This window comes from Oncorhynchus nerka, linkage group LG6 (assembly GCF_034236695.1).
Source record: "Oncorhynchus nerka isolate Pitt River linkage group LG6, Oner_Uvic_2.0, whole genome shotgun sequence".
NCBI classification, from domain to species: domain Eukaryota; kingdom Metazoa; phylum Chordata; class Actinopteri; order Salmoniformes; family Salmonidae; genus Oncorhynchus; species Oncorhynchus nerka.
Window position 1 is genome coordinate 81454079 of NC_088401.1, and position 72089 is coordinate 81526167.

The following is a 72089-nucleotide window of genomic DNA, read 5'->3' on the forward strand; positions in this document are numbered from 1 at the left end:
CTTCCTAGGTTTTGGCCTTCATAGGGAGTTTTTCCTAGCCACCGTGCTTCTACACCTGCATTGCTTGCTGTTTGGGGTTTTAGGCTGGGTTTCTGTACAGCACTTTGAGATATCAGCTGATGTACGAACGGCTATATCAATACATTTGATTTGATTTGATTTTGTGGGTACTATTTAATGAAGCTTCCAGTTGACGACCTGTGAGGCGTCGGTTTCTCAAACTAGACACTCTAATGTACTTGCCCTCTTGCTCAGTTGTGCAACGTGGCCTCCCACTCATCTTCTATCCTGGTTAAGGATAGTTTGCGGTGTTCTGTGAAGGGAGTAGTACACAGCGTTGTATGAGATCTTCAGTTTCTTGCCAATTATTCGCATGGAATAGCATTAATTTCTCAGAACAAGAATAGACTGACGAGTTTCAGAATAAAGTTCTTCGTTTCTGGGCATTTTGGGCCTGTAATCGAACCCACCAACGCTGATGCTCCAGATACTCAACTTGTCTAAAGAAGGCCAGTTTTATTGCTTCTTTAATCAGTACAACAGTTTCAGCTGTGCTAACATAATTGCAAAAGGGTTTTCTAATGATCAATTAGCCTTTTAAAATTATGAACTTGGATTAGCTGACACAATGAGCCATTTGAACACAGGAGTGATGGTTGCTGATAATGGGTCTATGTAGATATTCCATTCAAAATCAGCAATTTCCAGCTACAATAGTCATGTACAACATTAACAATGTCTACACTGCATTTCTGATCAATTTGATGTTATTTTAATGGACAAAAAAATCTTCTTTTCCTTCAAAAACAAGGACATTTCAAAGTGACCACAAACTTTTGAACGGTAGTGTATAAACATGCACAAATATGTATAGTTATATATCATTATTTCCAATTGTATGTTACATTTATTTGATTTGTGTATGTATGCTGCTTTTGTTGTTAATGGGAGGAAGGTATTTCAATAAGTATAGGGGGATAAAATGATGTATCTGTTAAATTTGTCATTTGTATTTCTTTATATATCCAATATTTTATATACATATATATATATATATATATATTTGGGACACAAACAACAGTTTGAGGTAGACCTGCCTGCGTAACACTGGTGGGATGTTCAAAGAGAAGAGTGGAGATAACATCTTGCTGTCTAAACCTTCGGCAGGATACTGACAAGGCAAGGGGATATTCTTCAACAGAATACTACTAAATACCACGAGATAATTTCAAATCAAATCAAATGTATTTATATAGCCCTTCTATATCAGCTGATATCTCAAAGTGCTGTACAGAAACCCAGCCTAAAACCCCAAACAGCATGCAATGCAGGTGAAGAAGCACAGTGGCTAGGAAAAACTCCCTAGAAAGGCGAAACCCTAGGAAGAAACCTAGAGAGGAACCAGGCAATAAGGGGTGGCCAGTCCTCTTCTGGCTGTGCCGGGTGGAGATTATAACAGAACATGGCCAAGATGTTAAAATGTTCATAAATGACCAGCATGGTCAAATAATAATAATCACAGTAGTTGTCGAGGGTGCAGCAAGTCAGCACCTCAGGAGTAAATGTCAGTTGGCTTTTCATAGCCGATCATTGAGAGTATCTCTACCACTCCTGCTGTCTCTAGAGAGTTGAAAACAGCAGGTCTGGGACAGGTAGCACGTCCGGTGAACAGGTCAGGATTCTATAGCCGCAGGCATGACAGTTGAAACTGGAGCAGCAGCACGGCCAGGTGGACTGGGGACAGCAAGGAGTCATCATGCAATTGGCTCATTCATCCCCCTCCTCTCCCCTGTAACTATTCCCCAGGTCGTTGCTGCAAATCAGAACGTGTTCTCAGTCAACTTACCTGGTAAAATAACGGATAAATAAATAAATAAAATAGTAGTCCTGAGGCATGGTCCTAGGGCTCAGGTCCTCCGAGAGAGAGAAAGAAAGAGTGAAAGAGAGAAGCATAGTTAAATACACACAGGACACCGGATAAGACAGGAGAAGTACTCCAGATATAACAAACTGACATGAGCCCCCCGACACATAAACTACTGCAGCATAAATACTGGAGGCTGAGGCAGGAGGCGTCACGAGACACCATCCGATGATACCCCCGGACAGGGCCAAACAGGTAGGATATAACCCCACCCACTTTGCCAAAGCACAGCCCCCACACCACTAGAGGGATATCAACAGACCACCAACTTACCATCCTGAGACAAGGCCGAGTATAGCCCACAAAGATCTCCGCCATGGCACAACCCACAAGGGGGTCGTCAACCCAGACAGGAAGATCACGTCAGTGACTCAACCCACTCAAGTGACGCACCCCTCCTAGGGACGGCATGAAAGAGCCCCAGTAATCCAGTGACTCAGCCCCTGTAATAGGGTTAGAGGCAGAGAATCCCAGTGGAGAGAGGGGAACCGGCCAGGCAGAGACAGCAAGGGCGGTTCGTTGCTCCAGAGCCTTTTCGTTCACCTTCACACTCCTGGGCCAGACTACACTCAATCATATGACCCACTGAAGATATGAGTCTTCAGTAAAGACTTAAAGGTTGAGACAGAGTCTGCGTCTCTCACATGGGTAAGCAGACCATTCCATAAAAATGGAGCTCTATAGGAGAAAGCCCTGCCTCCAGCTGTTTGCTTAGAAATTCTAGGGACAATTAGGAGGCCTGCGTCTTGTGACCGTAGCGTACGTGTAGGTATGTACGGCAGGACCAAATCAGAGAGATCGGTAGGAGCAAGCCCATGTAATGCTTTGTAGGTTAGCAGTAAAACGTTGAAATCAGCCCTTGCCTTAACAGGAAGCCAGTGTTGGGAGGCTAGCACTGGAGTAATATGATCAAATATTTTGGTTCTAGTCAGGATTCTAGCAGCCGTATTTATCTCTAACTGAAGTTTATTTAGTGCTTTATCCGGGTAGCCGGAAAGTAGAGCATTGCAGTAGTCTAACCTAGAAGTAACAAAAGCATGGATTAATTTTTCTGCATCATTTTTGGGCAGAAAGTTTCAGATTTTTGCAACGTTACGTAGATGGAAAAAAGCTGTCCTTGAAACAGTCTTGATATGTTCGTCAAAAGAGAGATCAGGGTCCAATCAGCGGATTTCATCACGGAATCAACGAGTAAATTGATGAGTGTGTGAAGAAGGAACCTGCTGATGTAATAAAACAAACTTCTGATGTCATAAAATCTGATAATTCAGTCAACCATTCTTTACCATTTAGAATACTTTCCTAAGGCACTGTAGGAAGCTATCCACACCCAGACAGGCGGCAGGTCTGGTTGCCAGGAAGTGCTTTGAAATGCTAGTCATGGCGCTCACATCATTACCATCATCCCGGAATCCCTGGACCCACTCCAATTCGCACACCGCCCCAACAGATCCAAAGATGATGTAATCTCTATTGCACTCCACACTGCCCTTTCCCACCTGCACAAAAGGAACACCTTTGTGAGAATGCTATTCAGATAACAGCTCAGTGTTCAACACCATAGTGTCTCAAAGCTCATCAATAAGCCAAGGACCCTGGGACTAAACACCTCCCTCTGAAACTGGATCCTGGACTTCCTGTTGGGCCGCCCTCAGGTGGTATATATCCATGTGCTCATATCCCCGAGCTGACAAGGTACAAATCTGTCGTTCTGCCCTGAACAGGCAGTTAACCCACTGTTCCTAGGCCGTCATTGTAAATAAGAATTTGTTCTTAACTGACTTGCCTAGTTAAATAAAGGTAAAATAAAATAAATAAACATATTGGTTACTGTTAAAGTGGCAATCAGCAGATCAAGCGTCCCCCGCCCCCCACCCCCGTTCCCGTCCCCCACCCCCGTCCCCCGCCCCCATCCCCGTTCCCCGTCCCCGTCCCCCATCCCCGTCCCCCAACCCCCACCCCCATCCCCCGTCCCCCAACCCCATCCCCTATCCCCTGTCCCCCACCCCCATCCCCGTCCCCCAACCCCGTCCCCGTCCCCTATCCCCTGTCCCCCACCCCCATCCCCCATACCCCGTCTCCCGTCCCCCATCCCCTGTCCCCCATCCCCGTCCCCCACCCCCGTCCCCCGCCCCGTCCCCCACCCCCACTGGAGAAATGTAACCACTCTCAAATTCATAGACAGAGATATGGATGCAAAGATGCAAAGACTGACCATCCATGGTATCAACATTATCCTTTGAACCATGTTTTTAGGCTGTAAAGTGTTTGTTTTCATTTACTTTGTTTACAAACATTGGAGTAAAACAAGCTTATACTTTGGGTTCTGATGGGGTACGACAGATGAACTAAGCTGAGGCTTTTATAAGGTATAATCTTCAAGAATCAATGGGTACATATCATTAATTCACAAGTCCAAAATTGTATGTAGCAATTGAAGATTGCCCTTTTAAAGCTACAGCAGGGTTGAGTCCTGACTCTAATCTTTGACAGGATGCAATAGAGATAACAATCTCATACACACTCACTCTGAAACAGCAGCATCGACAACAGAGCATTTATTTCATTAACAGTCGTCAACATGGTCTAGTTGGTGCCATTTCGACCAATACTGAAGGATCAGTAGTTTTGATGAATCCCTAAAGCATATTGCCTGATATTTCAGTTAGTAATGGTTGACTGAATTATCACCATAATTCCAACAGATTTTATGACATCAGCAGGTTCCTTCTTCACACACTCATCAATTTACTCTTTGATTCCGTGATGAAATCTGATGAAATTATCTCGTGGTATTTAGTCATATTCTGTTGAAGAATATCCCCTTGCCTTGTCAGTATCCTGCCGAAGGTTTAGACAGCAAGATGTTATCTCCACTCTTCTCTTTGAACATCCCACTAGCGTTACGCAGGCAGGTCTACCTCAAATTGTGGATTAAAATGTATTTTTCCCTCATCAATCTACACACAATACCCCAAAATGATGAAGCAAAGACAGTTTTTTTATGTTTAGAAATGTTATATAAAAAAATGAACTGAAATATTACTTTACATAAACTACCGGTCAAAAGTTGTAGAACACCTACTCATTCAAGGGTTTTATATCATTTTTTGTATTTTCTACTTTGTAAAATAATAGTGAAGATATCAAAACTATGAAATAACACACATGGAATCATGTAGTAGCCAAAAAATTATTAGGCAAATTAAAATATTATTTTAGATTTGAGAATATTCAAATAGCCACCCTTTGCCTTGATGACAGCTTTGCACACTCTTGGCATTCTTTCAACCAGCTTCATGAGGTTGTCACCTGGAATGCATTTCAATTAACAGGTGTGCCTTCTTAAAAGTGAATTTGTGGAATTTCTTTCCTTAATGCGTTTGAGCCAATCAGTTGTGTTGTGACAAGATAGGGGTGGTATACAGAAGATAGCCCTATTTGTTAAAAGTCCATGTCCATATTATGGCAAGAACAGCTCAAATAAGCAAAGAGAAACGACAGTCCATCATTACATTAAGACATGAAGGTCAGTCAATACGGAACATTTCAAGTGCAGTCGCAAAAACCATCAAGAGCTATGATGAAACTGGCTCTAATGAGGACTGCCACAGGAATGAAAGACCCAGAGTTGCCTCTGCTGCAGAGGATAAGTTCATTAGAGTTACCAGCCTCAGAAATTGCAGCCCAAATAAATGCTTCACAGAGTTCACATAACAGACACATCTGAACATCAATTGTTCAGAGGAGACTGTGTGAATCAGGCCTTCATGGTCGAATTGCTGCAAAGAAACGGGTATTTGGGTGAACGGGTATTTGGGTGAACGGGTATTTGTGTGAACGGGTATTTGGGTGAACGGACAATCTCTGCATGTGTATTTCCCACCGTGAAGCATGGAGGAGGAGGTCTTATGGTGTTATGGTGTGGGAGTGCTTTGCTGGTGACACTGTCTGTGATTTATTTAGAATTCAAGGCACACTTAACCAGCATGGTTACCACAGCCTTCCGTAGCGATACGCAATCCCATCTGGTTTGCGCTTAGTGGGATTATCATTTGTTTTTCAACAGGACAATAACCCAACACACCTACAGGCTGTGTAAGGGCTATTTGACCAATAAGGAGAGTGATGGAGTGCTGCATCAGATGACCTGGCCTCCACAATTCCCCACCTCAACCAAATTGAGATGGTTTGGGATGAGTCAGACCGCAGAGTGAAGGAAAAGCAGCCAAAAAGTGCTCAGCATATGTGGGAACTCCTTCAAGACTGTTGGAAAAACATTCCAGGTGAAGCTGGTTGAGAGAATACCAAGAGTGTGCAAAGCTGTCATCAAGGCAGAAGGTGGCTACTTTGTGGAATCTCAAATCTAAAATATACTTTGATTTCTTTAACACTTGATGATTCCACATGTGTTGTTTCATAGTTTTGATGTCTTCATTATCATTCTACAATGTAGAACATAGTAAAAATAAAGTAACACGCTTGAATGAGTGGGTGTTCTAAACTTTTGACTGAGCCTAGGCTCTGTCGCAGCCGGCCGCGACCGGGAGAACCAGGGGGCGGCGCACAATGTGGCCCAGCATTGTCTGGATTAGGGAGGGTTTGGCCTCCAGGGATATCCTTGTCTCTTAGCGACTCCCGTGGCGGGCCGGGCGCAGTGCACCCTGACCAGGTCGCCAGGTGTACGGGTTTCCTCCGACGCAGCATGGCTTCCGGGTTGGATGCGCATTGTGTCAAGAAGAAGTGCGGCTTGGTTGGGTTGTGTTTCGGAGGACGCATAGTTCTTGACCTTCGCCTCTCCCGAGTCCATACATTACATTACATTTACATTTACATTTAAGTCATTTAGCAGACGCTCTTATCCAGAGCGACTTACAAATTGGTGCATTCACCAGATGACATCCAGTGGAGCAGCCACTTTACAATAGTGCATCTAAATCTTTTAAGGGGGTGAGAAGGATTACTTTATCCTATCCTAGGTATTCCTTAAAGAGGTGGGGTTTCAGGTGTCTCCGGAAGGTGGTGATTGACTCCGCTGTCCTGGCGTCGTGAGGGAGTTTGTTCCACCATTGGGGGGCCAGAGCAGCGAACAGTTTTGACTGGGCTGAGCGGGAACTGTACTTCCTCAGTGGTAGGGAGGCGAGCAGGCCAGAGGTGGATGAACGCATACGGGAGTTGCAGCAATGAGACAAGACTGTAACTACTACCAATTAGATACAACGAAATTGGGGAGAAAAAGGGGTAAAAGACACAAATGTGCAAATATATATATAGCATTTTGGAATCCAATCCTTTGTATCCAGGACATCCTGGATGCTGATCATCAGAATTGTAGCTGTGACGTAGTGATCTCTATCTAGTGGGCTCTGTGAGGGTGTCAGCGTCTAGTGACAATATAAGAGGCCTGTGTTTGATGTTGCAAGTCAGTCACATTTGAACCTTCTTCACCCCGAGACAGTATCAAGCCACAGCCTGCTACTAGTATTACTACTGTAAAGCCATGAAGACTCTTGCTCTCCTCTTCTCCTTTGCATTTGTGCTGGTCTTCACTGCGCCCACTAAGACATCTGATAAGATTTATCCACTGCAGAGGATCATGATCGAGGCTAACAAGACGCTCAATGAAGGCCCGGAGGTAAGAAGATTGAAATATGACAAGTACAATACTACATTGTATCTACAGTGTTATCAAATGTTGCACTGCTCTATCGGATTAGAAGGTCTCTTGTTAAAAATGAAAAGGCTGTCATGAAGAAATGTAACTATTGTGGCGTTTCGTCATCCTTTCAGGCCCTTTTGAACCATCTAGTGCCAGCGGAATTCAATCAAGATCGCTGCAAGTTACACGGGGTAAGTTGCATCCATATTCCTGATGAAAACATAGACAGTGTGCAGGTTTCCATAGACACAGATTAAGCCTAGTGCTAGAGTATTAAAACTATGTTCAAATGGGAGATTCACCGTTGAAAGTGCTCCTTAGTCTATTTTAGAATTTTCTACAGGCTATTTTAGCCATTACAGCAACAGATTCATCATACAACAATCAATAATTATAATACTCTCAAATTCCAGCCTAAAGATTTCTGCATAGCGGAGACGATTCTGTCTAACATAAACAAAACGCAGTACGGGACTTCAGACAACAACATAGAGACAATCAGCAGAGTGCTGGAGCAGTACAATAAGGTAAGGACTCATTCAGACAAATCAACTTGGTTGAGGGTGTACTCTACTATGGGTCGCACATCTAAAGTGGTATGATGACACAAACAGACTGGTACCCAGGCTAGGCTAGGTGTATTCAGTGAAACATCTAAATTGTCGCAGATAGAAATGAACGAATAGAGATGTCTGTTCAACAGAACGTATTTATATATTGTAACATTGCTCCCACTTGAACAGAGCCCTGCTCTTGTCAATCAAACAGTAACAACTACTCTCACTGTTGGTCATAACAATTATGTGTCAAGAAAATCTTTTTAAAATAAAAAGTAACTAAAAATGTATATGGCGGTGTTCCAGACATGGATGAAGCCCAGTCCTGCACTAAAAAGCACTTTCTTTAATGGAAATGCTCTTAATCTGGGTACATGAAACTGTCTTTATCCTAGTCCAGAAAAACACCCCCATAATGCATTACTATTTGATTAATCCACAAAATAGTGTTTCTTAACACATGATGTATTGAACAACATGCACCCTGAGCCTTGTGGAAGTAGTTAGGGTTCTAAGGTAGTCTTCTGGGTTCTTTAGTCTGTGGTTCTAAGTGGAATGTTCCGTTTTCTCCCCAGCTTCACCCTTCCAACTGCACTATGAAGAAGAATGGAGACGAGGAACAGCTCCGCGCTCTCCTGATGAACCTCTACAACTGTGCCCAAGCCATCTATTCCCGTCCCCACTCTGTCACTCATCACAAAACGACCCCAACACTTTGAGGGGACTGAGGGGAACTCTGTCGACCGTGCATAGTCCAATATGACAAATGATTATTTATTGAATTGTATTTAAATGTACTTTGACATTTATTTTTGAACTATTTATGAATAAATTAACTAATTGGAAGAAAAAAAAGTTTTATATAAATGTGGTTTATTGTTTAAGTGTTGATACTACTACAACAAAGATTTTCTAGATTTGACCTATTCCTGACTCTAGCCTCAAACTACATTTTATAATGTGGAATCACTGAAATGTCTGGCAGTCTCCACACTAAAGCACTGGTTAAACACAATCATTAACATTTATTTTATAAAGCCCTTTTTACATCAGCAGTTGTCAAAGCGCTCTACAGATACCCAACCTAAAACCCCAAAGAACAAGCAATGCAGAAGCACAGTGACTAGGAAAAACTCCCTAGAAGGCAGGAAGAAACCTAGAGTGGAAGAAACTTAGCATGATTCCAATCTTAAAACATGCTACACACGGCAACAAGACAAATCACACGGCAACCAGACAAATCACACGGCAACCAGACAAATCACACGGCAACCAGACAAATCACACGGCAACAAGACAAATCACACGGCAACCAGACAAATCACACGTCAACCAGACAAATCACACGGCAACCAGACAAATCACACGGCAACCAGACAAATCACACAGCAACCAGACAAATCAAATCAAGAGACTGAAATAAACAAAAAGAGGGATGTTGAAAAAGGAACAAGAAAGAGTGAGATTAAACATGTCCAATAATTTAATAAATTATTAAGAGATACAGGGGGGCTCAGTAGATGTAAACATTTGACATACAAGTATAATACAAAATAAAGACAAGTGCTCATTGTGCAAATCTATTTATGTTTTCAAAGAACATTTGGAGACTAAATATAGTTTGCCCTATAGTTGCTGACACGTTGGTATTGTTGTTAAACAACCAGCCCGTCTATAGAAGCGGTATGTCATGCACCTCCTACCATTCACACATAAAGGAGGAAACTAAGTTTAAAGTACATTTTAGACTTCCATAAGTGTGATCCTTGAAATAAGGGGAATTATGACCTGTGGTATAGATATGAATAATTTATAGAACAGTTTTTGATTTTGACTATGTTGAAGGGTATCAGATGTATCCTAGATGTCCTGCCATTAGAAGTGGTGGTGTCTTCATGTCAAATGACAGAAGACTGTTGTTGTCATCGTTGTCTTGGCAGATGATGATGTAGTCATAGCTTTGCACACTCTTGGCATTCTCTCAACCAGCTTTGTCAGGTAGTCACCTGGAATGCATTTCAATTAACAGGTGTGCCTTCTTAAAAGTGAATTTGTGTAATTTCTTTCCTTTATGCGTTTGAGCCAATCAGTTGTGTTTTGACAAGATAGCCCTATTTGGTAAAATACCAAGTCCATACTATGGCAAGAACAGCTCAAATAAGCAAAGTGAAACGACAGTCCATTACTTTAAGACAGTCAGTACGAAACATTTCAAGGTCTTTGAACGTTTCTTCAAGTGCAGTTGCAAAAACCATCAAGAGCTATGATGAAACTGGCTCTAATGAGACCCAGAGTTACCTCTGCTGCCAAGGATAAGTTATATAGGAATTACCAGCCTCAGGAATTGCAGCCCAAATAAATTCTTCACAGAGTTCAACTAACAGACACATCTCAACATTAACTGTTCAGAGGAGACTGTGTGAATCAGGCCTTCATTTTTTAATTGATTTATTTCCCTTTTTTTTACCCCATTTTCATGGTGTCCAATTGTTTTAGTAGCTACTATCTTGTCTCATGTCTCAACTCCCGTATGGGCTCGGGAGAGACGAAGGATGAAAGTCATGCGTCCCCCGATACACAACCCAACCAAGCCGCACTGCTTCTTAACACAGCGCACATCCAACCCGGAGGAAACATCCAGCACTGATGAAACACCGTGCACCTGGCAACCTAGTGTGCACTGCGCCCGGCCCGCCACAGGAGTCACTGGTGCGCGATGAGACAAGGACATCCCTACTATCCCTAACCTGGGCGACGCTAGGCCAATTGTGCGTCGCCCCATGGACCTCCCGGTCGTGGCAGAGCCTGGGTGCGAACCCAGTCTCTGATGGCACAGCTGGCGCTGCAGTACAGCACCCTTAACCACTGCGCCACCCGAGAGGCCCTATTTCACCTTTTTTTAACCAGGTAGGCAAGTTGAGAACAAGTTCTCATTTACAATTGCGACCTGGCCAAGATAAAGCAAAGCAGTTCGACACATACAACACCACAAAGTTACACATGGAGTAAAACAAACATACAGTCAATAATACAGTATAAACAAGTCTATATACGATGTGAGCAAATGAGGTGAGATAAGGGAGGTAAAGGCAAAAAAAGGCCATGGTGGCAAAGTAAATACAATATAGCAAGTAAAACACTGGAATGGTAGATTTGCAGTGGAAGAATGTGAAAGTATAAAATATAAATAATGGGGTGCAAAGGAGCAAAATAAATAAATAAATACAGTAGGGGAAGAGGTAGTTGTTTGGGCTAAATTATAGATGGGCTATGTACAGGTGCAGTAATCTGTGAGCTGCTCTGACAGCTGGTGCTTAGAGCTAGTGATGGAGATAAGTGTTTCCAGTTTCAGATATTTTTGTAGTTTGTTCCAGTCATTGGCAGCAGAGAACTGGAAGGAGAGGCGGCCGAAGGAGGAATTGGTTTTGGGGGTGACCAGTGAGATGTACCTGCTGGAGCGCTTGCTACAGGTGGGTGCTGCTATGGTGACCAGCGAGCTGAGATAAGGGGGGACTTTACCTAGCAGGGTCTTGTAGATGACCTGGAGCCAGTGGGTTTGGCGACGAGTATGAAGTGAGGGCCAGCCAACGAGAGCATATAGGTCACAGTGGTGGGTAGTATATGGGGCTTTGGTGACAAAACGGATGGCACTGTGATAGACTGCATCCAATTTATTGAGTAGGGTATTGGAGGCTATTTTGTAAATGACATTGGAGGCAATTTTGTAAATGATCGGTAGGATGGTCAGCTTTCGAGGGTATGTTTGGAAGCATGAATGCTTTGTTGCGAAATAGGAAGCCAATTCTAGATTTAAATTTGGATTAGAGATGTTTGATATGAGTCTGGAAGGAGAGTTTACAGTCTAACCAGAAACCTAGGTATTTGTAGTTGTCCAGGTGGATCAGAGAGTCACCAGCAGCAAGAGTGACATCATTGATGTATACAGAGAAGAGAGTCGGCCCAAGAATTGAACCCTGTGGCACCCCGATAGAGACTGTCAGAGGCACGGACAACAGGCCCTCCGATTTGACACACTCAACTCTATCAGAGAAGTAGTTGGTGATCCAGGCGGGGCAATCATTTGAGAAACCAAGGCTATCGAGTCTGCCGAGGAGGATGTGGTGATTGACAGAGTCGAAAGCTTTGGCCAGGTCAATGAAATCGGCTGCACAGTATTGTCTCTTATCGATGGTGGTTAAGATATCGTTTAGGACCTTGAGCGTGGCTGAGGTGCACCCATGACCAGCTCTGAAACCAGATTGCATTGCGGAGAAGTTGCGGTGGGATTCGAAATGATCGGCAATCTGTTTGTTGACTTGGCTTTCGAAGACCTTAGAAAGGCAGGGTAGGAGTTGCTGTGGGGGGCGAGTTGCTGTGGGGGGTACAGTGCTGTTGACCGGGGTAGGGGTAGCCAGGTGGAAAGCATGGCTAGCCATAGAAAAATGATTATTGAAATTCTCAATTATAGTGGATTTATTGGTGGTGACAGAGTATCCTATCCTCAGTACAGTGGGCAGCTGGGAGGAGGTGTTCTTATTCTCCATGGACTTTGAGCTTGTGTTGCAGGAAGCAAATCTCTGCTTGAAAAATATACACTGCCTGTGTATATTGGTTTCTAACTTCCCTGAAAAGTTGCATATCACAGGGGCTGTTTGATGCTAATGCAGAACGCCATAGGATGTTTTTGTTCCTGTTCCTGTTTCTACATTTCTTGAATGGGGCATGCTTATTTAAGATGGTGAGGAAGACATTTTTTTAAATAACCAGGCATCCTCTACTGACGGGATGAGGTCAATATCCTTCCAGGATACCCGGGCCAGGTCGATTAGAAAGGCCTGCTCGCTGAAGTGTTTCAGGGAGCATTTGACAGTGATGAGTGGAGGTCGTTTGACCGCTGACCCATTACGGATGCAGGCAATGAGCCAGTGATCGCTGAGATCTTGGTTGAAAACAGCAGAGGTGTATTTAGAGGGCAAGTTGGTTAGGATGATATCTATGAGGGTGCCCGTGTTTACTGCTTTGGGGTGGTACCTGGAAGATTCATTGATAATTTGTGTGAGATTGAGGGCAATCAAGCTTAGATTGTAGGATGGCTGGGGTGTTAACTTCTTATGGCTGCAGGGGCAGTATTGAGTAGCTTGGATGAAAGGTGCCCAGAGGTGCCCAGAGTAAACGGCCTGCTTCTCAGTCCCAGTTGCCATATATGCATATTATTATTAGTATTGGATAGAAAACACTCCGAAGTTTCTACAACTGTTTGAATGATGTCTCTGTGTGTAACAGAACTCATATGGCAGGCAAAAACCTGAGAAGACATCCAAACAGGAAGTGGGAAATCTGAGGTTGGTCGATTTTCAACCCAGCCCCTATTGAATACACATTGGTTATGTTGCACTTCCTAAGGCTTCCACTAGATGTCAACCGTCTTTAGAAACTTGAATGAGGATTCTACTGTGATGTGGGGCCGGATGAGAGATCTTTGAGTCAGTGGTCTGGCAGAGAGCCAGGTCCTGGTCAGGCGCATTTCACATGAGAGCGACCTGCGTTCCATGGCTTTCCTACAGACAATGGAATTCTCCGGTTGGAACGTTATTGAAGATTTATGATAACAACATCCTAAAGATTGATTCTATGCTTAGTTTGAAATGTTTCTACGACCTGTAATATTACTTTTTGAAGTTTTCGTCCGACGTTGGCTGGACCTGCATGAGCGTTTGGATTTGTGTACTAAACGCCCTAACAAAAGTAGCTACTTGGACATAAATAATGGACATTATCGAACAAATCAAGCATTTATTGAGCAACTGTGATTCCTGGGAGTGCATTCTGATGAAGATCATCAAAGGTTAGTGATTCATTTTATCTCTATTTGTGCTTTTTGTGACTCCTCTCTTTGGCTGGAAAAATGGCTGTGTTTTTCTGTGAGTTGGTGGTGACCTAACATAATCGTTTGTGGTGCTTTCGCTGTAAAGCCTATTTGAAATCGGACACTGTGGTGGGATTAAAAACAAGATTACCTTTAAAATGGTATAGGATACATGTATGTTTGAGGAATGTTAATTATGAGATTTCTGTTGTTTTGAATTTGGCACCCTGCACTTTCACTGGCTGTTGTCATATCGATCCCGTTAACGGGATTGCAGCCTTAAGAAGTTTTAAGCATGTCCCAGTTTCGGTCACCGTGCTGCATGAGCTCTGAAGATAGATGGGGGGCAATCAGTTCACATATGGTGTCCAGACCACAGCTGGGGGCAGAGGGTGGTCTATAGCAGGCGGCAACGGTGAGAGACTTGTTTTTAGAGAGGTGGATTTGTAAAAGTACAAATTCAAATTGTTTGGGTACAGACCTGGATAGTAGGACAGAACTTTGCCGTCCATCTCTGCAGTAGATTGCAACACCGCCCCCTTTGGTCGTTCTAGCTTGTCTGAAAATGTTGTAGTTAGGGACAGAGATTTCAGAGTTTTTGGTAGTCTTCCTAGGCCAGGATTCAGGATTCAGACATCGCATGTGTGGATGGTGGAACTGAAAGGATAAGGTATAATGAGCAGGGCTAGAGGCTCTACAGTGAAATAAGCCAATAAACACTAACCAGAACAGCAATGGACAAGGCATATTGACATTAAGGAGAGGCATGCTTAGTCGAGTGATCATAAGGGTCCAGTGAGTAGTGAGGTTGGTTGGGGTCACGGCGATTCAGACAGCTAGCCGGGCCATGGGTAGCAAGCTGGCAGAGGATGGAGGTCTGTTTTTAGCCACCTCGTGCGTTTCCGTCGATAGATTAGTGGGGTTCCGTGTGGTAGAGGGGACCAATCCAATTGGCAAAATAGATATAGTTATAGTGACCCAAGAAAATTGTCCAATAGACCTATTCAGATAGCAGCCGATAAGACAGCTAACGATTAGCGGGCCGCAGATGGGCGTTCAGGTAACGTCGCAACGGAGGGGCCAGTTGGATAACTCCCTTGGGCAGATAACGTCGGTTGTCCAGTCGTGAAGTTCCGGTGGGGCTCCGTATCGGCAGTAAAACGGGTGATATTAGCCCAGGAGTGGCTGATGGAACTCTTCAGCTGGCTAGCTCTGGAATAATTGATGTTTGCTCCGGGACCGACGTAAGCTAATAGTCATTCGGATAGCAGCTAGCTAGCTGCAAGATCCAGGTGTAAATGTCCAGCTTTTCGAGCTAGAGGATAGCTGAGTTTTATTTAATTTAACCTTTATTTAACCAGGAAGGGCTCATTGAGATTTAAAATCTCTTTTGCAAGAGAGTCCTGGCCAAGATAGGCAGCACAAAGTCATTACAAAAATTACAGACAAACAACATGAAAAACTACAACTATTCTAGTAAAAAACATAAAATTCACAAGAGTATAACAAAATCAAAAACAGCAAATTAATAACATTGACAGGTCAGGGAATCAGTATCAATATCATTCATCAGTGATTTAAAAATACCAATTGGGACAAGTTCTTCCAGTTTAAAAGTATTTTGTAAGGCATTCCAAGACGATGGCGCAGAGTACATAAAAGCCCTTTAACTAAATTCAGTTCGGACATTTGGAACACTTAGCAGGATAAAGTCCAGCGAACGAAGAGAGTACCCAACACATTTCTGAACAATAAAAATGCCCAAATAAAAAGGTAGCAAACCCAAAATGGCTTTGTAAATGAAAGTATACCAGTGCCTGAGCCTACGAGTGACTAGAGAAGGCCAGCCAACCCTGGTATAGAAAGTGCAGTGGTGCGTAAGGGTTTTGCAGTTTAAAATAAATCTCAAAGTGCCATTGTAAAAGGTGTCAATTGATCTCAAACACTGAGCGGAAGCGTTCATATATAAAATATCCCCATAGTCAAGTAAAGGCATAAATGTAGCTGATACTAGCCTCCTTCTGGCTTCAAAAGAAAAACAGGGCTTATTCCTCAAATAAAATCCCAATTTCAGCTTCAATTTTTTTGTAAGAGTTTGAATATGCAATTTAAAAGAGAGGCCGTCATCAATTAAAATTCCATGGTTTGGGATGAGTCAGACTGCAGAGTGAAGGAAAAGCGGCCAACAAGTGCTCAGCATATGTGGGAACTCCTTCAAGACTGTTGGAAAATCATTCCAGGTGAAGCTGGTTGAGAGAATGCCAAGAGTGTGCAAAGCTGTCTTCAAGACAGAGGTTGGCTACTTTGAAGAATCTCAAATCTAAAAAATATTTAGATTTGTTTAACACTTGATGATTCCAATATGTGTTATTTCATAGTTTTGATGTCTTCACTATTTTTCTACAATGCAGAAAATAGTCCAAATGAAGAAAAACCCTTGAAAGAGTAGGTGTTCTAAAACTTTTGACAGGTAGTGTAAGTATTCAGACCCTTTACACAGTACTTTGTTGAAACACCTTTGGTAGCGATTACAGCCTTGAGTCTTCTTCGGCATGACACAACAAGCTTGGCACACTTGTATTTGGGGAGTTTCTCCCATTTTTCTCTGCAGATCCTTAGAAGTTATGACAGGTTTGATGGGGAAAGTCGCTGCACAGCTGTTTTCAGGTCTCTCCAGAAATTTTTAATCGGGTTCAAATCCGGGCTCTGGCTGGGCCACTCAAGCACATCCTGCTTTTTCTTGGCTGTGTGCTTAGGGCCGTTGTCCTGTTGGAAGATGAAGCTTCACCCAAGTCTGAGGTCCTGAACAGTCTGGAGCAGGTTTTCATCAAGTATCTCTCTGTACTTTGCTCCGTTCACCTTTCCCTCGATCTTGACTAGTCTAGTGATTTTAACGAGTTACAGCTAATTTAGGACTGGGGCGAAGGTTCCTCTTCCAACAGGACAACTACCCTAAGCATACAGCAAAGACAACACAGAAGTGGCTTCGGAAAAGTCTATGAATGTCCTTGAGTTGCCCAGCCAGAGCCCGGACTTGAACTTGATCGATCATCTCTGGTGTCTTGTCTTTGGCTATGCCGGATTAAGTGATATGACATGCTATTCTATAAAATCCTTTCTCTGTAATTAATATTACCTGATTGAGCTAATCATGAAAATGTCATTAACTAGAAAGTCAGGGCACCACGAAAGAGTGTTTATAGAGCTGTTATCTTCCGAATAAACTCTGAAAGACCTAGTAATATTTTACATCAATAGCAGTCAATATTAATCGTCACCTTATTTCAGTCTCATCTGAACATCGTAGAATTCTTGGTTATCTTTAGGAACCCTGGTTAACAAGTTGAACCAGCAATGCAAAATTGGGTTTAATTATTTATTTACTAAATACCTAACTAATCACACAGAATTACATATACACAGAATGCTAATTATACCTTGATTACAAATTATGTCATAAAGGAAAACGTCCCTAGCGGACGGAACAGATATGACAGCTGGTTACACAAAGAAAGGGGGTTGGGTTTGAGTGAAAGAGCAGGAAGACTGAGGAACAAAGGGAGAAGCTATGCTATCGTAAATACAATATCATACAATGACATCAATATAAATGGTTTATTTTATATTACTCAGTACAGTAATATGAGATCTGTGCGTAAAATATTTACATTTGAGTAATTTAGCAGATAGTCATATCTAGAGCAACTTACAGCAAGTATATTCATCTTAAGATTGCTAGGTGAGACAACCACATATCAGTCAAATATACAGGATACCAACTTCCCATTACAGCTAAACAATGGATATATAGCATTTTGTAACAAAACACATTTTAATACATCTTAAATATATGGACTAAAAAGTCTGAGAACAGTAATATTTTACAAATACGTGAAGGTACCCTTAAGCAATCATTTCTGATTTAATTAAAAACACTAATGTGAAAGATACATAGCGTTTTGGAATGCAATTCTTCATATGTTTTCCCTCTGTCAGTCAAGTTTCAGTTTGAAAAGATTTGATTGCTAATTGATTATATGCTATGTCCATATAAGGACATCCTGGATGCTGATCATCAGAATTGTAGCTGTGACGTAGTGATCTCTATCTAGTGGGCTCTGTGAGGGTGTCAGCGTCTAGTGACAATATAAGAGGCCTGTGTTTGATGTTGCAAGTCAGTCACATTTGAACCTTCTTCACCCCGAGACAGTATCAAGTCACAGCCTGCTACTAGTATTACTACTGTAAAGCCATGAAGACTCTTGCTCTCCTCTTCTCCTTTGCATTTGTGCTGGTCTTCACTGCACCCACTAAGACACCTGATGAGATTCTACTACTGCAGAGGATCATGAAAGAGGCTAACAAGACGCTCAAGGAAGGCCCGGAGGTAAGAAGATTGTATTATTGTACTTTTCATATTTCATTGTATCTGGTGTTATCAAATGTTGCACTGCTCTATCTGATTAGAAAGTCTCTTGTTAAAAATGAAAAGGCGTCATGAAGAAATGTAACTATTGTGACGTTTCGTCATCCTTTCAGGCCCTTTTGAACCATCTAGTGCCAGCGGATTTCAATCAAGATCGCTGCAAGTTACACGGGGTAAATTGCATCCATATTCCTGATGAAAACATGATAGACAGTGTGCAGGTTTCCACAGACACAGATTAAGCCTAGTCCTAGAGAATGTTCAATGGAGATTCACCATTGAAAGTGCTCCTTAGTCCAAGAATAGGCTTTAATCTGTGTCCGTGAAATTGTCCCCTCATGTCCATCAGTGATAACTACTGTTAATTGATCGGTTAACTTACTCATGTCAACACTTGACGCAATCAGACACTTGTTAATGCTGACCACAAAGTTGACAAATGTATTTTAGAATTTTCTACAGGCTATTTTAGGCATTAAAGGCACCAGATTCATCATACAATAATCAATAATTATAATCATTTCAAATTCCAGCCTAAAGATTTCTGCATAGCGGAGACGATTCTGTCTAACATAAACAAAATGCATTACGGGACTTCAGACAACAACATAGAGACAATCAGCAGAGTGCTGGAGCAGTACAATAAGGTAAGGACTCATTCAGACAAATCAACTTGGTTGAGGGTGTACTATAGCTTGGGTCGCACATCTAAAGTGGTATGATGACACAAACAGACTGGGTACCCAGGCTAGGCTAGGTGTATTCAGTGAAACATCCAAATTGTCGCAGATAGAAATGAACGAATAGAGATGTCTGTTCAACAGAACGTATTTATATCTTGTAACATTGCTCCCACTTGAACAGAGCCCTGCTCTTGTCAATCAAACAGTAACAACTACTCTCACTGTTGCTCATAACAATTATGTGTAAAGAAATAAAAATATAATAAAAAGTAACTAAAAATGTATATGGCGGTGTTCCAGACATGGATGAAGCCCAGTCCTGCACTAAAAACCACTTTCTTTAATGGAAATGCTCTTAATCTGGGTACATGAAACTGTCTTTATCCTAGTCCAGAAAACACCCCCATAATGCATTACTATTTGATTTATCCACAAAATAGTGTTTCTTAACACAGGATGTATTGAACAACATGCACCATGAGCCTTGTGGAAGTAGTTAGGGTTCTAAGGTAGTCTTCTGGGTTCTTTAGTCTGTGGTTCTAAGTGGAATGTTCCGTTTTCTCCCCAGCTTCAACGTTCCAACTGCACTATGACGAAGAATGGAGACGAGGAACAGCTCCGCGCTCTCCTGATGAACCTCTACAACTGTGCCCAAGCCATCTATTCCCGTCCCCATTCTGTCACTCATCACAAAACGACCAACACTTTGAGGGGAACTCTGTCGACCGTGCATAGTCCAATATGACAAATTATTATTTATTGAATTGTATTTAAATGTACTATGACATTTATTTTTGTACTATTTATGAATAAATTAAATAATTGGTAAAAAACTATTTTCTTTCTTTTTATAAATGTGGTTTATTGTTTAAGTGTTGATACTACTACAACAAAGATTTTCTAGATTTGACCTATTCCTGACTCTAGCCTCAAACTACATTTTATAATGTGGAATCACTGAAATGTCTGGCAGTCTCCACACTAAAGCACTGGTAAAACACGATCATTAACATTATACTGTATCGTGTGTGGACCACTGAGAAAATCGTGGAACAAGTCAACTTCGTGGCAGTGCCATGGCGTTATAGCATCAACCAATCATTCACATTTATTTTATAAAGCCCTTTTACATCAGCAGTTGTCAAAGCGCTCTACAGATACCCAACCTAAAACCCCAAAGAACAATGCAGAAGCACAGTGACTAGGAAAAACTCCCTAGAAGGCAGGAAGAAAACTAGAGTGGAAGAAACTTAGAATGATTCCAATCTTAAAACATGCTACACACGGCAACCAGACATATCACACGGCAACCAGACAAATCACACGGCAACCAGACAAATCAAATCAAGAGACTGAAATAAACAAAAAGAGGGATGTTGAAAAAGGAACAAGAAAGAGTGAGATTAAACATGTCCAATAATTTAATAAATTATTAAGAGATACAGGGGGGCTCAGTAGATGTAAACATTTGACATACAGTATAATACAAAATAAAGACACTTTGCTTCACTATTTTTCTACAATGCAGAAAATAGTCCAAATGAAGAAAAACCCTTGAAAGAGTAGGTGTTCTAAAACTTTTGACAGGTAGTGTAAGTATTCAGACCCTTTACTCAGTACTTTGTTGAAACACCTTTGGTAGCGATTACAGCCTTGAGTCTTCTTCGGCATGACACAACAAGCTTGGCACACGTGTATTTGGGGAGTTTCTCCCATTTTTCTCTGCAGATCCTTAGAAGTTATGACAGGTTTGATGGGGAAAGTCGCTGCACAGCTGTTTTCAGGTCTCTCCAGAGATTTTTAATCGGGTTCAAATCCGGGCCCTGGCTGGGCCACTCAAGCACATTCAACGACTTGTCTCTAAACCACTCCTGCTTTTTCTTGGCTGTGTGCTTAGGGCCGTTGTCCTGTTGGAAGATGAAGCTTCACCCAAGTCTGAGGTCCTGAACAGTCTGGAGCAGGTTTTCATCAAGTATCTCTCTGTACTTTGCTCCGTTCACCTTTCCCTCGATCTTGACTAGTCTAGTGATTTTAACGAGTTACAGCTAATTTAGGACTGGGGCGAAGGTTCCTCTTCCAACAGGACAACTACCCTAAGCATACAGCAAAGACAACACAGAAGTGGCTTCGGAAAAGTCTATGAATGTCCTTGAGTTGCCCAGCCAGAGCCCGGACTTGAACTTGATCGATCATCTCTGGTGTCGTGTCTTTGGCTATGCCGGATTAAGTGATATGACATGCTATTCTATAAAATCCTTTCTCTGTAATTAATATTACCTGATTGAGCTAATCATGAAAATGTCATTAACTAGAAAGTCAGGGCACTACGAAAGAGTGTTTATAGAGCTGTTATCTTCCGAATAAACTCTGAAAGACCTAGTAATATTTTACATCAATAGCAGTCAATATTAATCGTCACCTTATTTCAGTCTCATCTGAACATCGTAGAATTCTTGGTTATCTTTAGGAACCCTGGTTAACAAGTTGAATCAGCAATGCAAAATTGGGTTTAATTATTTATTTACTAAATACCTAACTAATCACACAGAATTACATATACACAGAATGCTAATTATACCTTGATTACAAATTATGTCATAAAGGAAAACGTCCCTAGCGGACGGAACAGATATGACAGCTGGTTACACAAAGAAAGGGGGTTGGGTTTCAGTGAAAGAGCAGGAAGACTGAGGAACAAAGGGAGAAGCTATGCTATCGTAAATACAATATCTTATGCATTCTAAATTACTGCCCATTTCGAAAAGGAAAATGTAATAAATATTTACTCTGAGTGTCACGCCTTGGCCATAGAGAGGCTTTTATTCTCTATTTTGGTTAGGCCAGGGTGTGACTAGGTTGGGCATTCTAGGTTATTTATTTCTTTGTTTTCTAGTTCTTTGTTTTTGGCCGAGTGTGGTTCCCAATCAGAGGCAGCTGTCTATCCTTGTCTCTGATTGGGAATCATACTTAGGCATCCTTTTTCCCACCTGTGGTTTGTGGGGAGTTAGTTTCTGTTTAGTGTCAGCACCTGACAGAACTGTTTTGGTTTTTTCACTTTGTTATTTTGTTCGAGTGTTTTTTGATTAATAAAATATCATGAACATTTACCACGCTTCGCTTTGGTCCGATCCTCATTCCGACGAGAGCCGTGACACTGAGCTGCGCTTCGGTAGGTTGGTCGTAGATGCTGGCTGTGTTGGCAAAAAGAGATCTTCCTGTCCTCGGAAGAATGTCACTGGTGGTAAATTAGATACATTGTAGTATCGTCGTTGTGTGTTAGACTAGATTCGTTGTCCGTCCTTTCCTAGCCCACGTTTACAGCAGCCGCTGCTAACTCAACGGCTAGGAGGCATCACTTCTGCAGTGAAGAGTTCAAAGTTCATACCATTCGCAACCAACGCTCACGCTGAGGTTGGCATCATTCTGTAGTTATTATCTGAATCCTTCTGACATCGGATCGTCATCCTAATGTACCCGGAACAGCAAGTTATTTGCACTTTTAACGCAGAGGCTGCAGGCCTCGCGTACTCGGAACAGAAGGTTACATTTTCGTCAAGGGCTTACATAGTGGAGGGAGAAGGGTGTGTTTCATAGTTTATAACCCATGTCTCTTCACAGGGGCGGGCCACTGATTGAGCAGAGCTCTTACCTTATGAACACCCAATTCTCTCATTTGGAAGCTAAAATTACATTTAATCTTTTCACAAATAGTTTCAAATTCAAACATTTAAATTGCACAACAATTCCATGTGAATCTGATAACTAGAATGTGTAGACTTTCCCAGGTACAGTTTATGTCGTCCTGTCATCAGTCATAATGTCTCAGATGACAACCGAACTGACATCATATTCATTATGTACCAACGCATATTTTCAACTGGTTCTATTACCAAAATAATATGGTTCCTTTCCCCCCACTTGTTTGATGTTCACAGACTCTCTATATTTAACAAAGGCTATTCAAGAGTCCTTCAGTAGAGTCAGAGAGAGAGAGGGAAGGGAGAAAGGTTATATTTCTGTTTTTTTTATACATTTGCAAAAATATTAAAAACCAGTTTTTTCTTTGTCATTATGGGTGTTGTGTGTAGATTGATGAGGGGAAAAACAAACTGTACAAATAATACATGTGACATCAATATAAATGGTTTATTTTATATTACTCAGTACAGTAATATGAGATCTGTGCGTAAAATATTTACATTTGAGTAATTTAGCAGATAGTCATATCTAGAGCAACTTACAGCAAGTATATTCATCTTAAGATTGCTAGGTGAGACAACCACATATCAGTCAAATATACAGGATACCAACTTCCCATTACAGCTAAACAATGGATATATAGCATTTTGTAACAAAACACATTTTAATACATCTTAAATATATGGACTAAAAAGTCTGAGAACAGTAATATTTTACAAATACGTGAAGGTACCCTTAAGCAATCATTTCTGATTTAATTAAAAACACTAATGTGAAAGATACATAGCGTTTTGGAATGCAATTCTTCATATGTTTTCCCTCTGTCAGTCAAGTTTCAGTTTGAAAAGATTTGATTGCTAATTGATTATATGCTATGTCCATATAAGGACATCCTGGATGCTGATCATCAGAATTGTAGCTGTGACGTAGTGATCTCTATCTAGTGGGCTCTGTGAGGGTGTCAGCGTCTAGTGACAATATAAGAGGCCTGTGTTTGATGTTGCAAGTCAGTCACATTTGAACCTTCTTCACCCCGAGACAGTATCAAGTCACAGCCTGCTACTAGTATTACTACTGTAAAGCCATGAAGACTCTTGCTCTCCTCTTCTCCTTTGCATTTGTGCTGGTCTTCACTGCACCCACTAAGACACCTGATGAGATTCTACTACTGCAGAGGATCATGAAAGAGGCTAACAAGACGCTCAAGGAAGGCCCGGAGGTAAGAAGATTGTATTATTGTACTTTTCATATTTCATTGTATCTGGTGTTATCAAATGTTGCACTGCTCTATCTGATTAGAAAGTCTCTTGTTAAAAATGAAAAGGCGTCATGAAGAAATGTAACTATTGTGACGTTTCGTCATCCTTTCAGGCCCTTTTGAACCATCTAGTGCCAGCGGATTTCAATCAAGATCGCTGCAAGTTACACGGGGTAAATTGCATCCATATTCCTGATGAAAACATGATAGACAGTGTGCAGGTTTCCACAGACACAGATTAAGCCTAGTCCTAGAGAATGTTCAATGGAGATTCACCATTGAAAGTGCTCCTTAGTCCAAGAATAGGCTTTAATCTGTGTCCGTGAAATTGTCCCCTCATGTCCATCAGTGATAACTACTGTTAATTGATCGGTTAACTTACTCATGTCAACACTTGACGCAATCAGACACTTGTTAATGCTGACCACAAAGTTGACAAATGTATTTTAGAATTTTCTACAGGCTATTTTAGGCATTAAAGGCACCAGATTCATCATACAATAATCAATAATTATAATCATTTCAAATTCCAGCCTAAAGATTTCTGCATAGCGGAGACGATTCTGTCTAACATAAACAAAATGCATTACGGGACTTCAGACAACAACATAGAGACAATCAGCAGAGTGCTGGAGCAGTACAATAAGGTAAGGACTCATTCAGACAAATCAACTTGGTTGAGGGTGTACTATAGCTTGGGTCGCACATCTAAAGTGGTATGATGACACAAACAGACTGGGTACCCAGGCTAGGCTAGGTGTATTCAGTGAAACATCCAAATTGTCGCAGATAGAAATGAACGAATAGAGATGTCTGTTCAACAGAACGTATTTATATCTTGTAACATTGCTCCCACTTGAACAGAGCCCTGCTCTTGTCAATCAAACAGTAACAACTACTCTCACTGTTGCTCATAACAATTATGTGTCAAGAAATAAAAAATATAATAAAAAGTAACTAAAAATGTATATGGCGGTGTTCCAGACATGGATGAAGCCCAGTCCTGCACTAAAAACCACTTTCTTTAATGGAAATGCTCTTAATCTGGGTACATGAAACTGTCTTTATCCTAGTCCAGAAAAACACCCCCATAATGCATTACTATTTGATTTATCCACAAAATAGTGTTTCTTAACACAGGATGTATTGAACAACATGCACCATGAGCCTTGTGGAAGTAGTTAGGGTTCTAAGGTAGTCTTCTGGGTTCTTTAGTCTGTGGTTCTAAGTGGAATGTTCCGTTTTCTCCCCAGCTTCAACGTTCCAACTGCACTATGACGAAGAATGGAGACGAGGAACAGCTCCGCGCTCTCCTGATGAACCTCTACAACTGTGCCCAAGCCATCTATTCCCGTCCCCATTCTGTCACTCATCACAAAACGACCAACACTTTGAGGGGAACTCTGTCGACCGTGCATAGTCCAATATGACAAATGATTATTTATTGAATTGTATTTAAATGTACTATGACATTTATTTTTGTACTATTTATGAATAAATTAAATAATTGGTAAAAAACTATTTTCTTTCTTTTTATAAATGTGGTTTATTGTTTAAGTGTTGATACTACTACAACAAAGATTTTCTAGATTTGACCTATTCCTGACTCTAGCCTCAAACTACATTTTATAATGTGGAATCACTGAAATGTCTGGCAGTCTCCACACTAAAGCACTGGTAAAACACGATCATTAACATTATACTGTATCGTGTGTGGACCACTGAGAAAATCGTGGAACAAGTCAACTTCGTGGCAGTGCCATGGCGTTATAGCATCAACCAATCATTCACATTTATTTTATAAAGCCCTTTTTACATCAGCAGTTGTCAAAGCGCTCTACAGATACCCAACCTAAAACCCCAAAGAACAATGCAGAAGCACAGTGACTAGGAAAAACTCCCTAGAAGGCAGGAAGAAAACTAGAGTGGAAGAAACTTAGCATGATTCCAATCTTAAAACATGCTACACACGGCAACCAGACATATCACACGGCAACCAGACAAATCACACGGCAACCAGACAAATCAAATCAAGAGACTGAAATGAACAAAAAGAGGGATGTTGAAAAAGGAACAAGAAAGAGTGAGATTAAACATGTCCAATAATTTAATAAATTATTAAGAGATACAGGGGGGCTCAGTAGATGTAAACATTTGACATACAGTATAATACAAAATAAAGACACTTTGCTTCCACTACAATGCACCATAAACGATGACATGAGAAGGAAGAAATAAAAGCATAAGTGAGTTAGTGTTTAATGGGTGAATGGTACTACTATATAGACGGGTTAGCTGACAACGTCATGAAAATGACACGCACGTAGATAAGGCAGAAGTTCGTGTGGCGTTATGATTCTGAACGGTCAGATAGCTAGCAACAATGACAAGAAGCTGCCATGTGGGGAATCGTATGGTTTCAGCTTGTTGCATCTTCCTATTAATAACATGAGGTGTTTCGACTGATGCCACGTCTTTGCTAAAATGGCTGACATTTGCCATCTAACCAACAACAAGTGCTCATTGTGCAAATCTATTTATGTTTTCAAAGAACATTTGGAGACTAAATATAGTTTGCCCTATAGTTGCTGACACGTTGGTATTGTTGTTAAACAACCAGCGCGTCTATAGAAGCGGTATGTCATGCACCTCCTACCATTCACACATAAAGGAGGAAACTAAGTTTAAAGTACATTTTAGACTTCCATAAGTGTGATCCTTGAAATAAGGGGAATTATGACCTGTGGTATAGATATGAATAATTTATAGGACAGTTTTTGATGTTGACTATGTTGAAGGGTATCAGATGTATCCTAGATGTCCTGCCATTAGAAGTGGTGGTGTCTTCATGTCATATAACAGAAGACTGTTGTTGTCATCGTTGTCTTGGCAGATGACGACGTGGTCACAAACCATGGCTTATGCTCAGCATCGACTCATCTCTTTATGTCCCGAATGGCACCCTATTCCCTTTTAAGTGCACTACTTTTGACCAGAGCCCCATGGGACACCGTATGAGCCGTAGTCAAAAGTAAGTGCCCTAAAAAAGGGAAATAGGGTGCCATTTGGGATGAAATCAAGTGTGTTGCCACCTGAACTGTGCTCGATGGCTACATTAAGACTCAACGTTAAGCTGATTATCCCTCAACACGTCTCCGTTCATTACAACACAAGGTACCTTCGACTTGGCCATTAACCCCCAGTTTAAAGGGAAAGGCCCAAGTCCTACAGTACAGTGGCGGCTCCCTCCTTCCCTCACTGAGACCAATAAACCAACGGCTGATCTCCATTCACATGTAGAACCTTACTATACAGTGTATTAAGATAACATACGTTGAAATGACGACGTTCAACAATAAAGATCTTCAGGCTGGACTATTGACTGACTGCTGTTGTTGACTCTAAGGTATAGTAGTGTAGATGAATTGCAGTACATGGGGCTCCAGCCCTGATTGGCTCTCTCCCCGTCTCTCTCACTGCAGCAGGGATTCCATCACAGCCTCGGGCTTCGATGATCTTTTCCTGTCAGGAGATAAGAGGGCAGCATTAACAAATTGCACCCTTTTCCCTATATAGTGCACTACTTTTGACCTGGGCCCATAGAGAATAGGGTGACACTGGGGACACAGATGAGATGATCATGGGGTTAATATTCACTGAGTATACGAAACATTAAGAACACCTGCTGTTTCCATGACAGACTGACCAGGTGCATCCAGCTGAAAGCTATGATCCTTATTGATGTTACTTGTTAAAAACACTTCAATCAGAGTAGATGAAGGGGAGGAGATGGGTTAAAGAAGGATTTTTAAGTCTTCAGACAATTGAGACATGGATGGTGTATGTGTGCCATTCAGAGGGTGAATGGGCAAGACACAATATTTAAGTGTCTTTGAACGGGGTACGGTAGTAGGTGCCAGGTGCACAGCTTTGTGTGAGGAACTGCAACGCTACTGGGTTTTTCACATTTAACAGTTTATCAAGAATGTGTATCAAGTGTATCAAGAATAGTCCACTACCCAAAGGACATCCAGCCAACTTGACACAACTGTTGGAAGAATTTGGAGTCAACATGGGCCAGCATACCGGTGGAACGCTTTCGACACCTTGTAGAGTCCATGCCCCAACGAATTGAGTCTGTTCTGAAGGGAGGGTAGGAGGGGGCAACTCAAAATGAGGAATGTGTGTCTAAACGCTGTTTTATACGCTCAGTGTATTTATTTCTATAGTTCTAGGGAAGTGACATTTAGGTTGACCAGAAAGCAGCATATATCTGATAATAACAACGTATAGTATTTCTCAGAAGTGCAGAACGCTGGGACGTAACACCTGACAAAGTGATACATTATAGTAAACCATTACTTCAGATAGACTTTATAGTATTCTCTATAATCTGACATTTATTCAGAAATGAAATATTACTACTGTTGTTATTTTAATCATGTACCGACAGCAGCTGGGAGACAGGCGGTGGTGGTGGTGGTGGTTTACCTTCGTCCAGTCTTGGACCTACTACTCTTGGAGGTCCTGGGCCTCTCCAGCTTCATCAGTGACTGTCTCATACTCTCCTCTGTGTAGGCCAAGTACACATGAGACAGGTCCACCTCAAACGGCTGGGGGGAGAGGGAGAGAGGAAGGAGAGGGAGAGAGGAAGGAGAGGGACAGGTGGAGGAGAGGGACAGGTGGAGGAGAGGGATAGAGGAAGGAGAGGGACAGGTGGAGGAGAGGGATAGAGGGAGGAGAGGAATAGAGGAAGGAGAGGGACAGGTGGAGGAGAGGGATAGAGGAAGGAGAGGGACAGGTGGAGGAGAGGGATAGAGGAAGGAGAGGGACAGGTGGAGGGAGAGGGATAGAGGAAGGAGAGGGACAGGTGGAGGAGAGGGACAGAGGAAGGAGAGGGATAGAGGAAGGAGAGGGACAGGTGGAGGAGAGGGACAGAGGAAGGAGAGGGACAGGTGGAGGAGAGGGACAGAGGAAGGAGAGGGATAGAGGAAGGAGAGGGATAGAGGGAGGAGAGGGACAGAGGAAGGAGAGGAGGAGAGGGAAGGAGAGGGACAGGTGGAGGAGAGGGATAGAGGGAGGAGAGGGACAGGTGGAGGAGAGGGATAGAGGGAGGAGAGGGACAGGTGGTGGAGAGGGATAGAGGAAGGAGAGGGACAGGTGGTGGAGAGGGATAGAGGAAGGAGAGGGACAGGTGGTGGAGAGGGATAGAGGAAGGAGAGGGACAGGTGGTGGAGAGGGATAGAGGAAGGAGAGGGACAGGTGGTGGAGAGGGATAGAGGAAGGAGAGGGACAGGTGGTGGAGAGGGATAGAGGAAGGAGAGGGACAGGTGGAGGAGAGGGACAGGTGGAGGAGAGGGATAGAGGGGAGAGGGACAGGTGGAGGAGAGGGATAGAGGAAGGAGAGGGACAGGTGGTGGAGAGGGATAGAGGAAGGAGAGGGACAGGTGGTGGAGAGGGATAGAGGAAGGAGAGGGACAGGTGGTGGAGAGGGATAGAGGAAGGAGAGGGACAGGTGGAGGAGAGGGACAGGTGGAGGAGAGGGATAGAGGGAGGAGAGGGACAGGTGGAGGAGAGGGATAGAGGGAGGAGAGGGACAGGTGGAGGAGAGGGATAGAGGAAGGAGAGGGACAGGTGGAGGAGAGGGATAGAGGAAGGAGAGGGACAGGTGGAGGTGGAGAGGGATAGAGGAGGAGAGGGACAGGTGGAGGAGAGGGATAGAGGAAGGAGAGGGACAGGTGGAGGAGAGGGATAGAGGAAGGAGAGGGACAGGTGGAGGAGAGGGATAGAGGAAGGAGAGGGACAGGTGGAGGAGAGGGATAGAGGAAGGAGAGGGACAGGTGGAGGAGAGGGATAGAGGAAGGAGAGGGACAGGTGGAGGAGAGGGATAGAGGAAGGAGAGGGACAGAGGAAGGAGAGGGATAGAGGAAGGAGAGGGACAGAGGAAGGAGAGGGACAGAGGAAGGAGAGGGATAGAGGAAGGAGAGGGACAGGTGGAGGAGAGGGATAGAGGAAGGAGAGGGACAGGTGGAGGAGAGGAGAGGGGAGAGGGAGGTGGAGGAGAGGGACAGAGGAAGGAGAGGGACAGGTGGAGGAGAGGGATAGAGGAAGGAGAGGGACAGGTGGTAGAGAGGGATAGAGGAAGGAGAGGGACAGGTGGTAGAGAGGGATAGAGGAAGGAGAGGGACAGGTGGAGGAGAGGGAGAGGAAGGAGAGGAAGGAGAGGGACAGGTGGAGGAGAGGGATAGAGGAAGGAGAGGGACAGGTGGAGGAGAGGGATAGAGGAAGGAGAGGGACAGGTGGAGGAGAGGGACAGGTGGAGGAGAGGGATAGAGGAAGGAGAGGGATAGAGGAAGGAGAGGGACAGGTGGTAGAGAGGGATAGAGGAAGGAGAGGGACAGGTGGAGGAGAGGGATAGAGGAAGGAGAGGGACAGGTGGAGGAGAGGGATAGAGGAAGGAGAGGGACAGGTGGTAGAGAGGGATAGAGGAAGGAGAGGGACAGGTGGAGGAGAGGGACAGGTGGAGGAGAGGGATAGAGGAAGGAGAGGGATAGAGGAAGGAGAGGGACAGGTGGAGGAGAGGGATAGAGGAAGGAGAGGGACAGGTGGAGGAGAGGGATAGAGGAAGGAGAGGGACAGGTGGAGGAGAGGGACAGGTGGAGGAGAGGGACAGGGAAGGAGAGGGATAGAGGAAGGAGAGGGACAGGTGGAAGAGAGGGATAGAGGAAGGAGAGGGACAGGTGGAGGAGAGGGATAGAGGAAGGAGAGGGACAGGTGGAGGAGAGGGATAGAGGAAGGAGAGGGACAGGTGGAGGAGAGGGATAGAGGAAGGAGAGGGACAGGTGGAGGAGAGGGATAGAGGAAGGAGAGGGACAGGTGGTAGAGAGGGAGAGGAGGAGAGGGACAAGGAGAGGGACAGGTGGAGGAGAGGGATAGAGGAAGGAGAGGGACAGGTGGAGGAGAGGGATAGAGGAAGGAGAGGGACAGGTGGAGGAGAGGGATAGAGGAAGGAGAGGGACAGGTGGAGGAGAGGGATAGAGGAAGGAGAGGGACAGGTGGAGAGAGGGATAGAGGAAGGAGAGGGACAGGTGGGAGGAGAGGGATAGAGGAAGGAGAGGGACAGGTGGAGGAGAGGGATAGAGGAAGGAGAGGGACAGGTGGAGGAGAGGGATAGAGGAAGGAGAGGGACAGGTGGAGGAGAGGGATAGAGGAAGGAGAGGGACAGGTGGGAGGAGAGGGATAGAGGAAGGAGAGGGACAGGTGGAGGAGAGGGATAGAGGAAGGAGAGGGACAGGTGGAGGAGAGGGATAGAGGAAGGAGAGGGACAGGTGGAGGAGAGGGATAGAGGAAGGAGAGGGACAGGTGGAGGAGAGGGATAGAGGAAGGAGAGGGACAGGTGGAGGAGAGGGATAGAGGAAGGAGAGGGACAGGTGGAGGAGAGGGATAGGTGGATGAGAAAGAGAATGTGAGGGTAGAATAATATTATCCAGATCCACCATGCTGTGTTTGTCTTGTTATGTAGGCGTGAACTAAGAACTCACATCTTTGTCTTTCTTGTCCGGCACGGGGGTCTGTTTTCTCATGTTGTTACCAGTGTAGGCTACACATTTCTGAGGACCAACAAGTAACCATGGAAACAATGTCATAAGCATGAAGCAATCACACCAACGTTGCTCTGTACCGTCTATGTTAATGAAGAAACTCCCTCCCCTTAGCCTGACTATTCTCAGGTTAAATATTTCACTGTGGCTGTATGCAGAACTCACCAGTTGCCATTCCCCAATGTCCTCATTCCAGTGTACGTAGTTCTCAATCATCTCCTGCACCAGACAGGAAGAAGCAGGAACCATATTAGCAACAGTGCTAACTAAATACTCGCTCACACAAGTATAAATGGACGGATGGACACGCGCGTTCTCAAACACACACCTACACACCCACACACCCACCTGGTATTCCTGTGGGATGAAGTTGTCTATGATGAGCATCTGCAGTCGTAGCTCTCTGCTGAGGTGGCGGATATTCTCCAGCAGGCCCTCGATCTCCCGGTGATGTTCCTGCTGCAGGTCGGCCATCTGACAACACAACAACAATATCGGAATGAACACAGAACCAATGCTGTGTTAATGAAGTCATGAATCAATGCTGTGTGTTAATGAAGTCATGAATCAATGCTGTGTTAATGAAGTCATGAATCAATGCTGTGTGTTAATGAAGTCATGAATCAATGCTGTGTGTTAATGAAGTCATGAATCAGTCATGAATCAATGCTGTGTGTTAATGAAGTCATGAATCAATGCTGTGTTAATGAAGTCATGAATCAATGCTGTGTGTTAATGAAGTCATGAATCAATGCTGTGTTGTTAATGAAGTCATGAATCAATGCTGTGTGTTAATGAAGACATGAATCAATGCTGTGTGTTAATGAAGTCATGAATCAATGCTGTGTGTTAATGAAGTCATGAATCAATGCTGTGTGTTAATGAAGTCATGAATCAATGCTGTGTGTTAATGAAGTCATGAATCAATGCTGTGTTGTTAATGAAGTCATGAATCAATGCTGTGTGTTAATGAAGACATGAATCAATGCTGTGTGTTAATGAAGTCATGAATCAATGATGTGTTGTAATGTTCTGCTCTTGCTGCAGGTCATCAACAACACAATAAGTCCCCAAGTCCTGTGTTTGAACCCACTTGGGATGCATCCTATTCACTATATAGTGCACTAGTTTCCACCAGAGTCCTGTGGGACTTGGATTCTTACCTCTGACTTGGCAGCCATCAGCATGGTCCAGACTTTCTTCAGCTTCTTGGTCTTCCCCTGAGCCTCCTCCTGCAGACTGGTGTACTTCTCCTCAATGTCCAGACGCTCCGCCTGCAAAAAAAGACAGGGAGTTTGGCATTTCATTTATTTCATCATTAACGGAAAACCTCAACACTTTTGAACCTCATTAATTATCTCCATGTAGATCCTGGTATGGTGCTGGAGATAATGAATCTGATGTTAAAAAGTTGTAAAGTGTCACTTTAACACAGTAGACTGCTCCAGACGGAGTCAACAGTAGACTGCTCCAGACGGGGACAACGGTAGACTGCTCCAGACGGGGACAACGGTAGACTGCTCCAGACGGGGACAACGGTAGACTGCTCCAGACGGGGTCAACGGTAGACTGCTCCAGACGGGGTCAACGGTAGACTGCTCCAGACGGGGTCAGCAGTAGACTGCTCCAGACGGGGTCAACGGTAGACTGCGCCAGACGGAGACAACGGTAGACTGCTCCAGACGGAGACAACGGTAGACTGCTCCAGACGGAGACAACGGTAGACTGCTCCAGACGGGGTCAACGGTAGACTGCGCCAGACGGAGACAACGGTAGACTGCTCCAGACGGAGACAACGGTAGACTGCTCCAGACGGAGACAACGGTAGACTGCTCCAGACGGAGACAACGGTAGACTGCTCCAGACGGGGTCAACGGTAGACTGCGCCAGACGGAGTCAACGGTAGACTGCTCCAGACGGGGTCAACGGTAGACTGCGCCAGACGGAGACAACGGTAGACCGCTCCAGACGGGGTCAACGGTAGACCGCGCCAGACGGAGACAACGGTAGACCGCTCCAGACGGGGTCAACGGTAGACCGCTCCAGACGGGGTCAACGGTAGACCGCTCCAGACGGGAACAACGGTAGACCGCTCCATACGGGGTCAACGGTAGACCGCTCCAGACGGGGTCAACGGTAGACCGCTCCAGACGGGGTCAACGGTAGACCGCTCCAGACGGGGTCAACGGTAGACCGCTCCAGACGGGGACAACGGTAGACCGCTCCAGACGGGGACAACGGTAGACCGCTCCAGACGGGGACAACAGTAGACCGCTCCAGAAGGGGTCAACAGTAGACCGCTCCAGACGGGGTCAACAGTAGACCGCTCCAGACGGGGTCAACAGTAGACCGCTCCAGACGGGGTCAACAGTAGACCGCTCCAGACGGGGTCAGCTGTAGACTGCTCCAGACGGGGTCAACAGTAGACTGCTCCAGACGGGGACAACAGTAGACTGCTCCAGACGGGGTCAACAGTAGACTGCTCCAGACGGGGACAACAGTAGACTGCTCCAGACGGGGTCAATAGTAGACTGCTCCAGACGGGGTCAACCATAGACTGCTCCAGACGGGGACAACAGTACATGCAGGAAAACAATAATGCCTGAAGGCTTTCCCGCCCATTATGGTTTGACGACAGTAAATTGACGCGTGTGCGTGAAGAAGGAAACGTCTGATGTCATAAACTCTATATCAGGCAATACGCTTTAGGGATTAAATCAAGATTACTGATCCTTCAGTATTGGTCTGTTATTGTCAGTTTGCAACATGTATTATGTTGACAGATTATATTGTCATTTTGAGACTGAGAAAAGCAAAGCAGGCAGATCATCTGAACTAGCAAGGTGCTGACTGGTGTGACTTTAAAGCAGAGGTGTTCAAACTTCTTCAACACGGACGCCATTTTTTCCCACCAGAAATTCTGGTGACCCCCACCTCACCCAAAAATCTGAGGACAACGTTCAAATAGGTAAATGGTTTTCACATCAACAAATAATGTTACAATCATTAAATTAGGAGAACCAATGTATACATTTACAATATTTATAATTATCTTGCACAAAAACATGTGTATATTCTCCCATAAAAGAATGTTTGGCCCTCTGTCCAGTCTCTCTCAGCCTATTGCAGACAGTCGGAGCACTGATGGAGGGATTGGGCGTTCCTGGTGTAACTTGGGCAGTTGTTGTTGCCATCCTGTACTTGTACCGCAGGTGTGATGTTCGGATGTACCGATCCTGTGCAGGTGTTGTTTACATGGTCTGCCACTGCGAGGACAATCAGCTGTCCATCCTGTCTCCCTGTAGCGCTGTCGTAGGCATCTCACAGTACGGACATTGCAATTTATTGCCCTGGCCACATCTGCAGTCCTCATGCCTCCTTGCAGCATGTAAAGGCACGTTCACGAAGAGGAGCAGGGACCCTGGGCATCTTTCTTTTGGTGTTTTTCAGAGTCAGTAGAAAGGCCTCTTTAGTGTCCTAAGTTTTCAAAACTGTGACCTTAATTGAATACCGTCTGTAAGCTGTTAGTGTCTTAACGACCGTTCCACAGGTGCATGTTCATTAATATTTTTTTCTGAGTTTACGTTAAATGACTCATTTCGGTACCCAATATGCTGGGACTGACGATGATGCCATTTCCTTTTCCTGTCAGTGCCCTCATACCAAAATATAACATCTCCACTTATCACTGATCAACATCCCCTCTCCACTCAGACAGACAGAGGAAGTTTGGTGGTAAGCATTTTGATGCAGAAATGACTGGCATGCTGTCAGAGTTAACCACTGAGGCATATATGCATTACAGCTCTTCAGTTGGCTGAACTAAGACTCAGCCTGGTTACCACCCCCTTTCAATGTAGATGCTCTATTTCACTGTGTGCTATAACTCCTCTTCCTCCAGTTCTCTGCCGCGCTGCTTTGAGTTGATTGTCCTACATCCATATTGAGATGTACAGTGTTTTCAGAAAGTATTCACACCCTTTGACTTGTTGTTGTTGTTGTTGTGTTACAGCCTGAATTTCAAAAAACATCATTCCACTTTGACATTATTGGGTTTTGTGTGTAGACCAGTAACACAAAATGTCAAAGTCATCCATTTGTAAATTCAGGCGGTAACACAACAACATGTGGAATAAGCCAAGTGGCTGGGAACACTTTCTGAAAGAAAGTAATATATTGTGACACAGTGTGTAAGATGGTATACCTCCTTCTCCTCTAGCTCTCTGCGGAGCTGCTCAGCCCTCCTGCGCCTCTCCTCTAACTCATTGTTAGACTCCTGCAGTAGTTTCTCCTGCTCCTCAGCCTTGGCCAGGAGGTCCACTCCTCCTACGATCACCTTCTTCTCCAGGGCTGACAGCTTCTCCAGCAGCAGGTGATGCTCCTGCCTGGGGAAGGAGGTTAGAGGTCAGTAGATCAGAAAATACCTTCAGTAGGCTAGGTGGAGTTTCTGGCATATTTCTTCAACCCTTCTAGGATGTCTCAAATCTACAAGAGGGCATCCGAAAGTATCTAGGAGTAGGGGGGCAAGCATATTTTAAAGCAGTAGATTATTTCTGGAAAACTTGTGAACTTCGGGAATGTTTGTAACCCCAGACTCACTGCGCTTTGAGGAGATCCTTCTCTCTCTTCTCCAGTTCTGCCCTGACCTTGTTCCTCTCCTCCTCCTCCATGTCCAGCTTGGCTTCTAGCTCCTTCCTCTCCTCCTCGATCTTCGCCTGCATCTCCACCATCTTGTCAGGGGAAACCTTCTTCTTCTTCCCTTTAATAATAATAATAATAATAATAATAATAATAATAATAATAATAATAGTGATGATCACTTATTTGACATATAGAGCCATTCCTGAAGTCCACAGCCATCAAGGGGAGGGGGAAGTTTTCCCCTAGGTACAGAATGCAGACGTAGGATCAGCTTCCCATCGCCCAATCCCTAACCTTCACCGTTAGAACATACAAAACTGATCTAAGATCTGCATCTAGGGGAACATCACCATATACCCAACCCAGTCTGATTCGTAGGTTTGGTTAAACAGGACCAGTCTGGTCCCAGATCTGTTTGTGTCGTCTTGCCAACTCCTATGGTCATTGTCACACCGTGCACAAACAGATCTGGGACCAGGCTAAGACAGCACATCATATTACAATGGTCAATTAGTCAAATATTAGATGTAACACACATATAGTCTCTCTCTCTCCAAGGTGTTAGATAGTAGCTACAGTCTTCTACAGAGCAGTAAAAACTACATCGGCTGTATGATTCAGCTCCTTGATGTACAGACTGCTGTCTCTTCTTTCTGCAGATACTATCCATTAGATTACGAGCAGGAAGTTAAAAGGTGCTTTTAAAGATATCTGTGCGTGTCTCAAATGGGACCCTAAATCCCTAAATAGTGCACTATGCCCTATGGGCCGTGGTAAAAAAAGTAGTGCTCTACATAGGGAATAGGGTGCCATTTGGGAACAGCTTCTAGACAGAGTGCAGGCCTCAGGCCTATTCACAAGGCACTCTCTCTCAGAGATATAGACATGGAGACAGTAAGTGATGGAGAAGACCATGACAAAGTGGCAGTACAGTAATATAGAGAGAAAACCTTAAATCATACTGACTGACTGACTGAACCATAGATTTAATTCTGTTGCCGTTTTTTGTTAGCGTTAAAGCTAGTTAGTCAAGTCAATTAAATTCTAACAGTTCGATAATTAAATTAAATTCTATAGTTCACTGAAATAAATTGCAAATATAACCTGGTCCCAGATCTGTCTGACAACCAGGGTAAAGAAGTTGCCTGTGCACATACAGATCTAGAACCAGACTAGAGACATTGGATGTGCCCTAAACAGCACCCCTTTACCTATTTTGTGTCCTACTTTTGACCAGAGTCCTCTATGTAGGGAATAAGGTGCAGTGTGGAACAGTCTTCTAGACTCCTCAGAGAGGAGGCACAGACAAACAGACAGACCAAGAGAGAAATAGGAAACAGAGAAACAGAAAGACAGACAAACCAAGAGAGAAATAGGAAACAGAGAAACAGAAAGACAGACAGACAAACAGACCAAGAGAGAAATAGGACACAGAGAAACAGAAAGACAGACAGACAAACAGACCAAGTGAGAAATAGGAAACAGAGTAACAGAAAGACAGACAGACAAACAGACCAAGAGAGAAATAGGAAACAGAGAAACAGAAAGACAGACAGACAAACCAAGAGAGAAATAGGAAACAGAGAAACAGAAAGACAGACAGACAAACCAAGAGAGAAATAGGACACAGAGAAACAGAAAGACAGACAGACAAACAGACCAAGAGAGAAATAGGAAACAGAGAAACAGAAAGACAGACAGACAAACAGACCAAGTGAGAAATAGGACACAGAGAAACAGATAAAAAGAGAGTATGAGAAACAGTTGAAGTCGGAAGTTTACATACACTTAGGATGGAGTCATTAAAACTAGTTTTTCAACCACTCCACAAATTTCTTGTTAACAAACTAAAGTTTTGGCAAGTCGGTTAGGACATCTACTTTGTGCAACGACACAAGTCATTTTTCCAACAATTGTTTGTTTACAGACTTATAATTCACTGTATCACAATTCCAGTGGGTCAGAAGTTACCATAGACTAAGTTGACTGTGCCTTTAAATAGCACGGAAAATTCCAGAAAATGATGGTCATGGCTTCAGAAGCTTCTGATAGGCTAATTGACATCATTTGAGTCAATTGGAGGTGTACCTGTGGATATATTTCAAAGCCTACATTTAAACTCAGTGCCTCTTTTGCTTGACATCATGGGAAAATCTAAAGAAATTAGCCAAGACCTCAGAAAAAAAATGGTAGACCTCTACAAGGTTCATCCTTGGGAGCAATATCCAAACGCCTGAAGGTACCACGTCCATCTGTATGAACAATAGTGGGCAAGTATAAACACCATGGGACCACGCAGCCGTCATACAGCTCAGGAAGTGTTCTGTCTCCTAGAGATGAACGTACTTTGGTGTGAAAAGTGCAAATCAATCCCAGAACAACAGCGAAGGACCTTGTGAAGATGCTGGAGGAAACAGATACAAAAGTATCTATATCTACTTGTAAAAACAAGTCCTATATCGACATAACCTGAAAGGCCACTTAGCAAGGAAGAAGCCACTGCTCCAAAACCGCTATCAAAAAGCCAGACTACGGTTTGCAACTGCACATGGGGACAAAGATCATACTTTTTGGAGAAATGTCCTCTGGTCTGATGAAACAAAAATAGAACTGTTTGGCCATAATGACCATGTTTATGTTTGGAGGAAAAAGGGTGAGGCTTGCATGCCGAAGAACACCATTCCAACCGTGAAGCACGGAGGTGGCAGCATCATGTTGTGTGGGTGCTTTGCTGCAGGAGGGACTGGTGCACTTCACAAAATAGATGGCATCATGACGCAGAAAAATGATGTGGATATATTGAAGCAACATCTCAAGACATCAGTCAGGAAGTTAAAACTTGGTCGCAGATGGGTCTTCCAAATGGACAATGACCCCAAGCATACTTCCAAAGTTGTGGCAAAATGGCTTAAGGACAACAAAGTCAAGGTATTGGAGTGGCCATCACATAGCCCTGACCTCAATCCAATAGAACATTTGCGGGCAGAAATGAAAAAGCGTATGTGAGCAAGGAGGCCTACAAACCTGACTCTGTTACACCAGCTCTGTCAGGAGGAATGGGCCAAAATTCACCCTACTTATTGTGGGAAGCTTGTGGAAGGCTACCCGAAACGTTTGACCCAAGTTAAACAATTTAAAGGCAATGCTACCAAATAATAATTGAGTGTATGTAAACTTCTGAACCACTGGTAATGTGATGAAAGAAATAAAAGCTGAAATAAATCATTCTCGCAACTATTATTCTGATGTTTCACATTCTTAAAATAAAATGGTGATCCTAACTGACCTAAGACAGTGCATTTTTTACTGGGATTGAATGTCAGGAATTGTGAAAAATGTATTTGGCTATGGTGTATGTAAACTTCCGACTTCAACTGTTTATAGAAGACCGGTAGGGCAGGCAGGGCAGGCAGGCAGGTAGGGGAGGTTAACATTAGGAGGGTCCTGAGAGAACTCCAGTCAATACTTTGAGGACAGCACCTACAGATCAGGGACAGTTTGTAGGTCTGGGTCTATCAGGCTCCTCAGAGTAGGTGTTGATCTAGGAGCAGGCCCCCTTGTCCATAAAATCATTATGATATAGGCCTAAAAGGCAAAACAGATCCTAGATCAGCACTATCAACTCAGAGATGCTTTGTGAATACAGTCCCTGGACCATATTAACTAGCAGTTGGTGGTAGGGTTGGTAGTGCAGACAGCAAGCTGCTCCCACTCACTAGTCTGAGCCTTGGGTTTCTCCTCAGTGGTCTGTGCCTCTATAGAGGAGTCTGAGCTACTGATGCTGCTGCCACTGCCTGCAACACAGAGTAGAGTAGACACTCAACAGGGACACGTCAAACACAGAGAGAGATGGAGAGAGGGGGGGTGATAGAAGGATGGGGAGAGGGAGGGAGAGAAAAGATAAGGAGAGAGAAAGAGAGGCTCCAAGGACACGCCGACCACAGAGAGAGTGACATTGAGAAAGCACAATAAACCTGGAGAGCAACCAGCCTACAAGCCAATCCTATACAGTTGATATAACCAGCTACATTAATCAGTGCATGGAGAACGGACACACTAGGGCTGGGCGATATATCAAATTAATTTAAATGTATGTTTTAGTGCGATGTTCCAAATGCCTGTATTGCAAGAATCGAGGTAAAATGTTTGATAAAATCCATTATAGTCAAATGTAGGAACTGGGTTCTACAGTTTGAACCCTTGCTGTCTCTGGCTCCACAACTACCCTGCTATCTAGATGTGTGAAGGTTGATGTATAAGCATGATCCATCATGTATGACATTCCTGGGAGTGTGTCAAATTAAATGTTGTATTACCATATAATTGTTGTATGTTCTCTATAGTTATGTACCTTAAATGTATTGTAAGTCGCTCTGGATAAGAGCGTCTGCTAAATGACTTAAATGTAAATGTAAATGTATTGATCGAAAATATTGTGCAGTATTGCAATGTTTCACTGGATCAATCGGAAACTTTGCACACACTGCTGTCATCTAGTGGCCAAAATCTAAATTGTGCCTAGACTCCTACATTATATTATGGCCTTTGTCTTGGATTTCAAAGCTGATGGAACCAACAAAAATATACAGAAAAAGTATGTTTATTTGTTTGTATTATCTTTTATCAGATCTAATGTGTTATATTCTCCTACATTAATTTAAAATTTCCACAAACTTTAAAGTGTTTCCTTTCAAATGGTACCAAGAATATGCATATCCTTGCATCAGGTCCTGAGCTACAGGCAGTTAGATTTGGGTATGTCATTTTAGGCAAATTTTTAGGCAAATACACTCAGGAAACTGTTGAATGTGAAAAACACACCAGTGTTGCAGTTCTCAAACCGGTGCGCCTGGCACCTAATATCAAACCCCATTGTCTTGCCTATTCACCCTCTGAATGATACATATACACCATCCATGTCTCAATTGTCTTAAGGCTTAAAAACATTTCTTTAACCCGTCTCCTCTCCTTCATCTACTCTGATTGAAGTGGATTTAACAAGTAGCATCAATAAGGATCATAGCTTTCAGCTGGATTCACCTGGTCAGTCTGTCATGGAAAGAACAGGTGTCCTCAGTGTATCTGGTGAAAAAAATATGATTTTTGGGCCATATCGCCCAGCCCTAATACACACTAATGTAATGTACAGTGCAGCACCATAGTATCCAACATCTAATTTAAAGCGAACAGCACAAAGGTTATACACAGAGCCCAGAGTGTTTCCTGATCAGGTCACATGACCAAGAAAAACTGTCAAGACACTAGTTGTACTATGACAGCAGTGTATTAAAGCCTATCAGGAGGTCCCAATAAATATACAAATAGTTTGAGAATGGCGTGTGAATGATCATTCTGACTTGAACAGTGCCTTCAGAAAGTATTCAAACCCCTCAACTTTTTCACATTTTGTTGTTACAGCCTGAATTAGTAAGTGGTCTAAATTGAGATTATTTTTTGTGTCACTGACGAACATACAATGCCCCATAATGTCAAAGTGGAATTATAATTAAAGTGAAAAGGAAATGCTGAAATGTCTTGTGTCATAGTATTCAACCCATTTGTTATGACAAGCCTAAATAAGTTCAGTAGTAAATATTTGCTTAACAAGTCACATAATAAGTTATATGGACTCACTCTGGTTGTAATAATATCGTTTAACATGATGTTTTAATGGCGACCAGATCTCTGTATCCCACACATACAATTATCTGGAAGGTTCCTCAGTCCAGCAGTGAATTTCAAACACAGATTCAACCACAAAGACCAGGGAGGTTTTCCAATGCCTCGCAAAGAAGGAGCACCTATTGGTAGATGGGTAAAAATAAAGAAGCAGACATTGAATATCCCTTTGAACATGGTGAAGTTATTAATTACACTTTGGATGGTGTATCAATACACCCAGTCACTACAAAGATACAGGCATCCTTCCTAACTCAGTTGCCAGAGAGGAAGGAAACCGCTCAGGGATTTCACCATGAGGCCAATGGTGACTTTAAAACAGTTAGTTTAATGGCTGTGATAGGAGAAAACTGAGCATTGATCAACAACATTGTAGATACTCCACAATATTAACCTATTTGACAGCGTGAAAAGGTAGCATGTACAGAATAAAAAAATATTACAAAACATGCATCATGTTTGCAACAAGAGAGTAAAATAATACTGCAAAACATTTGGTAAAGCAATTCACTTTTTGTCCTAAATACAAAGTGTTTTGTTTGGGGCAAATCCAATACAACACATTACTGAGTACCACTCTCCATATTTTCAGGCATAGTGCTGGCTGCATCATGTTATGGGTATGCTTGTTTTCAATAAGAACTGGGGAGTTTTTCAGGATAATAAATCAACGGAATGGAGTTAAGCACAGGCAAAATCATAGATGAAAACCTGGTTGTCTGCTTTCCACCAGACACTGGGAGATGAATTCACCTTCCAGCAGGACAATAACCTAAAACACAAGGCCAAATCTACACTGGAGTTGCTTCCCAAGAAGACAGTGGCCAAGTAACTGTTTTGACTTAAATCTGCTTGAAAATCTATGGCAAGACTTGAAAATGGTTGTCTAGCAATGATCGACTTCAAAATTGACAGGTGTGGAAAGCTCTTAGAGGCTTACCCAGAAAAACTCACAGCTGTAATCACTGTCAAAAGGTCTAATATGTATTGACTCAGGGGTGTGAATATTTACGTAAATGAGATATTTCTGTATTTAATTTTCTATAAATTTGCAAGAAATTCTAAAAACATGTTTTCACTGTCATTATGGGGTAGTGTGTGTAGATGGGTGGGAGAAAAACATACACTTAATCCATTTTGAATTCAGGCTGTAACACAACAAAATGTGGAATAAGTCAAGGGGTATGAATGCTTTCTGAAGCCGCCGTAGATGTATAGTTTCACATTTTCTTATCTTTTCCACCTTTTGCCTAACCTAAAAAGCCTTGGGGAACTTCCTAGCTCAGACTACCGAAACCAGTTTAGTGTTTATTAAGCCAGAGTACACACAGAGGCTATGGCTCTCTCTCTCTACATGGCTTCTGGGTACTTTCAGAGCGATTTCCTTCACATGGAGGATGCTGACTCATTTTAGTCATCAGGAAATAAGCCCACACTAATAATCATGTCTAACATCTGACTGACAACTCGTTCACATGAAGGCGGACAAACCTTTGATGATGGCGTCAACAATAAATGGCTAAGATGATTGTGTGTGCAAGAATTAATGCATCAGTTTTTCCCCCCGTTGTATTAGAGTGCATTAAAGTGCATCTTCCTAATGCAGGGCTGGGAGCAGAGTTGCCATAAATAAACCCAACTCTTCTCTGAAAACATATTTTCTTCGTATATTAAGTTTTAAAAAGCATCAGGGGACATGGGGACTGGGGAGCAGTCCTCTGCTACATCCCAAATTGCATCCTATTCCCTATATTAGGGGACAACATTTTAGTACACGTCATAGAAGCCTAGTGTCCTTCACAGAAACATAGTGACTTTCACAGAAACATAGTGACCTTCACAGAAACCCAGTGACCTTCACAGAAACCCAGTGACCTTCATAAGGAGCCAACACAGTCCTGTTGGGAGAGAGGAAGAACGGGGCCCCTTTACCTCTCCGTTTCCTTCGTCCCTCTCCTCCTTCTCTTCCCTCATCATCTCCTTCATCCATCTCTTCTGATCCACTGCCCTCCGACCCGGAGATCTCTTCCCCTGGAACAGCAGAACAGAAAACAATTTAGTTACAAACTCTCCTTAAACCCTTTGCGCAGGTTTACTGTCCTTAGACCCTTAGCGCAGGTTTACTGTCCTTAGACCCTTAGCGCAGGTTTACTGTCCTTAGACCCTTAGCGCAGGTTTACTGTCCTTAGACCCTTAGCGCAGGTTTACTGTCCTTAGACCCTTAGCGCAGGTTTACTGTCCTTAGACCCTTAGCGCAGGTTTACTGTCCTTAGACCCTTAGCGCAGGTTTACTGTCCTTAGACCCTTAGCGCAGGTTTACTGTCCTTAGCGCAGGTTTACTGTCCTTAGACCCTTAGCGCAGGTTTACTGTCCTTAGACCCTTAGCGCAGGTTTACTGTCCTTAGACCCTTAGCGCAGGTTTACTGTCCTTAGACCCTTAGCGCAGGTTTACTGTCCTTAGACCCTTAGCGCAGGTTTACTAGAAATAGATTAAGACTAGTCTTGGACTAAAGTGATTCTCCATGAAGCATACTTTTCAGTCTAAGACTAGGAAAGGGGAAATCAGCCCATAAACAGTCTTTGGATCCAATCCTAACTTGAACACAGAAGTGTGTTTGTAATTTTACAACTTCTGTGCCAAATGAAGACAGCATCAATAGAGAGGACCACTAACTGACCTTCTTGGAGTTTCTTCTTAAGGTCTTCGATCTCCTTCTGGAACTGCCGTAGCAGGGCATCCTTGGGGTCTTCATTGATCCGGGCTTTGTTCTTGATGTTCTTGGCCCGGTTGGCGTAACGCAGCGTGCTGATGGTCTCGTCGTAGTTGTAGTCCGCTGGGCCGATGTTCGCACACTGACAGTTGAAAAAGTTTGAGAATACGATATTATGATTGATTAAAATCAGACCTTTTATGAAAGAACAGCAAGGAACGAGAGCTTGGTAGACTTAATCACAATAAATGAAATATTTGTATATATGTATTTATTAATAGTTTTCAAAATTGGATGCCAGTTGGCATTTGTGTCACTTAATCTGATCTACCCCCAAGTAATAAGACGGATAAATAACTAACAAAATACACAAAACGCAACAATTTCAACAAGTTAAAGTTCATAAGGAAATCAGTCAATTTAAATAAATAAATGAGGCCTTGATCTATGGATTTCACATGACTGGGCAGGGGCTCAGCCTTGGGTGAGCCTGGGAGGACATAGGGCCAACCACTTGGTAGCCAGGCCCATCCACTGGGGAGCCAGGCCAATCAGAATGAGTTTTTCCCTCATAAAAGGGCTTTATTACAGACAGAAATACAGTTTCATCAGCTGTCCGGGTGGCTGGTCTCAGACGATCCCGCAGGTGAAGAAGCCAGATGGCGTGGATACAAGTGGTCTGCTGTCGTCAGGCCGGTTGGACGTACTGACAAAATTATCTAAAACTACATTGGAGGGGACTTATGGTAGTTAAATTAACATTAAATTCTCTGGCAACAGCTCTGGTGGACATTCCTGCAGTCAGCATGCCAATGGCACCCTCCCTCAAAACTTGAGACATCTGTGGCGTTGTGTTGTGTGACAAAATTGCACATTTTAGATTAGCCTTTTATTAACCCGAGCACAAGGTGCACATATGTAATGATCATGCTGTTTTAATCAGCTTCTTGATATGCCACACCGGTCAGGTGGATGGATTATCTTGGCAAAGGAGAAATGCTCACTAACAGGGATGTAAACAAATGTGTGCACAAAATCTGAGAGAAATCAGCTTTTTTGTGCACATGGAACATTTCTGGGATCTATATTTCAGCTCATGAAACCAACACATTACATGTTGCGTTTATATCCCTACATATGTAAATGTAGTATTGGAACTGACCCTGTATATAACATGCTTACTTATTTACTGTTTATTCTACTGTTACATTGTTAGTGATTACTGCAAATGTTGGGTTTTGAGTTTACAAGAAAAGGCATTTCACTGCACTTGTGCATGTGACATTAAAACAAATGAGTCATTGGCACCAATTAGTGTCAATGGTAGCACCACAGAACTAGAATGAGTAGAACGGGCCGCCACAACCAAGTCAATGACGTAGAAGGGGAGTACTGGGGTGCGTCACCTGAGTGGGTTGATTCACTGATGTGGTCATCCTGTCTGGGTTGGCGCCCCCCCTTGGGTTGTGCCATGGCGGAGATCTTTGTGGGCTATACTCAGCCTTGTCTCAGGACGGTAAGTTGGTGGTTGAAGATATCCCTCTAGTGGTGTGGGGGCTGTGCTTTGGCAAAGTGGGTGGGGTTATATCCTTCCTGTTTGGCCCTGTCCGGGGGTGTCCTCGGATGGGGCCACAGTGTCTCCTGACCCCTCCTGTCTCAGCCTCCAGTATTTATGCTGCAGTAGTTTATGTGTCGGGGGGCTAGGGTCAGTTTGTTATATCTGGAGTACTTCTCCTGTCCTATTCGGTGTCCTGTGTGAATCTAAGTGTGCTTTCTCTAATTCTCTCTTTTCTCTCTCTCGGAGGACCTGAGCCCTAGGACCATGCCCCAGGATTACCTGACATGATGACTCCTTGCTGTCCCCAGTCCACCTGGCCGTGCTGCTGCTCCAGTTTCAACTGTTCTGCCTTATAATTATTTGACCATGCTGGTCATTTATGAACATTTGAACATCTTGGCCATGTTCTGTTATAATCTCCACCCGGCACAGCCAGAAGAGGACTGGCCACCCCACATAGCCTGGTTCCTCTCTAGGTTTCTTCCTAGGTTTTGGCCTTTCTAGGGAGTTTGTCCTAGCCACCGTGCTTCTACACCTGCATTGCTTGCTGTTTGGGGTTTTAGGCTGGGTTTCTGTACAGCACTTTGAGATATCAGCTGATGTACGAAGAGCTATATAAATACATTTGATTTGATACTGGCAGCCATTTTGAGTGTACCCATAGCATTAAAGCAGCAGGAAATAAAAGAAGGAAGTGTTGTTAGTTACCATCATGGTCTTGGAGTTTCCCCCCAGTGAGTCCTGCAGCAGGCGGGTGAGTTTGGAGTTCCTGTAGGGGACGTGGGTGCTCTTCCCGTCCACCAGGGCTGAGATGACATTACCCAGCGTGGAAAGAGATAGGTTGATCTTAGTGGCCTCTTTCAGTCGCTGGCCAGTCGCTCCTGTCTTCCCCTGGCGCTCAGAACCCTGGATGGGAGAGAGAAAGAGAGAGAACAGTGTGGGGGGGTTAACTGATGATTATATGTTTTCCTGTCTGTTTGCCAAATGCCTTAAAGCCACAGATACATTTCCATTCCACAATAACATGTTGAATCTGAGAAGAACTCGCTCAACAGGGCTTACTGACTTCACCTAGCGGCCTTTTAAACATTGATAATTGGACTAAGAATGTTCATAAAAATCAATTCAAATTATAATTCCCATTGCAGAGACTAAGAAAACCATAGCCATAGAAATGTATGGCGGTAATCTATACAGATTTGGTTCTTAAATCTCAAAAAACCAAGTTACCAAAATGTGCTTTACTCCTTCAAAGCATCAAGTTCACTCTCTGGGAGATTCCATCGGTTTGATATCTGTTGAGGTAAATGATATCTTTATTCTATTTGACAGTAAACGTTGATGTGACTTCCTTACCGCCAGATCCACTAAGTGGAGTTTTCCCATGCGGACGTGCTGGTCCCCATCCACACCCTTCTCGCTGCACTCGATGGTGATGGTGAAGATGGCATGAGAGCGAGAGCTGTGTTCATTCATGTTGGTGGAGCCAACCGAGCCTGGATGGGATAAAGCATAACACATTCAGAAACATAAAACTCAAGACTGTATTTTATTGGTTCACTTCATAATAACTTGGTTACACGTCATAGTAACTTCCATGAGTGTGATAGTAACCTGTATTTAACCAGGACAATTTGTATTTATTTATTTCACCTTTATTTAACCAGGTATGCTAGTTGAGAACAATTTCTCATTTGCAACTGCGACCTGGCCAAGATAAAGCAAAGCAGTTCGACACATACAACAGAGTTACACATGGAATGAACAAAACATACAGTCAATAATACAGTAGAAAAAAAAGAAAACAAAAAGTCTATATACAGTGAGTGCAAATGAGGTGAGATAAGGGAGTTAAGGCAATAAATAGGCCACGGTGATGAAGTAATTACTACTTGCACATTCATCTTCTGCACATCTACCATTCCAGTGTTTAATCACTATATTGTGATACTGGGGTGCAAAGGAGCAAGATAAATAAATAAATACTGTATGGGGATGAGGTAGGTAGATAGCCCATCTGTGTACAGGTGCAGTGATCTGTGAGCTGCTCTGACAGCTGGTGCTTAAAGCTAGTGAGGGAGATATGAGTCTCCAGCTTCAGTGATTTTTGCAGTTTGTTCCAGTCATGGGCAGCAGAGAACTGGAAGGAAAGATGGCCGAAGGAGGAATTGGCTTTGGGGGTGACCAGTGAGATATACCTGCTGGAGCACGTGCTGCTATGGTGACCAGTGAGCTGAGATGAGGCGGGGCTTTACCTAGCAGAGACTTGTAGATAACCTGTAGCCAGTGGGTTTTGCGACGAGTATGAAGCGAGGGCTAACCAACGAGAGCGTACAGGTCGCAGTGGTGGGCGATGTATGGGGCTTTGGTGACAAAACGGATGGCACTGTGATAGACTGCATCCAATTTGTTGAGTAGAGTGTTGGATGGTCAGTTTTACAAGGGTATGTTTGGCAGCATGACTGAAGGATGCTTTGTTGCGATATAGGAAGCCAATTCTAGATTTAATTTTGGATTAAATGCTTAATGGGAGTCTGGAAGGAGAGTTTACAGTCTAAACAGACACCCAGGTATTTGTAGTTGTCCACGTATTCTAAGTCAGAGGCGTCCAGAGTAGTGATGCTGGACGGGCGGGCAGTGATCGATTGAATAGCATTCATTTAGTTTTACTTGCATTTAAGAGCAGTTGGAGGCCACGGAAGGAGAGTTGTTTGGCATTGAAGCTCGTCTGGAGGTTAGTTAACAGTGTCCAAAGAAGGGCCAGAAGTATACAGAATGGTGTCGTCTGCGTAGAGGTGGATCAGAGAATCACCAGCAGCATGAGCGACATCATTGATGTATACAGAGAAGAGAGTCGGCCCGAGAATTGAACCATGTGGCACCCCCATAGACTGCCAGAGGTCCGGACAACAGGCCCTCCGATTTGACACACTGAACTCTATATCAGAGAAGTAGTTGGTAAACCATTTGAGAAACCAAGGCTGTCGGGTCTGCCAATAAGAATGTTGTGATTGACAGAGTCGAAAGCCTTAGCCAGGTCGATGAATACGCTGCACAGTAATGTCTCGTTTCGATGGCGGTTATGATGTCGTTTAGAACCTTGAGCGTAGTTGAGGTGCACCCATGACCAGCTCTGAAACCAGATTGCATAGTGGAGAATGTACGGTGGGATTCGAAATGGTTGGTAATCTGTTTGTTAACTTGGGTTTCGAAGACCTTAGAAAGACAGGGTAGGATAGATCTGTAGCAGTTTGGGTCTAGAGTGTCTCCCCCTTTGAAGAGGGGTTTGACTGCGGCAGCTTTCCAATCTTTGAGAATCTCAGACGATACGAAAGAGAGGTTGAATAGGGGTTGCAACAATTTTGGCAGATCATTTTAGAAAGAGAGGGTCCAGATTGCTGTGCCGGGGTAGGGGTAGCCAGGTGGAAAGCATGGCCAGCCGTAGAGAAATGCTTAATGAAAATCTCAATTATAGTGGATTTATCGGTGGTGACAGTGTTTCCTAGCCTCAGTGCAGTGGGCAGCTGGGAGGAGGTGCTCTTATTCTCCATGGACTTTACAGTGTCCCAGAACTTTTTTGAGTTTGTACTACAGGATGCAAATTTCTGTTTGAAAAAGCTAGCCTTAGCTTTCCTAATTCCCTGTGTATATTTGTTCCTAACTTCCCTGAAAAGTTGCATATAACGGGGGCTATTCGATGCTAATGCAGAATGCCACAGGATGTTTTTGTGCTGGTCAAGGGCAGTCAGGTCTGGAGTGAACCAAGGACTATATCTGTTCCTGGTTCTACAATTTTTGAATGGAGCATGCTTATTTAAGATGGTGAAGAAGGCACTTTTAAAGAATAACCAGGCATCCTCTACTGAAGGGATGAGGTCAATGTCATTCCAGAATACCCCGGCCAGGTCGAATAGAAAGGCCTGCTCGCAGAAGTGTTTCAGGGATCGTTTGACAGTGATGAGGGTTGGTCGTTTGATCGCAGACCCATTATGGATGCAGGCAATGATCGCAGAGATCTTGATTGAAAACAGCAGAAGTGTATTTGGAGGGCAAGTTAGTTAGGATGATATCTATGAGGGTGCCGTGTTTACTGATTTGGGGTTGTACCTGGTAGGTTCATTGATAATTTGTGTGAGATTGAGGGCAATTAAGCTTAGATTGTAGGATGGCCGGGGTGTTAAGCATGTCCCAGTTTAGGTCACCTAGTAGCACGAGCTCAGAAGAAAGATTGGGGGCAATCAATTCACTTTTTAAATTTTTTTTTTAACCTTTATTTAACTAGGAAAGTTAGTTAAGAACAAATTCTTATTTTCAATGACGGCCTAGGAACAGTGGGTTAAGTGCCTTGTTCAGAAGCAGAGTGACATATATATTTTTTTTACCTTGTCAGCTCGGGGATTCGATCTTGCAACCTTTCGGTTACTAGTCAACATGCTCTAACCGCTAGGCTACCTGCCGCCCCGACATATGGTGTCGAGGGCACAGCTGGGGGCAGAGGGTGGTCTATAGCAAGCGGCAACGGTGAGAGACTTGTTTCTGGAAAGGTTAATTTTTAGAAGTAGAAGCTCGAATTGTTTGGGTACAGACTTGGATAGTAAGACAGAACCCTTGAGGTTAGAAACCTATTTTGTGAGGGGGGGGGGGGGGGGTCTGGCAAATGGTATGTACTGTACGATCATGAATTCTAATGCTTAGAACTCTTATAAATGTTTTGTGTGAATCTTTACGGTTCTTGTGCCCCATTGTCATAATCCTGTCCATGTCATCAGCGTTGTTCACCACATAACCAGACAGGTCCTTGATGTAAACACCCACATCTGGCCTCTCCTTCACCTGGTGGTCACACAAACACAAATAAATGATATGAGTTAGGAGCCGGCAATACTCTCAAATTCCTCTTATACATTCATATCTTAAATTCCCTCCTGGGAACCAACAACGTTATCATGCTCATCTGTATTAGAAACTAAGAAGTGAATTATGAGAGGTTTAATCATCTATAGTTCCCTTAACAGAGAACATTCCAGTCATGTGCTATGTCCTGTTGTCTCCTTTCAGGAACCAATGACATTGATGTGTTATTGAGATTAGTTATGATAAGGAAATCATCTTCAGTTCCCTTTCTGGGCCCCTAATATTGTGTAATGTCCCATTCTGTGCTTCTAGGCACCAACAACGTTATCATACTCATCTTCATCATTTGGTCACTGTGGTCTTATCTACAAATCTACAAAGCCACCGTGCTTCTACATCTGCATTGCTTGCTGTTTGGGGTTTTAGGCTGGGTTTCTATACAGCACTTTGAGATATCAGCTGATGTACGAAGGGCTAGCCACCGTGCTTCTACACCTGCATTGCTTGCTGTTTGGGGTTTTAGGCTGGGTTTCTATACAGCACTTTGAGATATCAGCTGATGTACGAAGGGCTAGCCACCGTGCTTCTACACCTGCATTGCTTGCTGTTTGGGGTTTTAGGCTGGGTTTCTATACAACACTTTGAGACATCAGCTGATGTAAAAAAAAGGATTTATAAATTTGATTTGAAATCAAACCAATAAGCTACTACCTATGAAGCTAGCACTAGTGGTGTTTAAAATATATATTATTGTATGGTTAATCTAATTAAATGGGATAATGTTCTTCATATCTACAGCTGCTTCTTGCTAAATTAATGGGATGGTTTTTCTGAGAAGCATATCATATGAAACATCTATAACCTCTAGCCTCTGCATCTGGTCCTTCCCCAGCAGGTCCCTCACTTCTTCATTGTAAATCTCCAGATAAGACACGCGAACTAAGAACCTGCGGATGAGAGGTAAGATACTTATTTCAAATCAACCTCAAACTGAGACACTGTCAGCAGCAAGCATGTCAAAAACAGCGCCTGTCTTTTTTTCTTGTAGGCCTAAACCTCTTCTGACTCCAAGGGTTGTGTGATTGAGGCCTTTTGCTCTCCTAGGGGCTGAAAATAATAAGTCAAGTCATAGCATGTTGCATCAAACAATTGCCTGGCAATGAACCAGTTCGATTGTTTTGCCTGTTTGTGTTAATGTCCTTACCGGGTGTCGCCCTCTGCTTTGGCGATGTGGCCGAACACATGAGCGAAGGAGTTGGGGATTATTCCTCGGAGCTCTGGCACTGCCCTCACGCCCTCCATGGTGAATGTCTTTCCTGTCCCTGTCTGTCCGTACGCGAAGATGGTCCCTGGAGAAAACACAGGCTCAGTACTAAAACATTAAGAGGTGGTTTATCCAGGCAGATGGAGCCTTGTCCTGTACTAAAAAAAACAATTTCTACTATGCTTAATCTGTGTCCGCAAACCGCCCTTGATAGAGTCTCATCCCATGCTTTTATTACAAGCAGGCTTGACTACTGTAATGCTCTCCTGTCTGGTCTACCCAAGAAAGCCATTGGTCAACTGCAAAACCTACAGAATGCTGCAGCACGGCCACTGACCAAGACCAGATGTAGAGCACACATTACACCGGTTTTAAGGCCTCTGCACTAGTTGCGTGTGAGTTTAAGAATACATTTTAAGATTATCCTATTGGTTTTTAAAATCAATCCACAATTGTGCACCCCAATACATGTCAGACATGCTTTTAAGTTACGTACTGTTAGGCTCTATTACTAGAGTCAGAACTCTACGGACACTGTGAAAGCTCAAACCAAGTTTATTCTTCCCAGAGGGTCAATACAGCCACATTAGACAGACATGTTCCACCCGTGGTAGTATACATACCCCATTTTGGGTGGAGTCTCCTCATCGCTAAACATTGCATCATTATTGCAAGTCAGGGAGCTGAGTGATATAGGCCTTAAGCGGTTCCTCCCCTTATCAATACTGCCACAGGTAACCATTTCCCTGCACTCAGCCCCTACCAAACTTCATTATGGCACCCCTCATGGTCTCTTTTATAACTAATGATTAATTATAGTAAAAGCTCAGAAATCCAAACCTTTCAGTACCCACTAGGTTCCTCAGGTCCTCTGGCCTTTTAATTATCTCAAAGCCTAGGATCAAGAGGCATGGAGAGGCAGCCTTTAGTTATTATGCCCCCAGCCTCTGTAATAGCCTGCCAGAGAACCTGAGGGGAACTGAGAGGCATGGAGAGGCAGCCTTTAGTTATTATGCCCCCAGCCTCTGTAATAGCCTGCCAGAGAACCTGAGGGGGACCAAGAGGCATGGAGAGGCAGCCTTTAGTTATTATGCCCCCAGCCTCTGTAATATCCTGCCAGAGAACCTGAGGAGAACCGAGAGGCATGGAGAGGCAGCCTTTAGTTATTATGCCCCCAGCCTCTGTAATATCCTGCCAGAGAACCTGAGGGGAACCGAGAGGCATGGAGAGGCAGCCTTTAGTTACTATGCCCCCAGCCTCTGGAATACCCTGCCAGAGAACCTGAGGGGAACCGAGAGGCATGGAGAGGCAGCCTTTAGTTACTATGCCCCCAGCCTCTGGAATACCCTGCCAGAGAACCTGAGGGGGACCGAGAGGCAGCCTTTAGTTATTATGCCCCCAGCCTCTGGAATAGCCTGCCAGAGAACCTGAGGGGGGGCCGAAACTGTGGACACATTTAAAAGAGATCTTAAAAGACATATTTTTACCTTTGCTTTTCCTGTTTCAGTTTGTGTCAAACTTGTGTTTGTTTTGTAGTAAACATTTCATATTTTATTTCCATTGTTTTCCCCCTGTAAAGCACATTACACTGCATGTCTGAAATGTGCTGTAGGAATAACGCTTGATTTGATTTGAACAAATGCAATTGTGTAGTTCTGAATGGTGTGTCAGCAACAGTGATCATTTAAAATCCTCTCTCCACTTACCATTGTAACCCTCCAATACTGAGTCTATGATGGGGCGGGCTGTCAGATTGTAAACGTCCAGCTGTTTGCTGTCTGGTCCGAACACCGTGTCAAATGTGAAGGTCTTGGGGGGTTCGTGGGTGGTCTCTAATTTGTTGACGGTTATGGTCCCTCGGTTCTCATCCACACTGACGGCCTGCTTGTGGCCCATACTTCTCTCCTTCTGGTTTAGCGGGCGACATCGCACAACCACTTTGACGTTGTCCATGACCTCCGGCTTGTCAGATTTGTCCATCTTATTGCTCTGCAAGGGAGGGAAATAACTATTCGTGATGCCAGCCACCTAGTAGCTACATGACTTCCGAGCCGATGCCTCATGTAAATGCAATATGAAAACATCGCTAATAGCTAACGTTAATAATCTCACCACAGCAAAGAGAGACAAACTGGCTTGCTTGCTATAATGAATCCGGTTAGCAAACGAACATTACCGTACAGCTAACGCTAGTTAAGATAGTTAGATAGCTCTTTCAACTATCTTGACAGTTAATTAGCTAACTGTTAGTTCAATGTATGGCCAATACTTGAGGGCACGTAGCTAATCTGTAATGTATTGCAAACTCTTGCTGTTGCCAAGCAAGCTAGCTAATGTTAGCATGTTTACTAACCAGCTGCTGCATTGTTATGCACGACGAATAAAACGTAGTTAACACAGTAACTTGGCTAACATCATGCCCTTGCTGTATCCTGGTTGTAATGTATATGGTTGCATATCTATCAAATATAATGACACCGTCTAAAATAGGTTGAAAATAGCATTAGCTAGCTAGCTAAACTAACGCTAGCGTCATATCATTCGGGTGAAGGGAGGAACACCTCTGAAAAACAGCGGAATACAAAGGGCCCACTTACCGGCATTTTAAGACTTTAGTTTTGATGTTTAAAATTACATGAGACAATAGCAAACGCTTTTGGATGCTTTGATGGTAGTGTTTATCTTACAAAAATGATTTAGATGCCAACGCAGTCCCTATTTCATCAGTGGCCCATTTCCTCCGATGCTGATAAAATTGTCAAGCCTGATCGAATTGAGTCTGCGGCGGCGCAGTAGACTGGTGGTGGGGGGTGGGGTGGGGTAGTGTACAGTACATTAGAGGTGGCATCGCCATAGGTAGAGGTGAAAGGACTATCTCACTATGCTTGCTTTAATGAACAACAATAATGTTTGTTGAAAAACGGGATGATATAGAGTAAAATGGAAAACAGAATAAGGGATCATGATCCATGCAACAGCCAATAAAATGAGTATTTTAGCTACAACGTGTCATACATGATTTATTTTCAGCACTCACAAAGTAAAGAGCAGAGAAGTAGAATTTGTTAGAGGACACCTGTGCATGTTTTCTGAAGTCTTCAAAGTGCAGGACAGGACACATAGGTGTGCAGTTATTTAGCAAAATCAGGTTGAGAATGTAACAAACGCATGCTATAGTTGACAGAAGCATTGTTTACCACTATATGATCATCACTTTTGCATACATTTTGCCTCTGGTAAGAGGGCTGTTAATTGTTTTCAAATCTATACTTTGTGGGCTTTGCAAAGGCACTGACTAGTGTATCGTAATAGCTCTTGAATAAAGAGAACACTAATTCTTTAAGCAAAACATTGGTCTGAGGTGGATTTGTGCAACTGGGATTGGTAATAAATGTATACAGTAGGTCTATGCAACTCTCATGCTTCTGCACATCAACATATACACAAATATATATCTGAACCTCATAGTTATCTAGTTTAAAAAGGTCCAAAGACCCTGAAAAAGAAAAAATACACTACATGACCAAGAGTATGTGGACACCTCACTCCAAAATGATGGGCATTAATAATGGAGTTGGTCCCCCCTTTGCTGCTATAACAGCCTCCACTCTTCTGGGAAGGCATTAATATGGAGTTGGTCCCCCCTTTGCTGCTATAACAGCCTCCACTCTTCTGGGAAGTCATTAATATGGAGTTGGTCCCCCCTTTGCTGCTATAACAGCCTCCACTCTTCTGGGAAGTCATTAATATGGAGTTGGTCCCCCCCCTTTGCTGCTATAACAGCCTCCACTCTTCTGGGAAGGCATTAATATGGAGTTGGTCCCCCCTTTGCTGCTATAACAGCCTCCACTCTTCTGGGAAGGCATTAATATGGAGTTGGTCCCCCCTTTGCTGCTATAACAGCCTCCACTCTTCTGGGAAGTCATTAATATGGAGTTGGTTCCCCCTTTGCTGCTATAACAGCCTCCACTCTTCTGGGAAGGCATTAATATGGAGTTGGTCCCCCTTTGCTGCTATAACAGCCTCCACTCTTCTGGGAAGTCATTAATATGGAGTTGGTCCCCCTTTGCTGCTATAACAGCCTCCACTCTTCTGGGAAGTCATTAATATGGAGTTGGTCCCCCCTTTGCTGCTATAACAGCCTCCACTCTTCTGGGAAGGCATTAATATGGAGTTGGTCCCCCCTTTGCTGCTATAACAGCCTCCACTCTTCTGGGAAGGCATTAATATGGAGTTGGTCCCCCCCTTTGCTGCTATAACAGCCTCCACTCTTCTGGGAAGTCATTAATATGGAGTTGGTTCCCCCTTTGCTGCTATAACAGCCTCCACTCTTCTGGGAAGTCATTAATATGGAGTTGGTCCCCCCTTTGCTGCTATAACAGCCTCCACTCTTCTGGGAAGTCATTAATATGGAGTTGGTCCCCCCTTTGCTGCTATAACAGCCTCCACTCTACTGGGAAGTCATTAATATGGAGTTGGTCCCCCCTTTGCTGCTATAACAGCCTCCACTCTTCTGGGAAGTCATTAATATGGAGTTGGTCCCCCCTTTGCTGCTATAACAGCCTCCACTCTTCTGGGAAGTCATTAATATGGAGTTGGTCCCCCCTTTGCTATAATAACAGCCTCCACTCTTCTGTGAAGTCATTAATATGGAGTTGGTCCCCCCTTTGCTGCTATAACAGCCTCCACTCTTCTGGGAAGTCATTAATATGGAGTTGGTCCCTCCCTTTGCTGCTATAACAGCCTCCACTCTTACAGGAAGGCATTAATATGGAGTTGGTCACCCACTTTGCTGCTATAACAGCCTCCACTCTTCTGGGAAGTCATTAATATGGAGTTGGTCCCCCCTTTGCTGCTATAACAGCCTCCACTCTTCTGGGAAGTCATTAATATGGAGTTGGTCCCCCCCTTTGCTGCTATAACAGCCTCCACTCTTACGGAAAGACTTGCCACTAGATGTTGGAACATCGCTGCGGGGACTTGATTCCATTCAGTAACAAGAGCATTAGTGAGGTCGGACACTGATGTTGGGCGATCAAGCCTGGCGCGCAGTCGGCGTTATAATTCATCCCAAACCCATTTCATGAAGCTCCCGACGAACAGTTGTTGTGCTGATGTTGCTTACAGAGGCAGTTTGTAACTTGGTAGTGAGTGTTGTAACCGAGGACAGACGCGCATCAGCACTCGGCAATCCCGTTCTGTGAGCTTCTATGGCCTACCACTTCGCGGCTGGGCCGTTGTTGCTCCTAGACATTTCCACTTCACAATAACAGCACTTACAGTTGACAGGGGAAGCTCTAGCAGGGCAGAAATTTGACAAACTGACTTGTTGGAAAGGTGGAATCCTATGACGGTACCAAATATAAATTCACTGAGCTCTTCAGTAAGGCCATTCTACTGCCAATTTGTGTCTATGGAGATTGAATGGCTGTGTTATCAATTTTAAACACCTGTCACCAACAGGTGTGGCTGAAACAGCCAAATCCACAACATTTGAAGGGGTGTCCACATACTTCATATATAGTCATTATATGGCAGTATAATATATTATTTTCAACACACAGATAAAACACACACACTTCCACAGTTTGGGCATCTCATTTGGCAGTGTCAACTTATGGAGATCCATAGAAATAGAATAGCTAGAATGGACATTGGTTTTCAAGTCAACATTACATGATGGTGTGGCCAAATTGATTGTACCGGGGTGGGCCAGCAGCCATATTAAGTGTACTATCAAATTGTCGCGGTCTAGGGAGCTTTTCCATGCTAGTCATTCTATTTCTATGTGAAAAACACACACATAATAATAACAACTAAACACTACAGGCAGTCAACTGAACCGGTCTAAGAACTGTAGAACACTGCTATGGAAGAGGCCCGTGTGGCCACTGCTCTCCTGGGTGAGCAGAACCCGTCCGTCGGGCCGATGTCTGTGGAGCAGGACAGGCTCACCCTGCATCAGGCTCATCTCTGACTCCGTCTGGGCCTGGTACGACACCGCTACTCTGTGTCTGAGGGAGGATAGAGAAAGGTTCATGAGAGTGGAATTGAGAAAGAGATTTTCCATCTAACACATAACATAGATGCCATTTAGTAGACACTTTTATTCAAAGAGACTTGCAGTCATGCATGTATACATTTTACGTATGCCGCCCCAGCGGGAATCAAACTCAAATAAAATTAAATGTTATTTGTCACCGAATACAACAGATAGACCTTACAGTGTAATGTGTACTTACAAGCCATTAACCAACATTGCAGTTCAGAAAAATAAGTGTTAAGAATGTATTTACAAAAATAAACTTAAGTTTAAAAAATAGTAAAAAAAAAAAAATGAAATGAATAATTAAAGAGTAACAATAAAATAGCAGTAACAGAGGGTACCGGTACAGAGTCAATGTGCGGGGGAACATGTTAGTTGAGGTAATTGAGGTAATAATGTACATGTAGGTCGAAGTAAAGTGACTATGCATGGATAATAAACAGAGTAGCAGCAGTGTAAAAATGGGGTTGGGGGGGGTCAGGCTTGTGGGTAGAAGCTGTTAAGAAGCCTTTAGGACCTAGACTTGCCATGCGGTAGCAGACAGAACAGTCTATGACTAGGATGACTAGAGTCTTTGGCAATATTTAGTGCCTTCCTCTGACACCGCCTGGTATAAAGGCCCTGGTTGGCAGGAAGCTTGTCCCCAGTGATGTACTGGGCCATACGCACTACCCTCCGTAGTGCCTTGCGGTCCGTAGGCAGAGCAGTTGCCATACCAGGCAGTGATGCAACAAGTCAGGATGCTCTCGATGGTGCAGCTGTATAACTTTTTGAGGACCAATGCCAAATCTTTTCAGTCTCCTGAGGGTGAAAAGGCGTTGTCGTGCCCTCTTCATGACGGTCTTGGTGTGTTTGGACCATGATAGTTCATTGGTGATGTGGACACCAAGGAACTTGAAGCTCTCAACCTGCTCCACTACAGCCCAGTCGATGAGAACGGGGGTGTGCTCGGTCCTCCTTTTCCTATAGTCCACGATCATCTCCTTTACCTTGATCACGTTGAGGGAGAGGTTGTTATCCTGACACCACACTTCCAGTTCTCTGACCTCCTCCCTATAGGCTGTCTCATCATTGTCGGTTATCAGGCCTACCACTGTTGTGTCGTCAGCAAACTTAATGATGGTGTTGGAGTCGTGGTTGACCATGCAGTTATGGGTGAACAGGGAGTACAGGAGGAACTAATGACCCTTGGCGATGCAAGCGAGCAACAGAGGACCACCATCACATTCAGAATACAGAAATCCTACTTCCTGAAGCAAGACACTAAGCAGGTCAGTTTGTGAATGAGGTCGTGCTTGTTACCCTCATCACAGATCACAGCTGCCCCCATAACCATTACAATGTCAACATTGGTATATCTATCTCCCTTTCCTGTAGAATTGATGTGTACTGTAATTTGAGTGAAACTCACTGTACCTGCTAGGGCTGCTGGACACTGATGGTGCTGATGATGTAGGTTTCGGATTGGATGTCAGAACATCTGAGGGGTTTGTCTCCAGACCTTTCCTAAGAACAGGAGCCTTGCCTTCTTTCAGTATGATCCCAGGCCCATCTCGCCCCAGTGTGAGTGATGGAGCCCAGACCTCCAGGGGAGGGGGACCAGGCCGGGTACTGGAGGGAGGCTGGCTACCCGAGGGCAGGGAGGTGGTCCTGGGCCGTGGTGGAGGGGAATCAGGCTGGGTCAGGAACCGCACTGACTTAGTGGGCTGAGGGATACAACACACAAACAATGTTGGCATTATGATACAGTAGTGGAATAGGAATAAAGATGATTGATGCTGGATATAGAAGACAGTGGCAGTCAGCATTTGCTACGTGAAAGAGTTCATGTTAAGAGAAAATTTCACAATAAAGACAATCTGAAATAGAAGTCAAAGTAGACATGAAGTCAGTCAACTATCCCTCCAAGCTACTTTTACATTTACTTTGTATATGTATTTATTTAACCTTTATTTAACTAGGCAAGCCAGTAAAGAACAATTCTTATTTACAATGATGGCCTACACCGGTCAAACCCAGACGATGCTGCGCCAAAGGTGCACCGCCCAACCATGGCCGGTTATGATACAGCCTGTAATCGAACCAGGGTGTCCATAGTGACGCCTCACGTACTGAGATGCAGTGACTTAGACCGCTGCGCCACTACTTAATAATACCTAGACCGCTGCGCCACTACTTAATAATACCTAGACCGCTGCGCCACTACTTAATAATACCTAGACCGCTGCGCCAATACTTAATAATACCTAGACCGCTGCGCCACTACTTAATAATACCTAGACCGCTGCGCCACTACTTAATAATACCTAGACCGCTGCGCCAATACTTAATAATACCTAGATGCGCCAATACTTAATAATACCTAGACCGCTGCGCCACTACTTAATAATACCTAGACCGCTGCGCCCACTACTTAATAATACCTAGACCGCTGCGCCACTACTTAATAATACCTAGACCGCTGCGCCAATACTTAATAATACCTAGACCGCTGCGCCACTACTTAATAATACCTAGACCGCTGCGCCACTACTTAATAATACCTAGACCGCTGCGCCACTACTTAATAATACCTAGACCGCTGCGCCAATACTTAATAATACCTAGACCGCTGCGCCAATACTTAATAATACCTAGACCGCTGGTCACTACTTAATAATACCTAGACCGCTGCGCCACTACTTAATAATAAGCTGCGCCACTACTTAATAATACCTAGACCAATACTTAATAATACCTGGCCAATACTTAATAATGCTGCGCCACTACTTAATAATACCTAGACCGCTGCGCCACTACTTAATAATACCCTGCGCCACTACTTAATAATACCTAGACCGCTGCGCCACTACTTAATAATACCTAGACCGCTGCGCCAATACTTAATAATACCTAGACCGCTGCGCCAATACTTAATAATACCTAGACCGCTGCGCCACTACTATAATACCTAGACCGCTGCGCCATACTTAATAATACCTAGACCGCTGCGCCACTACTTAATAATACCTAGACCGCTGCGCCACTACTTAATAATACCTAGACCGCTGCGCCACTACTTAATAATACCTAGACCGCTGCGCCAATACTTAATAATACCTAGACCGCTGCGCCACTACTTAATAATACCTAGACCGCTGCGCCACTACTTAATAATACCTAGACGGCAGGTGTGTTACCTTCTCTGTGTTGTTCTTGAGGGCGTCTGGTCTCACTAGGATGGAGTTGATGGACTGCTGACCATTCGATGCTGCTTGCCTTGTCTCCAACACCTGCCTATCAAACGTCTCTCTGGCAGCAGTGTCCCTGTCCTTCATAAAACCACCACTAGAGGGCACGGGTCCCTCAGACATCCAGGCCAGAGATCTGTTGTGATTGGGCAGGATGCTCATGTGTTGTTTCTTCCTGAGCAGAGCAGGGGAGTAGCCAGGGGCCTGGATATGGCTAAAGTTCTGGCTGTGAGAATGGGGCTGAAGGCCTGAGGTGGCGCTGGTAGTGTGGGGGTAGTGGTTACAGCGCTGGGATGAGCTCTGACTGTGGGTCTGGGTCTGAAGGGCTGAGCTGGAAGAGATGGTGGTGTGGGGGTAGTGGTTTCCCCGCTGAGATGAGCCTGAGGGGACATTAAAAAGACTTTGAAATCACTCAAAATGGATCCTTGTCAAATCAATCTAATTTCCACTGCACTGTTCTGGGTTCCATATTGTGATTATCAGACATATACAAACTAGAAGAGAGTAGTCTTTACAGGTTTACTATCTCTGACTGTTAAATACTGCATAATGTTAGGATAATAGCCAACCGTGGAGCCATCCAACCATTGAAAATGGAACTTTGTAGAGTTACGAACTTCCGCCACTCTCACCTCTGTGTGAACTATGGAAGACCCTCCTCACTGTGTCCCATCCCTCCGAGCCCACCCCGTGCCGTGACTTCCTGGTGGCGCCGCCTGATGACGTCACAGGCTGCGTGGCCATGGAGGCGGACTGCAGCGGAACCCGTTGTCCTGTAGAATAGGTTGTTTCATCGGAGTTGACCCTGTGGAGAGCTAGAACCACCGCTGGGATCTTGGAGGACGAGGAGGTTCTTCTTCCAGGGACTGTACCGGGGCCTGCCGTCACTGCCTTGGACTCCAAGAGCCTGGCAGAGGTTCTGTGGCAGACAGGAAATAGATAGATATTGCTGTCAAAATCAATAAATGAGGTGTCCATGACACAAATGAAAGTCAAAGAGATAGAACCACTGTAGGAAAGTAGTCAATAATGACACACACATCATCTAACAGAAAGGCTGATCCTCTCAATGATTATATAAAACCACAACATTACAATCCCAACAACAATTGCCACTTGTTTCTCACGGTCCGCCTAATGAAACCGGTAGAAATGGCTCTCCCACTTACCTGAGGACAGGAGTGACGCAGTTGCCGGGCAGAATGCCCACTTACCTGAGGACAGGTGTGACGTAGTTGCCGGGCAGAATGCCCACTTACCTGAGGACAGGGGTGACGTAGTTGCCGGGCAGAATGCCCACTTACCTGAGGACAGGTGTGACGTAGTTGCCGGGCAAAATGCCCACTTACCTGAGGACAGGAGTGACGTAGTTGCCGGGCAGAATGCCCACTTACCTGAGGACAGGAGTGACGTAGTTGCCGGGCAGAATGCCTACTTACCTGAGGACAGGAGTGACGAAGTTGCCGGGCAGAATGCCCACTTACCTGAGGACAGGAGTGACGTAGTTGCCGGGCAGAATGCCCACTTACCTGAGGACAGGGGTGACGTAGTTGCCGGGCAGAATGCCTACTTACCTGAGGACAGGAGTGACGTAGTTGCCGGGCAGAATGCCTACTTACCTGAGGACAGGAGTGACGTAGTTGCCGGGCAGAATGCCCACTTACCTGAGGACAGGAGTGACGTAGTTGCCGGGCAGCATGCCCACTTACCTGCGGACAGGAGTGACATAGTTGCCGGGCAGAATGCCCACTTACCTGAGGACAGGAGTGACGTAGTTGCCGGGCAGAATGCCCACTTACCTGAGGACAGGTGTGACGTAGTTGCCGGGCAGAATGCCCACTTACCTGAGGACAGGAGTGACGTAGTTGCCGGGCAGAATGCCCACTTACCTGAGGACAGGAGTGACGTAGTTGCCGGGCAGAATGCCCACTTACCTGAGGACAGGAGTGACGTAGTTGCCGGGCAGCATGCCCACTTACCTGCGGACAGGAGTGACATAGTTGCCGGGCAGAATGCCCACTTACCTGAGGACAGGAGTGTTACCTGAGGACAGGTGTGACGTAGTTGCCGGGCAGAATGCCCACTTACCTGAGGACAGGAGTGACGTAGTTGCCGGGCAGAATGCCCACTTACCTGAGGACAGGAGTGACGTAGTTGCCGGGGAGGATGCCCACTTACCTGAGGACAGGTGTGACGTAGTTGCCGGGCAGAATGCCCACTTACCTGAGGACAGGAGTGACGTAGTTGCCGGGGAGGATGCCTACTTACCTGAGGACAGGTGTGACGTAGTTGCCGGGGAGGATGCCCACTTACCTGAGGACAGGAGTGACGTAGTTGCCGGGCAGGATGCCCACTTTGCCCGTCCGTAGAGAGAGGCCTCGGAGCCAGCCCTCCTTAAACTTCCCATACACCCCCACCATCTCCCCCTTCCTCAGCTCCAGTTCCTCAGAACGACAGGGCTTGTAGGAGTACAGAGCAGCACACCTGAAGAACAGATTACATGTTACCACAATCTCACATAGATGACAAATTCTCTATCATCACTTGTGCTTCTACACCTGCACTGGTTGCTGTTTGGGGTTTTAGGCTGGGTTTCTGTACGGCACTTTGAGGCATCGGCTGATGTTACTCAGTGTTACTCCAGTGTTATTCACAACGCTGATGGAGTCCCTAGGTGGCGGACTGCTTGGTGTCAGCGGCGGTTGTTACTACCATGTTACTACTACGTTACCCCAATGTTTCTCTGCTGTGTAGAGCACACATTGGTGTCAGTGGGGGCTGTTACTACCATGTTACTACTACGTTACCCCAATGTTTCTCTGCTGTGTAGAGCACACATTGGTGTCAGCTGTTGTTGGTGAGGCTGTTACTCATATGTTACTACAAAGCTATTACTATGTTACTAACATGTTACTCACACACTGATGGAGAGCTGCTGAGTGGAGGACTGTTTGGTGTCTGAGGAGACGGAGGAGGACTGGGGGTTGATCAGAGCCATGGTGATGGTGGGAGGAGCTTCACCACTACTCATCTTCCTCACGCCCTATAGACAGAGAGGAGGAGGAAGACCAGGATGTAAATATGTATACTGCCATAGAGTGTTCTTCCTCTCAACCCTATATAGAGAGGAAGACCAAGATATCAAACAGTAAAGTCGGAGATGATATCATGTAAACTGACCTGTTAAAGACCGAGTAAGAATAAGGCCGGAGATATTCTGGGAGAAGGTCAACGATGTAACGTCTGTACTTATAGATAAATTAATGCCATTATGTCCAACCTGTTTGTAAGCTTCTAAATTATATCCATCTCAACCATTTATCTTTTCCTGTGATGACGACATGGCCGTCTCATAGTGTCGTACGCAAAACGGGTCAACTTTCAGCACCTTCACCCCTTGAATGTTTTGGCATTCAGGTCAACAACAAAAAGTAACTTTTCAGCACTTCTACAAATGGGCAAATATGTATGGATGGTTTGGTTCAAATCAAAAAAGGGGATTTACCCCATACTGTAGATACCAGGGGAGGAAGTAGCAGGCTTGTGGCCCAAATGGTACCCTATTCCCTATATAATGCACTACTTGTCAAAAGTAGTGCACTATACTATATAGGGAGCCATTTGGGCCACACCCTCGGTGTTTGGTAAAAGTCAATGTAATTGTTATTTCATGATGGGAACAGCAAAAAATGCTGATGCTGATGCTCTTAGCCAGCAGAGCTCCTTTCTGCCCTCAACTAGTCTCTTCACTATGAATTTAGATTAATTTCCTATGAAATGCAGTAATGAGGAACTCTGAACAAGACACAGTGTGCCTAGTCTGCCTACCGCGCTACAGAACGGACCTTTTAACTAGAAATCTCTACTTCAATAGAAGTACAGAGAGCTGAACAGGTCTGTGAGTCAGTACTGATGCAGGTTTAGTGTGGCTCTAGTCTGAGGTGTGTCTGTGAGTCAGTACTGATGCAGGTTTAGTGTGGCTCTAGTCTGAAGTGTGTCTGTGAGTCAGTACTGATGCAGGTTTAGTGTGGCTCTAGTCTGAAGTGTGTCTGTGAGTCAGTACTGATGCAGGTTTAGTGTGGCTCTAGTCTGAGTTGTGTCTGTGAGTCAGTACTGATGCAGGTTTAGTGTGGCTCTAGTCTGAGGTGTATCTGTGAGTCAGTACTGATGCAGGTTTAGTGTGGCTCTAGTCTGAGGTGTGTCTGTGAGTCAGTACTGATGCAGGTTTAGTGTGGAGCTACTCGGAGGTGTGTCTGTGAGTCAGTACTGATGCAGGTTTAGTGTGGCTCTAGTCTGAGGTGTGTCTGTGTCAGTACTGATGCAGGTTTAGTGTGGCTCTAGTCTGAGGTGTGTCTGTGAGTCAGTACTGATGCAGGTTTAGTGTGGCTCTAGTCTGAGGTGTGTCTGTGTGTCAGTACTGATGCAGGTTTAGTGTGGCTCTAGTCTGAGGTGTGTCTGTGTCAGTACTGATGCAGGTTTAGTGTGGCTCTAGTCTGAGGTGTGTCTGTGAGTCAGTACTGATGCAGGTTTAGTGTGGCTCTAGTCTGAGGTCTGTCTGTGTCAGTACTGATGCAGGTTTAGTGTGGCTCTAGTTTGAGGTGTGTCTGTGAGTCAGTACTGATGCAGGTTTAGTGTGGCTCTAGTCTGAGGTGTGTCTGTGAGTCAGTACTGACAACCTGAAGTGAGTCTCCCAACAGGTCAGACCACAGCCTTCAGGATAATGACCCTTCATTACATAACCAAGCCACTCAAAATAGACGGTGACTCATTTGCAGAGGCGTTGTATCTATGTGTGCCTCACGCACGTTATGCTATTAACAACATTAAATATTCTCATTGCGTTGCCTAGGAGTCTACGGTAATCTCAGAGTGGGTGTGTTGGCATTACGGTGATACTGTACAACAATCAGACATGAAACAGTTTAATACATGGTGCTAGACAACATTATTAAAGAGGTAGTGTTACCCTCCGGGTGTTTGAGGGGTAACAACTCTCTCTCTGGTTATTGTGAAAACAGCCTGTCACACACACACACACCGGATCAAAAGTTGTGCCCTATGTAGGAAACAGGAAGTCCTTTGGGACCCTGCTATACAGTAGCTACAAATCAGCCACAGTCTCCTGCATGACATGCACTTTGCAATGTAAAAAGCAATGCTATGAGGCAGAAGTAACGTGACACCAGGTGAGCATCCCATGGTATGTCCTGGAGACATGCTGCTGTTGTTTAAGAGGATTCTGGAAGGGTGAATGGTGACAGTTCATTACCGGGCGTTCCACCGTCCAGGGAATAGGGTAGACAGCAGAGAGAGCCATCTATTTAGGCTCTTCTTTAGAAACACTTGAAAGGTTGACAATTAGTCAATGGATGCAAACAAATGGTACCCTATATAGTGCACTACTTTAGACCAGATCCCCCCCCTACATAGTGCACTACTTTAGACCAGAGCCCCCCTACATAGTGCACTACGTTTGGAACTGGCTGTTCTGACCAGGATGCCAACAACACATCACTTCAGACTTTACAAACTGGCTGTTCTGACCAGGATGCCAACAACATCACTTCAGACTCTACGAACTGGCTGTTCTGACCAGGATGCCAACAACATCACTTCAGACTCTACAAACTGGCTGTTCTGACCAGGATGCCAACAACATCACTTCAGACTCTACAAACTGGCTGTTCTGACCAGGATGTCAACAACATCACTTCAGACTCTACAAACTGGCTGTTCTAACCAGGATGTCAACATCACTTCAGACTCTACAAACTGGCTGTTCTAACCAGGATGTCAACATCACTTCAGACTCTACAAACTGGCTGTTCTAACCAGGATGTCAACATCACTTCAGACTCTACAAACTGGCTGTTCTAACCAGGATGTCAACATCACTTCAGCCAGTCACAGCCATCACATCACACATCACTAGCCATCACAGCCTAGCAGGGTGTTCCAGACCCAGGCTATTAGCATCACACCTCTAGAAACACAGCCTAGCAGGGTGTTCCAGACCCAGGCTATTAGCATCACACCTCTAGAAACACAGCCTGGCAGGGTGTTCCAGACCCAGGCTATTAGCATCACACCTCTAGAAACACAGCCTGGCAGGGTGTTCCAGACCCAAGGTTTTTAGCATCACACCTCTAGAAACACAGCCTAGCAGGGTGTTCCAGACCCAGGCTATTAGCATCACACCTCTAGAAACACAGCCTAGCAGGGTGTTCCAGACCCAGGCTATTAGCATCACACCTCTAGAAACACAGCCTAGCAGGGTGTTCCAGACCCAGGCTATTAGCATCACACCTCTAGAAACACAGCCTAGCAGGGTGTTCCAGACCCAGGCTATTAGCATCACACCTCTAGAAACACAGCCTGGCAGGGTGTTCCAGACCCAGGCTATTAGCATCACACCTCTAGAAACACAGCCTGGCAGGGTGTTCCAGACCCAAGGTTTTTAGCATCACACCTCTAGAAACACAGCCACAGCCTATTAGCATCACACCTCTAGAAACACAGCCTAGCAGGGTGTTCCAGACCCAGGCTATTAGCATCACACCTCTAGAAACACAGCCTAGCAGGGTGTTCCAGACCCAGGCTATTAGCATCACACCTCTAGAAACACAGCCTAGCAGGGTGTTCCAGACCCAGGCTATTAGCATCACACCTCTAGAAACACAGCCTAGCAGGGTGTTCCAGACCCAGGCTATTAGCATCACACCTCTAGAAACACAGCCTAGCAGGGTGTTCCAGACCCAGGCTATTAGCATCACACCTCTAGAAACACAGCCTGGCAGGGTGTTCCAGACCCCTATTAGCATCACACCACTTGGCTATCTTACCATCTCCAGCAACATAACAAGTCAAAGCAGCAGGTAACCTGAGCAACTGTTAAACTGTTAGTGACTGTTCCAGATCTGTTTGTTTGTGCTTCATTAGCCAACTCATCCCAAACATCACAATTCAGATCTGGCAAAGAAACACAGCCTAGAAACACAGCAGGGTGTTCCAGACCCAGGCATTAGAGCAGGGTGTTCCAGACCCAGGCTATTAGCATCACACCTCTAGAAACACAGCCTAGCAGGGTGTTCCAGAAGGCTATTAGCATCACACCTCTAGAAACACAGCCTAGCAGGGTGTTCCAGACCCAGGCTATTAGCATCACACCTCTAGAAACACAGCCTGGCAGGGTGTTCCAGACCCAGGCTATTAGCATCACACCTCTAGAAACACAGCCTAGCAGGGTGTTCCAGACCCAGGCTATTAGCATCACACCTCTAGAAACACAGCCTAGCAGGGTGTTCCAGACCCAGGCTATTAGCATCACACCTCTAGAAACACAGCCTGGCAGGGTGTTCCAGACCCAGGCTATTAGCATCACACCTCTAGAAACACAGCCTGGCAGGGTGTTCCTACTGCCTCACCACTTGGTATAATCTCATACCATCTCCAGCAACATAACAAGTCAACTGTTAGCAGCAGGTAACTTCTGAGCAACTGTTAAACTGTTAGTGACTGTTAGCGCAGATCTGTTTGTTTGTGCTTCATTAGCCAACTCATCCCAAACATCACAATTCAGATCTGGCAAAGAAACAGGAGAAATAGACTGTTCTCCACAGACAGCCTCATAGCATTGTATATCCATGTTGACATGTTGATAATATTGACAGAACGTGGCTCTCTGATTATAAAGCCCGTACTGTATAACATTAAATTAAAACTCTACAAATGAACAGCAATGTTAAAGATTAGTTTACCTCCTCTACATCATTACCTCCTACAATCCCACCATCCACATCATGACATCACAACAAAGTGCTGAGATGGGAAGAAAACACACAACATTAACAACCTCCCTCTGTATAGCGGGGGGGAGGGGAGGGAGGGAGGGAGGGAGGGGAGCAGGCAGGGAGGGAGAGAGGGAATGCAGGACCAGGCTTGTCTGCTATTATAGGCACAGCGATGTGAAGGACTGTTACCTGCTCAGTGAAGAGGAAGGAGCTCTCAGGCAGATAAAAGAGAGGGAGATGGGAGAGAAAGAGAGAGAGGGAAAGACAAAGACAGGAGAGAACGGAAAGAGAGGGGGGAGGGGAAATCGGGAACGAGAGAGAAAGAGAGGAGAGAAGGAGAGAACAGAAAGAGAGGGGGAGGGGAAATCGGGAACGAGAGAGAAAGAGAGGAGAGAACAGAAAGAGAGGGGCTGGGGGGGAATCGGGAAGGAGAGAGAAAGAGAGGAGAGAACAGAAAGAGAGGGGGGAGGGGAATCGGGAACGAGAGAGAAAGAAAGGAGAGGAGAGAACAGAAAGAGAAGGGGGGGGGAAATCGGGAGAAAGAGAGGAGAGAACAGAAAGAGAGGAGAGAACAGAAAGAGAGACAAGGGGTGCTGTTATATAACTGACTCTACAGAGTGACTCACCATCATCATCATAAGCATGTGAGCGATCAACAGAGAGACAGAGGGGTGCTCTGGACCCTCCTGCTCCTCCTCCTCCTCTTTATCCCTGCCTGAGAGCATGAGTCTACATCTGCACTTTCAACAGGATTCCGTCCCTCCCTGACATGACATGGATAATTGCAGGGTAGAACAATGACATTTCTATTTAATCAACCTAATTATCTTAAAGGGGTAGGTCACCTGGCAACAGTCAGTGAGAAGTAGGTTACAAGGCTCTGCGGTGTGACCATTTTTCTCACGTACAAATATTTTGACCTGGAATTGTTATTGAGGAGTACCAGTGTACACAGAAGAATGGAGGATTGTAGCTTTAATACCACCTAAACATATGTTTTCATTGGTGCTCCTAAATCTCTTTGTGTGTAGCTTCGTGTTTTAACTTAGAAGAAAAAAAGGTCAGTGTAGAGCCCTGAGGTTTGAAATGAAATCAGAGGTGTTTTTGTGTTGGTAAGACTGACATAGCACTAGCTTCAGAATAACCTGCTTTGAAGTAACTACACAGCATAGTGTAGTTTTACAGTATCACTCAGGGTTAAAAGGTAGAGGATTCATTTCTTTATCTGGGACCAGGCACAACATAACACACGGTAGGTACTGCACCTGAGTCAGCGTAGGTGCATAGCTAACGCTGCACCAGCAGTCCAGATGATGTTTATGGTACATTAAGTAAGTTCAAGGTTGTTGTCCCCTTCATCTCGTCTCAGATACACCTTATTGAGCACCCTTCCTGTCTGTGGCTCCATACCAAATTGCAACCTACATAGTGCACTGCTTTTGACCAGAGCCCTGGTCTATATATGGAATTGGGTCCCATTTTGGATGCAGGTGTATTCTATCTCCTAGGCCAGGCTAGACCACAGCAGGCCAGGCTAGACCACAGCAGGACAGGCTAGACCACAGCAGGCCAGGCTAGACCACAGCAGACCAGGCTAGACCACAGCAGGCCAGGCTAGACCACATCAGGACAGGCTAGACCACAGCAGGCCAGGCTAGACTACAGCAGGCCAGGCTAGACCACAGCAGGACAGGCTAGACCACAGCAGGCCAGGCTAGACCACAGCAGGCCAGGCTAGACCACAGCAGGCCAGGCTAGACCACATCAGGCCAGACCACAGCAGGCCAGGCTAGACCACATCAGGACAGGCTAGACCACAGCAGGCCAGGCTAGACCACAGCAGGCCAGGCTAGACCACAGCAGGCCAGGCTAGACCACAGCAGGCCAGGCTAGACCACAGCAGGCCAGGCTAGACCACATCAGGCCAGACCACAGCAGGCCAGGCTAGACCACATCAGGCCAGGCTAGACCACAGCAGGCCAGGCTAGACCACAGCAGGACAGGCTAGACCACAGCAGGACAGGCTAGACCACAGCAGGCCAGGCTAGACCACAGCAGGCCAGGCTAGACCACAGCAGGACAGGCTAGACCACAGCAGGCCAGGCTAGACCACAGCAGGCCAGGCTAGACCACATCAGGCCAGGCTAGACCACAGCAGGACAGGCTAGACCACAGCAGGCCAGGCTAGACCACAGCAGGCCAGGCTAGACCACAGCAGGCCAGGCTAGACCACAGCAGGCCAGGCCACAGCAGGCCAGGCTAGACCACGGACAGGCTATGTCCTTTCAGATGGCTACTCATCAGCTTCAGGGAAGCCTGGTCTTACTATTTCCTATAGCCCCCCCCCCCATCCTTCACTACCTCCACCCATCTCTCCTTCACTACCTCTACCCACCTCCCCTTCGCTACATCCACCCACCTCCCCTTCACTACATCCACCCACCTCCACCCACCCACCTCCCCTTCACCACCTCCACCCACCCACCTCCCCTTCACTACCTCTACCCACCTCCCCTTCACTACATCCACCCACCTCCCCTTCACTACATCCACCCACCTCCCCTTCACTACATCCACCCACCTCCCCTTCACAACATCCACCCACCTCCACCCACCCACCTCCCCTTCACCACCTCCACCCAC

At 44.6% G+C, this 72089-nt stretch overlaps 2 protein-coding genes across 4 annotated transcripts in view; both read right to left on the bottom strand.

The window, feature by feature from the left end:
• Nucleotides 1-26156: 26156 nt before the first annotated feature.
• LOC115118731 (kinesin-like protein KIF3A) lies at nt 26157-55167 on the bottom strand. Of its 2 annotated transcripts, XM_029647427.2 has the most exons (18): nt 54978-55167; nt 54087-54369; nt 52321-52465; nt 51979-52063; nt 50990-51095; nt 47619-47758; nt 46971-47168; nt 44672-44846; nt 43926-44024; nt 40031-40108; nt 36273-36432; nt 35878-36058; nt 32837-32947; nt 32022-32147; nt 31839-31892; nt 31614-31682; nt 28564-28685; nt 26157-27594 (listed from the first exon to the last, which is right to left on the bottom strand). In XM_029647427.2, exons 1-18 carry the CDS (start codon nt 54981-54983, stop codon nt 27546-27548), a joined length of 2187 nt encoding a protein of 728 aa, XP_029503287.1. In that variant the 5' UTR covers nt 54984-55167; the 3' UTR covers nt 26157-27545. The 2 variants fall into 2 exon arrangements, with proteins under 2 accessions (XP_029503287.1, XP_029503288.1); XM_029647428.2 differs by lacking the exon at nt 40031-40108.
• A 1279-nt stretch (nt 55168-56446) lies between these two features.
• The window catches only part of sh3rf2 (SH3 domain containing ring finger 2), a 48533-nt gene continuing 32890 nt past the window's right edge, over nt 56447-72089 (bottom strand). For both annotated transcript variants that reach the window (XM_065019926.1, XM_029647431.2), the window contains 6 exons: nt 64575-64699; nt 63970-64140; nt 62289-62575; nt 61606-62036; nt 59843-60132; nt 56447-58394 (listed from right to left, as the gene is read on the bottom strand). In XM_065019926.1, the coding sequence (XP_064875998.1) occupies nt 58214-58394; nt 59843-60132; nt 61606-62036; nt 62289-62575; nt 63970-64140; nt 64575-64699 (1485 nt within the window). In that variant the 3' untranslated portion in view covers nt 56447-58213. The remainder of the gene's footprint in view (nt 58395-59842; nt 60133-61605; nt 62037-62288; nt 62576-63969; nt 64141-64574; nt 64700-72089) is intronic.

Excerpts from the sequence above, each read along its gene's own strand:
- LOC115118731 (XM_029647427.2), bottom strand. Across the intron at positions 47,759-50,989 it reads GACAATGGGGCACAAGAACC|GCTCGGTTGGCTCCACCAAC; the intron begins GTAAAGATTCAC and ends TATCCCATCCAG. Across the intron at positions 31,893-32,021 it reads TCATCCCACAGGAATACCAG|GAGATGATTGAGAACTACGT; the intron begins GTGGGTGTGTGG and ends TGTCTGGTGCAG.